At 46.3% G+C, this 72089-nt stretch overlaps 1 pseudogene; it reads right to left on the reverse strand.

Annotated features, from left to right (window-relative positions):
* Positions 1 to 8386: 8386 nt before the first annotated feature.
* Positions 8387 to 9676, reverse strand: LOC119977241 (annotated as a pseudogene).
* Between the last annotated feature and the right edge of the window lie 62413 nt (positions 9677 to 72089).

Below are 72089 nucleotides of genomic sequence, written 5' to 3' on the forward strand. Positions count from 1 at the left end.
CATGCGCTTACCTGACCTGCCAGATAGTGCCCTCCTGGACACCCCTTCACCACCCCCTGGCCATCCCCCACCAGTCCCCCCAGCTTTCTACGAAGCACCCCCAGCCAGCAGCGTGGCTCCCGCCCAACTGTGGCGGTGCTGGACATAGTCTGCAGCCGCCATGTCAGGGTCCCAACCACTGAGACCATGAGTCAACCGCGCGGGCAGGAACTCGGCCCATCAGAGGCGGAACATGGGAGAGGGCCTTCAGGTGATGGTCTGAGGCCATCCCAATGGCGTGCGCCGCGCTCCTCGATGATTCCGCTTTGGGGGGGGGCGGAGCATACGAAAACAGGCCCGCCCCCGATTCCATTGTAAAAAGGGATTCTCCGCCCGATCGGCGATTACGAAATCGGCATCGGGGAACAGAGAATCCTGCACTATGTTCTCCTGCCAAAGCTAAATTGTGATTCCAATTCCTTAGCAATGCAACTTTTTTGCAGGGAATCCCACTGTCAGGCTGCCATTAAGAGTGGGTGGCCCAATAGCAAGGACCCGTGGCTGGGCACCCCCCCTCCACAAGTGCAATTCAGCCCCCCTCAACCCCGCAACACAGTTCAGACCCCCCCAAGATATTCTATGACATGCACACTTCCCCCCAGTATGGGGTGACCAAACTCCCTCCCACTGCCACGCCGCACCAGAGACCCTCTAGGTAAAAAGCCCCCCCACACACACCCTAAATAAAGAGGCTCGCCGCAGAGACCCCCTAAATAAAGACACCCCCAAATAAAAAGTCTCCCCACAGAAACCTCCGTAATAATGAGACCCTCAACAGAACCCCCAGAAGAGAAAACCCTGTTAGAAAACCTCTAGAAGAGAAACTCCTATCTGGAAGTTAGAGAGCAGTCCATACAGAAGCAGTGAATGAAATCATTGCTTTAAAACTCACCTGGGCAACACACCTGCTGGCTCAGGCAGAGGAAGCATCACCTGTCAATTCATGTATAAAGAAAACCAGTCAGCTGGGTTTAAACCCCCTCAGACCTTTTATCTGCAAGCTATTCATTCATTCCTCTTTGATATTGATTTTACTATGCTGTGAATAACAGCTTCCAAACACACCCAGCTGTCAGCAGTGTTGCATTCATCTTCCTTCAACATTGAGTAACTTTGAATGGTCAGCTGTGAAACAAACCACAATGCTTATAAGCATTATGTTTTAATTGACAGCTCCTGAACCACTTCAACAGAATTGAGTACTTTCCAATCATCTCCCTTCATGGCTGAGTGACATTGAAGTGGTCAGCTGTGAAACTAACAGCACTTAAATTTGTTTGATGTGGTCCAGGAGCTGCCAATCAAAGCTTGATGTTTATAAACATTTATGTTTATTTAAGGGGTCTCTGTGGGGGTCCCTTCATTCAGGTTCTCTCTTTGGGGAGTCTCCTTATTTAGGGGGACTCTGTGGGAGGTCTCTTTGTTTAGGACTCTTGGGGGTCTCTTTATTTAGTTGGTCTGTGCGGATGGTCTCTTTAATTAGAGGATCTCTAGTGTGGGTGGTAGCGGGGGGCAGTCTTGTGAGGGTAGATAGGTCTTGCATTGTGGGGAAGAGGGTGGCCATCCAATGGACCTAGGGGACATCTTGGTTAAAGAATTACTCCCTTGGCCCACCACGTGTTTCCGAGCATCAAATTTACTCTTCTCAGGACCGGAGAATAACGAGGGCCCGGAGAAGATGTTGCCCAGTCTGGTAATTGGATGAAAATGTATCTCAATGATGGTGAGATGAAACAAGCTGAGAAGTAGCTTCTGGAGAAATGCAGCCAGAGTTTCTGCATGGTTCTGACAGGATTCAGGTCTTTTCTTTAAAACAGTGTAAAAATATCTCTCAAAGTAGAGTATCCAGACATCTCTGTACAGCATGTATTCCTGAGTGCTAACTGTATGTGAAAGTGGATTGAGAACTGAGATTAGTTTTTTGCTATTTGAGTGGAAATAAAGATAACACTAAAAGGTAAGTGTGCCACAGTACTGATTAACATTATTTGAGGGGTAATTGTGTAACATTAAAGATATTTTAATACTCTGTTACTAATAAACTTTATTTACTATACAAAATCCCGGGCAGCACGTCGCTGAGGTCTCAGGTTTGATCCCAGCTCTGGGTCACTGTCTGTGTGGAGTTTGCACATTCCCCCTGTGTTTGCGTGGGTTTTGCCCCCACAACCCAAAGATATGCAAGCTAGGTGGATTGGCGACGCTAAATTGGCTCTTAATTGGAAAACAAAATTAATTGGGCACTATAAATTTAAAAATAATATATACCATATGCCTATTCTTTTGGAAATCATCCCTCGAGCAAGGTATCCTTTTTTCACAGTCTTACAAAATAAAAATTAAATATTGGGGTTTCTGTCCAGTATCCAAGCTGCTGTTAGGGTCTGGTCCAGGATCGGAATAAAATGTTGACTCCAAGTTGGGAATTGCCAACTCTCAACTTATCAATAGTCGACGTGCTCCCTGATGGTTTTCTCGTTCACATTGACCACATAAGACACCGGCCCTCACTGGTCACAACCCATTCCTCGAGTCAAGGTGAACCTGAGGCAAAATTTCGGGTCTCCAAACCGAAATGACCTGTCACCTCTCTGCTCTGACTCTTCTGGGAGGTCTGAGGTGCCTCCACCCTCCCCGCCAAATTGGGAATCACAAGATCCAATTGTGTCCACAATTGATGGCCCATGAGCAGCTCAGCTTGCATGGCCCCTGTGGTTGAACGATGGGTGGAGTTGTACAACAACAAAGAATTTACCAACTTCTGCGGAAGTGGTCTATCAGATTGCTTTTTCATGGCATCCTTGAAAGTTTGGACTATTCACTCAGTCAAACCTTTCAACGCTGGGTGGTAGGGGGCTGCCCTTGTATTCCTTGTGTCATTTTCTCGCACGACCCTGGTTATCATCACCAGTGAAGGGAGGTGCCAGTGTCCAAAACAATTGACTCGCAAAGCCCTTGAATGGCAAACACTCAGTGCAAGACACCTATGATGGCTGCCAAGGTAGTGGTCCCTGTCTTTTGAACTGATAGTCATTTAGATTGGCAACCGCCCGCACAAAAAATATCTTGCCCATAAATGGCCCCGCATAATCAAGAGGACACTGGTCCATGGGTGACCTGTCCATTCTCTGGGGTGAAGAGTAGCGTAAGGTGGCAAGGATTGCCGCATTTCACAAGGGTGCAGTGTTGCAATAGTTCTTCAATGGCTTTATCTACGCCTACCACCAAATGTAACTCTGCACCAACATCTTCATCCTTGTCTGCCCTGGGTGGGCACTATGTAGCTCTTAAAGCAGGACTCCTCTGGCTAGAGGTGGAACGACTACCCGTGATCCCCAGAGAATCTTGTTGTCTTTACATGTCTACTCGCTCTGGAGAGTAAAAAGGGGCCTCAGGTGTTCGGATTTCTCGTAACGCCAGCCAGACTGTATCATTCATTTAACCTTTGAAAGAATACGGTCTCTTTCAGTCCAATTGTGGATTTGCCCCACGGACATTGTCAGAGTGTCTTGGAAGTTTAAAGCTAAAATGATCTCCTGGGGTACAGATGTGGCGGAATGCTCTTGGGGTAGTGGCTGGCACCTTAGTGCAAATGCATTAGCAATTTGCGACCCAAGCTGGTTCTGAAAAGCATAGTTATAAGCCACCAACATCAAGGTCTAACGCCATACCCTCACTCAGGCTGTCGGCATTATGGGCTTATCTTCCCTTAAAAGGCCGAGTAATGACTTGTGGTCAGTCACTATGTTGAACTGTCGACCGTACACACACTGGTGAAATTTCTTCACAACAAATATAACCACTAAGCCTTCTTTCTCATTCTGGCCATAGTATTATTCAGTTTCAGAAAGGCTCCTTGAGACAAAGACGTGAGGGCGTTCCAAACCATCTCCCAACTTGTTGGATAAAACTGCCCCTTTCATCTTAGGGAATGCATCATACGTCAGCACAATTTGTTTTCCCAGTCAAAATGCACCAAGAGGTTTGAAGACTGCAATGTTTGCTTCATGACTCAGAAAGCTTCGTCTTGGGGCTCTCTCATTGCCGCCACTGATTTTTCCTTAATAGCTGGTGCCATGGTGCCAATGTTATGGCTAAATTCGAAATAAACCTCCCATAATAATTGGCCATGCGGAGGAAAGACTTAAGTTCTCTGACATTTCTGGGTGCAGGAAGGACGCATATGGCCTTGACCTTTCTTCCAAAGGGTGCAACTGGGATTCCTTTGGGTGCTCCGGTTTCATCCCACAAGTCTGGGATGACTTGTTAGGTGAATTTGACATACTGATTTCTGTTGTACCAAACAGGCGCCAGAGTGTGGGGACCAGGGGTTTTTCATAGTAACTTCATTGCAGTGTTAATGGAAGCCTACTTGTGATACCAATAAAGATTATTATGATTATCCACTTCTGAGGTCTGGAAAGTACATTTTCCCAGTTCGAGCAGATCCCTGTCGTACAAAATCGCTTTAATATGTCCTCTAGACTGGACATGTGTTCTTCTGGTGTAGTGATGGTGACTGGGGTAATCCAACACCTTAGGAATTCCCTGGAGGAGATTTTCCATCGTGCCCTGGAATAGCACAGGTTGAAGCAATGCCTAATGGCAGTCTGATACACTGGAAGAGACTTTTGTGGGTATTGATTGTAGAAATGTTCTGAGACTCCTCATCCAACCCTAGTTATAAACAGGCGTGACTGAGGTCCAGTTTTGAATAGGAGAGACCCCCCCGCCCCCCCACCGACCCCCCCCCACCCCCCACCACCACCGCCCCACCGCCAGCTTAGCATATAGGTCGTCAATTCAGGGAGTCAATGCCGATCAACCTGGGCAGCCTGATTTATGGTCAGCTTATAGTCCGCACAAATACTTCATGAATGATCAGGTTTAAGGGCAGGGACTATGGGAGTTGCCCACTCTGAAAACTAGACCTGTTTGATTATTCCCAGCTCTTCTAATCTCTTTAGCTCTGCTTCAACCTTCTGCTCAACCTGAACCCTAATTAACACACTTTTGAAAGACACGCCTGTAAACAGGCACCCCCAATTCAATCCAGTGAATGTTTGCTGCAATTCCTCGTTGGTTTTCTTAGGTCAGTAGACAAAAAGTGGACACACAACTTCAGCTGCGGGATTCTCCAACCCCCCGCCAGGTCGGAGAATCCCGGGGGGCGGCGCGAATCCCGCCCCGCCGCCCCACTGCCGGCTGCCAGCTGCCGTATTCTCCGGCGGCGTTTTCCGGGCGGGGGCGGGGTTCATGCCACTCCGGTTGGGAGCCATTGGCAGCAATTCTCCGGGCCCCGGTGGGCCGAGCGGCCATCCATTTTTGGCCAGTCCCGCCAGCTTGAATCACTCAACTCACGTACAGGCGGGAACTGGCAGGTAATTCGGCTGGGGCAGTCCTTGAGGAGGGCGCAGGGGGACCTTACCCGGGGGGGGGGGGGGCACGGTGGCCTGGCCCGCGATCAGGACCCACCAATCTGCAGGCGGGCCTGTGCCGTGGGGACACTCCTTCCTTCCGTGCCGGCCCCTGCAGGGCTCCGCCATGTCCGGCATGGAGAAGGGAACCCCCGACGCATGTGGCAAAGCACGCAGGCAGTTCCGCGCATGCACAAGATCACGCCGGCCCTTTGGCGCATGTGTGAACTCAAGCAGTCCCTTCCGCGCCGGCTGGAGCAGCGCCAACCTCTCAAGCGTCCACCTAGCCCCCAAGAAAGTGGAGGTAAGTGGAGAATTCCTCACTTTGGGGGCCCGTTGACGTCGGAGTGGTTGGCGCCGGTTTTACCGCCGGGGTGGGGACTTAGTCCCCAGAAAGGAGAATCCCAGCCTCAGGTATGGCCTCACCAGTACCCTGTACAATTGTTGCGCTGACGTCATCCTTCACTTCCTACTCAGGAACCATTCCGGCTGCAAGGCCCTGTGACAGAGGTTGGCCCTGCAATGTTGCAGATGGAGCAGCTTTGGGTGGAGCCCCCACAAGCATATCCAAGGTGTGGGAGGAAGCCATGGACATTTCATCCAGATGCAGGTCCAATGGAGCAGGCTGCCTGCACTTCACCCTAAACCATAGGGGGAGCACCTCTCAGGAGTTGTCATGAGTTCAAACTTCATTTCATGTTCCCACGCCTGCAGATTGAAGATTCAAAACTGACTGAGTGAGACCTTTTAAATCAGCTACTTACATGGAGGCATGGTGGGTTCCAAGATGCCCTCCTTCCACCCTCCCATTAAAGATTGCATCACTCGCCAGAGGTGGTGCCGTCCACTGGGAACATGATTTTCAAAATGTTTCTTGCCCCATGGCAATTAAAAATCCAGTCCAAAGTATCTGTTTAATACCTGTGACATTTCCTCCAATCCCCATTATATTTTCATCGGCTGGGATTTTCCAGCCCTGTTATGGCGGGATGTGTTGTGGGGGATGTGGCAGCCATTGACTTTTGATGAAACTGGAGGATCCTGGTCGCAAGTGGAGATAGAAAATCCCACCCGACTGTCTGTACTTCTCAATGCCCCATTTTCCCTTTCACTCATCTCTTTCTAATTACGTATCCATAGAAACATTGTCAATCTGTTTGTGTGTCTCTCGTTTGCCTCCTTTCAAATTCCCTTTCCTCTTTGCTTCTCAGTTTTTTTGCGCTTCCTTTGCTGAATTCTAAAATCCTCTCAATCCTACGGCTTACTACGCTTGTTGGCAAAGTCCTTTTCCTTCCTTTGAACTAATAATCCTTAACTCCTCTTAGCGCTGCTTAAACCACATTTTCTGGGTTTTTTGTCGTGTCTTAAGGGAATGGATATTTGTTGCAAATTATGGATTATTTCTTTAAATGCTTGCCTTCACTTGTCTACTTGACGTCATTTTTTTAACGCAGATTCACAATCTATTACAGCCTCTCATACCGATGTGGCTTTATTTCAACTTCAGACCCCCTAGTTTTGGACTTACCTAAATCACCTTCAAACTCAATCTAAAATTCTATCATTATACATTAACTCTTCCAAGATGCTCCTTCATATCAAGGTTGTTAATTAACTTTCTTATTACACAACTAGATTCAAAGAAGTCCATCCCTAGATGTTTCGCGTACATACTGTTCAACAAAACTGTCTTGTATATATTCCATGAATTTGCCCTTCACACTGCTGCAGTAAGTTTGGTTTACCCTGTCCATCTGAAGAAAGTGGTCTCCCATTGTTATGATACTTCCCTAATTGTATATGCCTCTAATTCACCTATTTACACAGCCCTCACTATAAGAGGGCTTGTCTACCGGTCTACTTGTTGACTTTGACGGTCACTCAACCCTACCCAGTTTAAATGGAGTTGGTCCCAACGCACAGCCCCCTCTTTCCCCAGTACTGGTGCATTTCCTCATTATGTGAAACCCCTGCCCCCACCCCCAACCAATCCTTGCCGCCCACTTTCACTCATGGCGAGCCCCCACTGCAGGTTCTCATTCCACCCTGTCCCCGTAACCCAATAACCCCTCCTAACCTTTTTGGTCACTCAGGGCAATTTAACATGGCCTATCCACCTAACCTGGACATCCTTGGACTGTGGGAGGAAACCAGAGCACCCGGAGGAAACCCACGCAGACTCGGGGAGAATGTGCAGACTCCGCACAGATAGTGACCCAAGCCGGGAAACAAACCTGGGAGCCTGGAGCTGTGATGCAACTGTGCTAACCACTGTGCTACCTTGGGTCATCTAATTTAAGTCAATGATTTAGTAAAGCACAATTTTGCAGTTTCTCAACTTTGAGACAAAAGGAAAACACTCTCCGCTACCGGAACCAATAAATAAATAAATAAAGCTCCTCCTTCCTCCTGTGCCCTAATTTCCCTGTTGCACCAAATTTCTGACTTTGCCAGTCTGTTAAATCTGCGTTTGTTGCCAACACGGTGCATGCACAGTTGTATGTTAATGACCGGGCCGGGTTAACTGTCTCAATCTTTGAAGGGGGCAATGTGCAGCAGGGCCCAAGTGCGGTCATTCTGGTCCTGGCAGCAGGAGGGAATGTTGGGAGTTTCTATCCTGGATTGACGGTGTCGGATTTTGGAAATTATTTTTACAGGAGGTTAGAAGTGAAGGAATTGCGTACTGAAACTAAAATCTTTGCCTTGTGGGATATTTTACTGCAGTCATATTTGTCAGTGTTTCTGAACTCAATCCCCGTAATGTAAGTAGATTGTAGGCTGTTGCGAATGTTAGATTGTTTCTACTTGAGGTACTGGGATAGTGCGACAGAGGGTGGAATCTTTTGTCCGAGACCCATTTTTACCAAACGGCAGCCGAACTTCACGACCCACACAGGCCGATCTTCGCGACCCACCATTTTCTCTTATCTTTAATGTGACAGATGAGCCTGCATGGTCCTCACAATCTCACTCCAATCAGGTTCACAGGAGGAGAGGGCTAACCGTATATCTGGTGCAGAGTTGAGCTGGTTCCTTTGTGCTGCCGTTATCCTTGCAGGACAGAAAATCCAACCTCGCACATGTTGGTCATTGTGAAGAGTGAAGGCAACAAAATTCTTGTTTTACTCAGCATTGGATGCTCCTTGGAGACGTTACTCAGGAATGCTGACAGCCTCATTGAGTTGTGCCATGTTTTTAGTGTGCTGTCACTGGTGAGGAGCAGAAGTTCAGTTTCTTCATTTGGAGTCAGCTGCAAGTCAATAATTGCTTCTAAGGTCCCAAACACAAAGGGATTTTTCACCGACCCCTTCTCTCCAAAAACTGAAATTTCACCTCTGGAAAGTAGCAACAAAAACTCTTCCAGTTGTGACTGAATTAGGCTTGCCAGTCTATTGACAGTTCCCTTACTAACATAGTTTTCTTCGATGTGCTGTAGCAGTGTGAGGAACATGTAATAGTTTTGGCTTTGCACTCGCACTTGCCAAACTTTCAATGACTGTTAGAGAGTATTGATTTCTTCACAGTGCCGAAAGCAATCATCATCCTTCCCTTGCAATCCTTCCCTTGCAATTTGAGGTTCAGGTCATTTAGAATTGAAAAGATGTCTGCAAGGTAAGACATTGTTAGCATCCAAGTTTCATCAGCAAACAAATCAGCCAGAGGGGATGATTTCTCGAGAAGAAAAGCATGGATTTGATACCTCAGTTCTTAAACTCTGACAAGCACCCAACACCTTGACAGCCAACGTACTTCTGTGTGGAACAATAAATGTGTGTGGCTCAGCCCCTTGATCAGAACACAAAGTCTCAAAAGTCCTGTTATTGAGTTTAATGCAATTCACAACTTTCACAATTCCTTTCAACAGCACTTCAAGATCGGATGGAATTCATTTTGACACCAATGCCTCACGGTGAATAAAACAATGAATCCAAACAATATCCTGATCAGCTGTCTCCTTAATCCTTTGGTAATGTCAGGCAACACAGCAAATCCTCAACAAATTAATTGTGCCATACATACCTAACGTAAACTCGCAAGGTTGCCCAATCTGAAACGTTTGTACTTTCACCCAGTTGTATTGAGAAGTCCTGTGCTGATTATAAAGGAGAAATAAGCTGGGCTTCTAAATTCTCAGCAATATCACAAATTTGGCGAGCCACTGTGTTATCGCTAACTGGGAGGCATTTCACTTTTTCAGCCATCCTCTCATCTAGGACCATACAAACTTTGGCCGGGATTCTCCCTTCCAGGGACTAAGTCCCCACGCTGGCGGCAAACCAGCGGCAACGGGCCCCCAAGGTGAGGAATTATCACCTGTCTCAGGGGCTAGGTGAACGCCGGAGGGGATTGGCACCGCTCCAGCTGGCGGCGAAGTTACTGCGTGAGTTCACGGATGTGCGGAACAATGGTCGTGATCTTAAGCATGCGCAGAACCACTGGTGTGATTCCGCGCATACGCAGACCGGCCATCGTATTTTGGTGCATGCGCAGGTGGTTCTCTTCTCCGCGCCGACCATGGTGGAGCCCTACAGGGGCCGGCGCAGAAGGGAGAAGTGCCCCAATGGAACAGGCCCATCCACAGATCGGTGGGCCCTGCTCGGGGGCCAGGCCACCGTGGGCCCCCCTAGGGTTGGATCTCCCTGCGCCCCCCCGAGGACCACCCACGCCAAATTACCTGCCAGGTCTCGCCATGTTGGACCATGTGTAACCCATGTTGGTGGGTCTGGCCAAAAACAGAAGGCCGCTCGGCCCATCTGGGCTCGGAAAGTTGCTGGGGGATCCGCTGCCAACGGCCCCCGACTGGTGTGCCGTGGGTCCCGCCCCCACCCGAAAAACGGCGCCAGAGAATACGGCAGCAGGTGTTGGGGTGGCGGGGCGGGATTTGCGCTGCCCCCCGGGGATTCTACAATACGGTGGGGGGGTCAGAGAACATAGAACATAGAACAGTACAGCACAGAACAGGCCCTTCGGCCCTCGATGTTGTGCCGAACAATGATCACCCCACTTAAAACCACGTAACCCGTATACCCATAACCCAACAATCCCCCCATTAACCTTACACTACGGGCAATTTAGCATGGCCAATCCACCTAACCCGCACATCTTTGGACTGTGGGAGGAAACCGGAGCACCCGGAGGAAACCCACGCACACACGGGGAGGACGTGCAGACTCCACACAGACAGTGACCCAGCCGGGAATCGAACCTGGGACCCTGGAGCTGTGAAGCATTGATGCTAACCACCATGATACCGTGAATCCCGCCCTATATCTATTGCTGCAGGGAGAATCATCTCTCTGCCTGTGCGTAGGGATTTTTTTCTCTTTTGCTACATGGCCAGCTATCATGTGGAGGCTAAATGTACTTTGTTCAATGTAACATTTCTGCTGAGTACTTCAGCTGGCGCTCTCAGTTCTCGCTCCATCCTTTGAAAAAAATCAAGAGGTTTGTCCTGGAACTTGCCTTGCTTAGTCTTCAAATGCCTTTGACGTTTTAAAAGTTTTAAACTTTCATTTGCCAGTACTTCCCTGCATATAACGCACATGGGCTTCTCATCCTGATTTGCATTGGCGCAATGAATAAAGCCATACCTTAAAAAATCATTTTTATACGGCTTTTGTCCTGATTTCAACTCCTTCTTAATGGGCTCCAGGGGTCCTGGAGCTCACACAAGCACTGCTTTGTCCTGCTGCAGACTCTCCTGCACAGCTCACACCAGCACTGCTTTGTCCCGTTGTGTGGATTCTCCTGCACAGCTCACACCAGCACTGCTTTGTCCCATTGTGTGGATTCTCCTGCACAGCTCACACCAGCACTGCTTTGTCCTGCTGCAGACTCTCCTGCACAGCTCACACCAGCACTGCTTTGTCCCGTTGTGTGGATTCTCCTGCACAGCTCACACCAGCACTGCTTTGTCCCGTTGTGTGGATTCTCCTGAACAGCTCAAACCATCACTGCTTTGTCCTGCTGTGGATTCTCCTGAGCTACTCTCTCCAGCAGATTTAATTTTGAGATTTGTGGTAAACCACTGTTACATCTGTATTAGGTGATGTAAGGTAGGACCTGTACTACAGGTTCGCCGGTAGCCCCTGCCTGCTGGCTCCGCCCAGTAGGAGGAGCGTGTCCTCTATTCAGCAGCCATTTCACCAGCTGCTGTGGGAGGCCGCACATCTTACTGTAATAAAGCCACAGTTGTATCCAACCTTAGTCTTTGTACAATTGATCGTGCATCAAGATTCTGATCTGTTTGCGTCTCTGGCACTCTTCCTTATTACGAAACAATCCATTTTACATTTTTCAGTCCTGTTGCTTGTTAGCTGCTAACAAAATGGGGGAGACTCTCTTCAGCCCAGGGCACGTGACGTCAGTGTTCCGGGCACGTGACCTGCTTTCTGAAGACTCCAGGCAGGAAGACTCCATTGATTTGAAAAAGCTGCACCAGGATCAGTAGGAGGCTGCCTTCCCCCATGGGCTCCGGGCCTGCACACTGCTGAGGGATCCATGGAATCCACAAACTAAGAGCAAATTGCAATGGCTTATGTTATAAAGCAGAATGAGCTGGCAGTTTTCTGGGTAAACTAATGTGTGCACATGATCGGCTATCTGTGCATACTGTAAGGGTACCTATTTAAATCCCTGTTTTCCCTTGTTTATTCCTTTTATTTTCTCTTGTTTTTCTTTTCACATTTTTACACCTGGACAATTACTGGGACCTACACCTTTAAGATGGACTTCACCTTTACTTAAAAGAAAAAGGAATCCAGCAGGATGTACTGGCATTGGTGATTACTTCTCTCGATGGACTTGGTTGTCGGCCAATGAGTGTTTACTTTGTCGGGCTCATAGCTGATTGTCAATGTTGATTGATGCTGACCATTCCAGGTGTTCTGCCAAGGACAGGTAGACTTCATCTGTTTTTTAGTTTTGGTTTGATCAAGTCGCTGGAGGGCCAACTCTCTCTTTTATCTGGTGGATTCTGTCTAAAAGTTCAAAGTGACGGTCTTTCTCTTTCTACAGTCGGATTGAACTGCAAGTAATTTCAGTCCAGCAACAGCTTTAGGTAGGGCCTGTTGTTTGAAGAACCCTCTTTAAAATCTAATTTTTCAATCTATTTTTCCTCAGTGATGCTGGGAGACATTCTGGCGGAGTTGGAAGCAAGTCAGAATTCCTCAGACCTGAGATGGGTCCTTTGAGGGAAGGCCTAGGTTAATAATAGTTAAAGTGACTCCCCAGAGGGAATCCCACAGTCTGGGAATTTGGACTGAATATTCCAGCCAGAAAATGCTCATTGGCGATCTAACCCGTGGTTCTCAATCATTCCGTGTCCTCGAAGGACAGTCAGCTGAAAAAACAACTTCCGCATCCAAAGCAAGGGTACTCATCTTCCATCTCACAGCTTTCAAACTGACCTCACATTTCTACAGTGGGATTTAAACATCAGTGAAAATAGAATTCTGGACATTGTATGAGCAATGTATTTAAAGATTGCAAAGAAAACGGGGGTATACCTAGCGGTACTGCAGAGGATCAAAAAATAGCGACATCATCACTACCATTGGCTGTGTGAAGTAAACCTCAAGGTTGCAAAAGGAAGGAAATGTTTTAAAACATTGTATTTTATTTTCCTCTCCCGCCCTTTGTGTGTGTATGTCATGGTCTGGCCTGCATGTGACTCCATACCAACAGCAATGTGGTTGACTCTTAACTTCCTCCTCAAGGGCAATTAGAGATGTGCAATAAATGCTGGCTCAGCCAGCGCCTCCCACATCCATGATGAATAAAAAAAAGGCAAGGATAAGGTGGTGGTGAGGGGAGAGCTTGGGGAAAGTAAATCTTTCTTACTTACACCGTCGACAGCTTGTCAGGCAGCACGTTAGCACAAGTGGATAGCACTGTGGCTTCACAGCGCCAGGGTCCCAGGTTCGATTCCCCACTGGGTCACTGTCTGTGTGGAGTCTGCACGTTCTCCCCGTGTCTACGTGGGTTTCTTCTGGGTGCTCCGGTTTCCTCCCACAGTCCAAAGATGTACAGGTTAGGTGGATTGGCCATGATAAATTGCCCTTAGTGACCAAAAAAGTTAGGAGGGGTAATTGGGTTACGGGGATAGGGTGGATGTGAGGGCTTAAGTGGGTCGGTGCAGACTCGATGGGCCTCCTTCTGCATTGTATGTTCTATGTAAGGTCGGAGAGATTGTGGGATAAGGGGAAAATACAATGCTGGAAGGATTAGAAATGAGGACACTGTCACCTTTGATGATTTCATCCCTGCTGCTGGCCACAGTCGCAGCAAGGACCATTCAGCACCAGCTCCTCTGCCGGGCTTAGTACATGAAGACAGGTCATGGATTCATACAGTACAGAAGAGATCCTTCATTCCACCAAGTCCGCGTGGACAACAACACTGAATCTACACTTTCTCGCATTTGGCCCATAGCCTTGACAGGTATGCTCATTCACAAATCTTTTAAAGGTTGTGCAGTTTCCCCCTCTACTCAGTCTCCCAGACAGTGCATTCTGAGATCTTGCGAGGCATCGCAAAGTGGATCCTTGATCAAAAGTAAGAACATTTGTGGTCTGCACAACTATGGATTAGTTCATCCTTCAGCACCCCATGCTCACAAAAACTAGCCAGGTGATATAGGCCACATAGCAATAATTCAATTGATTTCCCATGTCACTGGGAATTAATAACTGCTCACCAAATTCCTAAATTTTACTTGAAGCTAAATTATGTGTCAAAGGCTTAAGCATGGAGTTGAAGTTCACGGTGCTCTCCTGCACCCTTTCCCTGAGGAGAATGTCATCCATTACTAGAACTCTTGCATCAAGAAAGGAACAATCTTGACATTTTGATTCCTTTCATGAAGACCTGATGTTGCTCGGTACCAGAGAAAATGGCGTTTCCACCTCTCCTGCATCTGGCCTCTCTGTGGACTCTCAAGGCAATCTAGTGGGCGGGGCAAGGGTTTGAGCTGCCCACCGGCTATGGTCATCGTTATCTCTCCTTTGTGCATCCTGCATCTGCTGAACAATTTTTAATTGCTTTCAAATGTTTCTTCACTGATGCTTCTATAACGTCAGTGTACCATTTTACACCAGCATCTCCACAGATGTCACCGTGTTCGACTCCAGGCATGGCATTCGGTTAGTAGACAGATTGTAAACATGCTCTGTATCTGATTAATGTTCCATAGAATCATTGAATCTGTACAGTGCAGAAGGAGGCCATTCGGCCCATCAGATCTGCACCGATCCTCTGAAAGAGCACCCCACCTTTCCCTGTAACCCCACCTAACCTAAGTGACACGAAGGGGCACATAGGAGCAATTTGGCATGGTTTGTTTATTAGTACTTAATCTAAACAGATGACAGAGGAAACATGCTGCTCCGAGGCATGATCCCAAACTCTCTGTCTTGAGATTGACATATAACTGATTGGTGTCAGTAGTGTATCATCATCTATGCCGTCCATTAGTACATCCCGCCTGTTAACCCTTTATACTACAGAAGAGAGACTTAGCTGAGGTGAATTGAAATATGACGGATGTTTATAGAGTAGATTGGAAGGTTCTGTTTCCTTAGCAGAAGTTAAAATTGGGGACAGTAATTGGCAGAAGAATTAGATGGCGTTGAGGAGAAACATTTCTTCCAAAGGATGTTGGGAGCCTGGGGATCTCTGCCTGAAAGCCTGGTGGAGGCAGAAACAGGCATCACATTTACAAAATACCTGGACATGCACTTGGTGTGGAACCTACAGGGGCCCAGACCCAGCTGCTAGGAAGTGCAATTAAATTAGCAATTCAGCTGGCACATACATGAATAGCCTCCTTCTGTGCTGTACATGTTGCAATTCCAGTGACATGGAGAGAATAGAGAAAATTGGAATATTGTACACAGAGCAGTGAATGTTAATGAGAGGTGTTCAAAATCATGAGGAGAAACTGTATCCAGTTGCTAACGCTAGGCAACACTCCACCCCCCCCCCCCCCCCCCCAGCTTCCCCCAACCCCCCCACTCCACCGCTGTTCAAGATGGCTGGGAATCGAGTGGGGGTTCCAATAGGCATTTACATTGGAGGGATTTCTATGCTCGATTGTCCCTGCCCCCCACTAGAGACATGCAGTGGTGGGAACCCTATTATAATACATTTAAATGTGATTAGAGGGCCTCTCCACTGCAAGATCCACCACAAAGGAAGTACCCCTCCTCCCAACCCGCTAGCAAGACCTTACGTCAATGTGGTTCATAGCAGGTTTTGAAAAACTTGGAACTGGCAAAGGGGACTTGCCAGGGGTGCACAGGTAAGTGCAGTCCCCAGAGGGGAGAGGGTAATGCCTGGGCAGTACCTTGGCACTGCCCCCTGCCACTTGCACTTGGTACTGTCCCCTGGCATGGGGCAGTGCTGGGGCGGTAGGCTTCTGTTGGGGAGGTTTGTGCGGGGGGGGGGGTTCTGTGTCAGTGGGAGGGGGGTGGCTCCATGTCCGCGAGGTGATTTTTCAACGTTTGTCTTACATTGGGGCGTCCTTATCTCTCAGGAGCCCACGTTACTGGTTGGGTGGGATCCACCAGCATGATGCTGTGGGACACGCATCTTGATTTTGTATTTCAGAGTGTTTCAAAATTCAGTGGGAAAGTCTGGCAGAGAAGTTGCTGAGCTACATACTGCTTTTCTCACCCGAGTTCACACTTCAAAAAAGAATCAGAAAGTTCCGCCCACAAAATGAAAGTGATTGGCAAAAGAGTCAGATGAAAAGCGGAAAGAAATGTTCAAAATAATAGGTTAACATCTAGAATGCACACTTGGCAGAATGATTTACGTAGATTCAATGGTAACTTACAACATTAAATTGGACAAATACTTAAAGGGGGAGATTTCCCAGTGCACTGGGGTAAACAGGAGAGTGGGAATAATCGGATAGCTCTTTCATCGAGTAGCACAGTCACAAAGTGCTGAATGGTCTCCTTCCATGATAGATCATATATGTCACGTGCAATTAAATTGAGACATGATAATGAGCCAGAAATACACACATTCAATCAAATGATACCCAGGCTGAGCAGTGGAGCAAATAGATATTGCTGGAATGTCATGACCCCAAGGGCAGGGTGGCATGCAGGAATTCAGGGAAGTGGCCAAAGAGGTTGCAAAGTTGAGCACCATGATAGTGGCACCATACCTAGTAAGCCTCCCCACCACCCTGTTGAGCCGCTGGGCTTGAGTTCATTTTTGGGTCCCCTTTATCAATCAGAGGCCCCCCTCCATCGTAATCTCCCCTTGCCTCCCCTACCACCCCCTTGTTATATTTCTTTTTTGTCGTAAAAAGAAAAGGCATGGAAGTGTTCACACTCTGGAATATTGTCGAACATTATTCAGGGTATTGCTCATAAAATCAAGATAGTGATCTGCTCAAAGCCCTCGCAGAAACTCTGCTTATGTCATTACACATCATGTAACGCAGAACCAGCAAGAATGCATTCCAGATACATAACATCCCTTTCTCTTTACTTTATTACTGCAACAATTAACATTTATACAATAGATCTCCTGATATTGAATTATATATGTGTTTAGAACTAACATAAGACAGTCTCTGTGGTGGACGCCTATTCCTTTTTGACAGAATCCGACCTTCTTGAACTCAGCAACTTGCGACCACAGAAGTGTCCTCACTCATTTCTGTAGCTGTTACTTCTGAGTAGTTATTTCCGTATCTGTCACTGTAGACATAGAAAAATCCTCAGAAACAGAATCTGAACTCGTCACTGTCTCTGGTCTCTGGATCAAAGTATTGCTCTCCAGAGGTTCTAAAGTCGGACCTGTTGAGATCTCTCTGGAAACTCGTTTTGTGCAGCACGTAACTGAACAGCATTATGTCACCAAACTCTTTCATCATCTGTCTGAAGGGCATATGATGCTGCACCTCATTTTGCTCGGATCATAGCTGCTACCAATTTCTCCTTGGTTGTGTAACTACTAACTAGCACTCTATCTCTCTGGTGGAACACTTGCTTTATCAACGTTTTCTTCCTTCTAGCAACGTGCACTCGTTGTTGTCATTTGACAATCTCTGAAATATCACGTGGAGTTAACAAATCGAACTGTGCTCAGAGTATTCTCATTGCCGACAAATTTTTCATGGTAGAATGTACAATGTTCCGATAAGACTTTGGCCCGTAACTTCCTGCATGATTCGCAAATTAAGTTGCTGGTGCGCCGCACATGCGGGTGTTCAATCAGGAGGTTCCTCAAAGTCGGTCTCTTTTGAGCAAACGTCTCCCAGGCATTGATGCCTATATTCCATTCCTTGAGGTAAGCCTACAGTGTGTCTTTGAAGGGCTTCCTTTGTCGTCCACTTGTTCGAGATGCTTCCTTGATATGTGAAGAAGATTTGCTTTGGCAGTCAGGACTCCAATATCCTAAACATATGGGCAGTCCAGTGGAGTCAGTTTTGAATGATCATGGCCTCGATACTGGTGCTATTGACTCCGAGGACACTAATGTTAGCACGCCTGGCCTCCCAACTGATTCAGAGCTAAAGTACATTTGGATTTTGCAATGTATTTTAAGCTAAGTTGTTTACATTTCTCCCTGATGTAATGTTCATCTTTAGAAGACTCTGTGATTACTTCAAATGCTTGAACAAAGTTTAATGCCTTTGTTGATATATGCAAGCCTCCCGTAAGCTAATGTGAACAATCTGTCTGACAGGTATTGCAGTGAATCGATCATCCACCCCTCAGAGTGCACTGCCAAAGGATATCCCTAAATGATGTCAGAGGAGATGTGTGACAGGACAGTGGGCTTCAGAAGCTGCTGCTTTGCAACAATGAGCTTGTCAATTAACAATTGATATGACAAAGCCCTGCCCTTCCCATTTCTTCCCTTCCTTCTCTTTCCAAATAGACAGAAAAGTTGTGTTTAAGTGAGAAAATATATTTTATTGCAAGAAATTTGCAAAAGTTGAGGTAGTTTTATCTCATTGTTCATCTGATGAAGTTAAACATTAAGTCAAATGTTAACTGATTTCAAAGGTTTGTATTTATAAAATTATTTTTGTAAAAAAATGTTTTACATTAAACTTTACAAGCTTCTAAAAATGTTTTACTGAAATATCAGAACACAAGATTTAATTATGAGATAATTGTAAATGGATAAGATAATTGAAGTAAACAAGGCAGAAACGGTAGCATTATGGATAGCACAATTGCTTTACAGCTCCAGGGTCCCAGGTTCGAATCCTCCCTGTGTGTGCGTGGGTTTCCTCCAGGTGCTCCGGTTTCCTCCCACAGTCCAAAGATGTGCAGGTTAGGTGGATTGGCCATGATAAATTGCCCTTAGTGTCCAAAATTGCCCTAAGTGTTGGGTGGGGTTTCTGGGTTGTGGGGATAGTGTGGAGGTATTGACCTTGGGTGGGGTGCTCTTTCCGGGAGCTGGTGTAGACTCGATGGGCCGAATGGCCTCCTTCTGCACTGTAAATTCAATGAAACATATTTAACAGTGGTAACACGGTGGCACACTAGTTAGTACTGCTGTCTCCAGCAACCCGTGTTCAATTTGGACCTTGGGTGACTGTGTGGTGCTTGTACGTTCTCCCTGGGTTCTGCATTGGTTTCCTGGAGCCATGGAATAGAACTATTGAATTCCTACAGCGCAGAAGGAGGGCATTTAGCCCTTCATGTCTGCACTAACCCTCTGAAAGAGTGCCCTCCCTGAGTCCACTCCCCCACCCTATCCCCGAAACCTAACCTGTACATCCCTGGACACTAAGAGGCTAGTTAGCTTGGAAAATCCACCTAACCTGCACATCTTTGGACTGTGGGAGGAAACCAGAGCTCCTGGAGGAAATCCACGCAGACAAAGGGAGAACATAAAATGTCCACACAATTCCCTGAAGGCTGGAATTGAACCCGGGTCCCTGGCGCTGTGAGGCAGCAGTGCTAACTACTGTGCCACCATGCCACTGCCATTTCCTTCAGATGCTTTGGTTTCCTCCTAAATTCCAAAGATGTGCAGGTTAGATGGATTAGCCTTGCTAAATTCCATGGACAACTTGAAGAGGCAACTTTGCTATCTGCCTATTTGCTTCTACTTTAAGCATAATGTATCATTGTAATGGTACAACCTCTTCAGTACACGTCCTTTGGATCACATTTGACAGTTTTAAAGGCAGATGCGTCAGCTTTTGACACAAATTTTCTGAGGTATTAGCAACACTTCTGTGCCCATATCCACTTCCATTTTAATTCCATGACCTTCGAGTTTTGGATATGCCCAGAAATGTTGTTGATTGTCCTCCATTTACAAGACAACTCGCTTAAGCATTTGCAGTAGCTCGGTTTTGCCGTCTTTTGAGTGATCATGAGCTTCGTCCACTAATTTGTACTTCTTGCCCTTTCTTGACGTAGAAGACATTTTCTGAGTCCAACATAGTTTGGCAATGTGGCTCTCCTGACCATAGATCTTGCAATTAACTACAACATTTGCCACTGAATGTCCAACCTGTGTACACCGGTGACATGATTACATCTTTGCAGGCCTGTTCCTTGTGATATCCATTTTGTGGATCTTAGCTCCAGTCTCTATCTGCAAAGTTTCTCTCGTAGCAAGCTGCATAGATGTGGCGGCGGCACAGTAGCACAGTGGTTAGCACTGCTGCTTCACAGCGCCAGGTTCGATTCCTGGCTTGGGTACTGTCTGTGCGGTTTCCTCCCACAAGCCCCGAAAGATGTGCTTGTTAGGTAAATTGGACATTCTAACTTCTCCCTCTCTGTACCCGAATAGGCGCCGGAGTGTAAGTTCATTGCAGTGTTACTGTAAGCCTATTTGTGACAAGAATAAAGATTATTATTATGTGGCAACTTTTACTGCAGCTTTTGAAATGAAATGAAAATCGCTTATTGTCACGAGTAGGCTTCAATGAAGTTACTGTGAAAAGCCCCTAGTCGCCACATTCCGGCGCCTGTCCGGGAATCGAACCGTGCTGCTGGCCTGCTTGGTCTGCTTTAAAAGCCAGTGATTTAGCTGAGTGAGCGAATCACTTAGTGAGTAGCTTCCACTGAATTATTTTGCTGCATAATCCGCAAACCAACCTGTCTTGAAGAGTATTATCGAATGTTGTACCAAATTCACAATATCTAGCTAATCTTCTTAAAGACGCTATGAACTGTAAAATGGTTTCAACTTCTTCCTGACTATGGCAGCGGAGTCAAACATTTTTTTGCAGTTAATAATGGTTGAGGAGAGAAATGTCACTCTCAGATTTGTATTAATTCACTGAAAGGTTTGAATCCTAGTTTTGCTGGGTGAATAGGATTCTGTAGCTGTGTAAATGTTTTATGGCCAACTAAGCTGATAAATGTTGTGGCCTTTATGTCCTTCGGTATCTGATTGGTTAATAAAAACAATTAGAATCTTTCTTCATATGAATTCCATGTTTCATAATCTTCATCAAATGCATCCATGGTGCCCGTTTCTTCGCCATTATTGAATCTCAGTTTCTTTGGGTCTAAACGTCCTCCCTTATGCCTGTGTTGGGAAGTATGGCACAAGCAATCCTTTGAACAAGCAACGAGGAAATCTCTCCCCCTTTATGTATATTTTAACTTTTCGCCTGAGTAGTGGCCCATGAAGAGTCGGCAGACTTTGAAATCCTTGTTCTCCGAAGCCCGTGTAGCTCGGCCAAGTGAGCAGTCCCTGCAGTCCAGATCCCACACGTTTCAACGCAATCAAGACAACCCACAACTATCGGTCTGCTTATTCACATTTGCTGTTGCCAACCTTTGCTTAAAACTTCTACATTGGTGGCCGTGCTTCACCCGACCTCTTTGAGTGCACGTGTCTGGACCCGAGAATCTCCCATTATTCCCGGTAATATCCCGCAGTTAGTTGACGAAAGTCTTCTTTCCATCGATTGTCCTGCCTCAATCCTTATTGCCAGTTTTCTCTCCTGTTATATTTCTTTGTGCCGCAAAGAGAAAATGTATGGAGGTGTCCACACTCTAGATTTTTGTAAAACACGATGAGAGGTTTATTAAGGATGCTGCTCATACATTCAAGATGGTGATCTGCTCAAAGCCCATGCAAACACTCTGCTGATGTCACTACATATCATGTGATCCAGAACCAGCAAGAATGTATTCTCAGCTACGTAACACCCCCCTTCCCCAGTACCCTGTTCACCCCAGACCTCCACTTCCCAACTCGAGGCCTGCCAGTTCTGCTCTGATGAGACCACCAACATCCCCTTTCATCCCATTACATGGCTGAATAGCTTCCACGGCGACTGTTATAGCCACAGTCGTAGCCACTACTTTTTGTTGTTCTGCTGGGATGTGAACTGTAGGGCTTTTGATTGGCCAACAGTTCTCAGAGGAGGAACGTTCTCCCAGATTTGGGCCCAAGGCCCAGCTGCAGCCAACTGAAGGCCCAACGGCCTGTAAATATCTGTGGGGTGCGCTGCCCAGAGAGAGCTGGGCTGGCCCCCAATATTTACCCCTGGGGACTTGGAGACCTCCCCCCCCCCCCCCCCCCTCCCCCAAACATAAATTTCAACCCTCTGAATTAATCAGAAAGAGGAAGGAACAGGAATGGGATCACAAAGGGCATGTGCAGAAAACCAGAAGGAAACGCACTTTTTTTCATCACACTCAATATTGCCTCTCTGCTCCAGCAGTGAAAGTCGGGATCCAAACCACATAAAATAATTAACAAACCATGAAGGCTCAATGAGTTAAACAAATAACTTATTAAACATCAAAAATTTAGAGTTGCGGTTTCTTGCACAGAAATCTCCAAAATCAAATATTCCAATTTATCTCTTCTTTTGGAATTGACAATGTGCAGTTCAAGTTAACAGCTCCCTGTAACCACATTCGGACATAGCCAATTATAACATTGCTGCAAAATCAGGACGAAATGCATTCTGGGTTAGTCTCAGGTTCGTTCTGGTGCCCGAGGTACATGCCAATGATTCCGGTTAAGATGTGACCTGGTTACAACTGCTTTTTCTTTTTGGGTAAGAAATTGCATAGATTTATCTCCACAATTCAATTTGGAAGGATCTCCTTGGTTTGGACAGCAAATTGGGCTTTTTAATGTCAATTCCATGAACTCCTATCACATATTACATGTCAAATATCTCAAACCCACCACTCAGAATCCCGATCACATGAAGGTCCAGTGCATTAACTCTACTTAATTAACCATTTTCACTTCTTGAGCAAAGTAGGAAGTTTCTCCCAACCCATTCAAAAGTAAGTTAATTGAAACACCACAGTACCAAAAAGATCAGCATTTTTAATTATTGGTTAATTCTTCATTTTTTTTATCACCGTTGCGGTTGAGGAATCCACATGTTGGACAGCATCCATTTGTCTCCATTGTGTTTTTCTTTATAAACCTGAAACATATTCCCAACCGGCGACTAACTGAACTCATTTTGTAACAGTATTAATCAGCGTTGTATGAACTGCCTGAAGCGAAAATTCTTTCCCACATATCTCGACAAAGAAAAAACTTTTACCTTTTAAGTCTGCCTCGAGGCTTGTCAATTCTATATTCTGGTCCCATCATTTTCTGCTCACAGCTCTAATTGAGTAAGCTGTTTGTGTTCATGTTAAATATTCGTTTCAGTGTTTTAAAATTAAGCAGATTTTAGCCTTCATTCAAATAACAGATGACAGAATTTTAGATAAATATATTAACACCTTAACATGTAACATCGTGCGGTGCAATGTCATCCCATCGATGTTTGTTTTACGAGGAGGTGGAATTTGTCATGGAAAAAAAGATCACAACAAGCATACCATCATCATAGCACTGGACATTCTGGACTAACTAAAGCAACAACATCTGTTGACTCCATGGCAATGGGACACAGTCTATTACACTTTTCTGTGAATCGATTAAACAATATAATCAGGGTGATTTATTGACCAATTGTTCACTTCTCAAAAGATCTACAATTTTACCATAAATGTTATACAACAAAGATATTTTCAATTATTACTATTTCAAATGTCAGCTTGAACTCTGGAGAATCTCTGTTAATCTTTTACAAATGTGTCATCAAATATATATTATGAACAATGTACCACTTTTCAATTTAAGCCTTTAGATCTGATTCTGTTTTGATGTTGAAGCAAATTTGTGCCAGCTCGCCATTAAAAGACAAATTTAGCACAGTTTGTCAGAACCTGATGCATTACATGGTGCCGTGACATTGTATAAAAAACAAGTCTATCCCTTTAATAGCACAAGTCAATTTCTCATCACAGTCTCCCACCTCATTGCTCCAGGTCAATGCACTCATCCTGGTAGACATCAGAGTGTGTGGCTGTTACGTGCCTGTTCATGCTCACTGAGCATTGCATAAAAACCCATTGTGTGAGATTGTTTAATCCTTTGAGTATCGGGTGGGTGGCTTTGTTGAATACCTCTCTGTTAGAATCGTATCTAAGATAAGTTTCATATAAAAGCAGCATAAATCGTTTTCAAATTCTTAACATGGATAGCAAAATTTTAAATGAAACCCTCAAGGCTGTATTTAATTGACGTGCCTGGAATCTCATCCGCTAGTTGAAGAGGTGGCAAGGACCCCACATTGCATCTTTGCAGAAAGGCCCATTGTAGTGATCTCTGTATGTAGTAATACATCATCAAGTAATGTTAAGCAAGTACAGGCAAATGATCACTAGATGGCCACACTTCCAAGACCTATAACAAAGTTTTCCTGCTCTTTCCTCGATGAGAGTGTGCCAGGAGTGTGGAGGGTACAGAAGGGAAATAGCTAGAGAGAAGAAGTTAGCAGATCTTAGTATATAGCATTATCTTATTTAATAGTTTAATCTATAGTTATTTGTTTGTTTACTAGTTCAGTATTAAAGTAAAAAGAACTCACTAGTTTATTTCATATTACTCATTAAATTATTTTGTCATCACTGGAAGACTACGTCTATATTTCAACAACTCAGCCAGACAAAAAGAGTGAAGTATATATTACAAGATCATAGTATAACATGGTACCAGGTCAGAATAAGCTTCAAGAAAGACTGGTAAGTAAATTCAAACAAAGAAGATAAAGTTACAATACCGACTATTCGACTGGTGAAGTCATCGCAGCAAATGAATCCTCGACAACAAATCGATTTTGATGGACCAAGTGCAGGCTCCCAACATCTGAAGACAACCGGTGACTTAATCTAAATTTGAAACTGTTCAAGCAACAATTCCAGCTTTATCTTGAAGTTCACGATTTAAATACTGCTTCAGAATCTAGATGAATCACTTTGCTTCTGTCACTGGCATGACAGCAAGCTATTGAAATCTACAACTCATTTATTTTTGCTGCAGGCGAAGATAAAACTAAATTTGAAATAATAATTGCTAAATTCGATGATCACTGCAGAATGCAGACAAATGAAATATTGGACCGATTTAGATTTCATAAGCGAGTGCAAAAGATTGGGGAATCTGTTAATAACTTCATAACTGATCTGAAACTCCACGTTCAGACTTGTCATTATGCTGATCTGCATGACTCTCTAGTGAGAGATCAAATCGTCTATGGTATAACAGATGAATCTTTCAGAGAAGCCTTATTACGTCAAAATGATCTTAAGTAAAAAATAGCTATTGAAAAATGCATCGCCAGTGAACAAAGTAAAAGTCAATACTTAGAATTTTATCAAAAGTAAAAGGCACCAAAGTCCACCACGAGGCTGAGAAAATTAAAATAGTGTCGCAGGCAGCAAAGAAGCATGTTCGGGATGGCAGATACCTTGCCCACACATTTTCCAACTCGGGACATGCGGACTTCGCACAAAAATGCGAGACTCTGCAAAAGAAGTCTGCGCATGCGCGAACGTCACTGATGAGTCAAAGAGACAACATCATGACATGTTTCAGATGTGGTAACACCCACTTAAAGGGAAACTGTCCAGCCTTTGGAAAACGCTGTTTGAGATATTCAAAAATGAATCATTATGCTTCTCAGTGCCAGTCTTCAGAAAATTATCTCCCACCTAGTCACAAAAAGAATTATAACATAAGAGCAATAGAGAAAGATAAAAAAAAAGTCAATTCACCGCAAGAGTTTTCCCAAGATGATGAAATCTTCTCCTTGGAAAATACATTCTTTGTCGGAGTGGTTGAAGCATCAACAAAGACAGATCTTCACGCAACTAAGAAAGCTCTTCAAGCAACAATGAATCATCAAGTCAACATCGTTAGTGATGAATGGATCACAACAGTACGTATCATCAATAGCCCAATAATAGTTTTTTGAAGAATAAAGGGATTAAGGGTTATGGTGTTCGGGCTGGAAAGTGGAGCTGAGTCCACAAAAGTTCAGCCATGATCTCATTGAATGGCGGAGCAGGCTCGAGGGGCCAGATGGCCTACTCCTGCTCTTAGTTCTTATGTTCTTCTGTTCTTAATATTTAAGCCAGATACAGGCACTTCAGCAAATTTACTCAACTCTAAGAACTTGTCTACTATCATAGGTGACTACGACATAGTACCTGTGGAACGTTCATTGAGAGATTACAATGAAAATCAGATCATTTTGCATGGTTAATGTTACCTTACTGCCAGCAACAGGGACAATCAAAGAAAACTAAGATTTGAAACAGTGGATGATCACCGATCTTCACTATCGGGTGCTCAGGCATGGAAAGAAAGGTATTCGTGTTTATGTTGATGACATAATCATCTGGTCTACCACAGAAGAAGAACTCATGATACGATTAAGAAAAGTATTCAAGAGAATACAATAGTATGGTTTGAAAGCTCAACCAATTGCAGTGTATGCTTGCCACGTCATCACTAAAATTTCTTGGTGACAATATAACAGCACATGGTATCAAACATGACAATGATAAGATTCAAGCCATTAAAACAATGCAGCAGCCGAAAGGCAAGAAAGCTGTACTGCGATTTCTTGGGTTTGTGAATTTCCAAGGAAAATTTATATTGAATCTCTCATCCAGAACTATTGCATTGTGTCAGCTCATCAAAAAAGCAATGGTTTTGAATGGACTCAGCGTCACAATAAAGAATGGTTAGATCTTTAGCAACAGCTGATTCAGGCTCCAAGCTTGACGTTCTTCGACCCGACAAAGCCCACGAAAAGGTGCAGTTCTGTTACAGCAAGACGTCCACAACAACTGTGTTGTATCTGTATCCAGCGCAATGGCATCAACTGAGTGCAGGTATGCCAAAATTGAGAAAGAATTCCTTGGACACGTTGCAGGAATTTCAAAATTTCATGATTATGTATACAGCTTACCAAAATTTACTGGGTAAACAGATCATCGTCCTCTTGTCAACATTATAAACAAGAATCTTAACGATATGACACCTGGACTGCAATGGCTCATGATGAAACTGCAAAGACTTTTTTTAAAATTTAGAGTTCCCAATTAATTTTTCCTATTAAGGGACAATTTAGTGTGGCCAATGCGCCTAACCTGCACATCTTTGGGTTGTGGGGGTGAAACCCACGCAAACACGGGGAGAATGTGCAAACTCCACACGGACAGTGACCCAGAGCCGGGATCGAACCTGGGACCTTGGCGCCATTGGCGCCAGCAGTGCTATCCACTGCACCACCGTGCTGCCCCATGAAACTGCAAAGATATGGGGCGCGATTCTCAGCCAATGCGGCGAGTCGTAAAGGCTGCCGTGAAACTGCCCGTGTTTCACGGCAGCTTCCGCGCCCCCTCCCGGGACCCGTTTCTCCCCCCCGGGTGGGGCTAGCAGCGCGGCCCCGTGAAGCACGGCATCGCGGGCTTAGCGACCGTCGCTAAGTCCGCGCGCCAAGCGTCACGGTGGCTGACGCGCACGATGACATCAGCCGCGCATGCGCGGATTGGACAGCTCCAACCCGCGCATGCACGGATTGGACAGCTCCAACCCGTGCATGCACGGATGACGTCATCACGCAGATGCGTCAAACCCGCCCATGCGCGGGCCGTCATGCCCCTCAGCCGCCCCGCAGACTGATCCTGCGGGGCGGCGGAGGAACAAATAGTGCGCGGGTATTGGACCCGCTGCCCACGATCGGTGCCCACCGATCGCAGGCCCATGCCACCCTTGGCACGGCCGTGGTGCGGCCGTGCCAATCGGTGCCATGGTTGTCCAGGACGGCACTATGCGGCCGTTTTCACGAACGGTGAGAGCAGGTGTGATTGCGTTCATGTTTCACTTGCCGTAAAGGCCTGGGAACTCGGCCCATTGGCCTGGGGAGAATCGCTGTTCTCCGTAAAAAACGGCGAGCAGCGATTCGTGTCGTGGGGCGGCTGTGGGAGGGGGGGGGTGGGGGGGGGGGGGATAATAGCGGGAGGGCGGGAAAAATGTCGGGAAGGACCTCCCGCTATTCTCCGACCCGTCGTGGGCAGCGGAGAATCGCGCCCATGATTTTAACCTTATCTGTACTCCAGGTAAAGCGTTAATCATAGCAGATACTCTGTCAAGATCAATTGACACAGACATCACACAATCAGAATCAACCAATGATACTGATGCTCATCTACAACTGTTTAGAGAATCACTTCCTGCGTCCGATCACAAACTTCAACAGATATGTGATGAGACACAGAAGGATGCCACTTTGAGCAGAGTAATCCATCACTTGCAGAATGGATGGCCGAAAGGTCACTGTCCACAATACCAGCGGATACAGTCCGAACTGACAATATTAGATGGTATTCTACTGCGACATGACAGGATCGTCATTCCAGAGAGTCGAAAGTCAGAAATGCTAAGCAAACTTCATGAAGGACATCTCGAGAAATGCAAAGGAAGAGCGAGGCAGGCTGCATACTGGCCAGGTATTAATCAAGATATCGCAATCATAATAACGTCATGTTTCACTTGCCAAAAGCACCAAAACCAGCAGTGTAAAGATAAATTGCAGCAGCATGACATTACCACATAGGTGATAGTAGGTATCGACAGTTTTCATTCATATGGCAAAGATTACATTTTACTCATTGACTATTATTCAAACTTTCCAGAAGTCATGAAACTGACCGATCTCACGTCCACTATCATTAAAGTATGCAAAGACATCTTTGAGAGACATGGAATGTCACAAACCATAATGTCTGATAACGATCCGTGTTTTACCAGCTGAGAATGGATGGAATTCGCAACGACATGCAATTTCTGCCATATCACCTCAAGCCCTTATTTCCCGCAGTCTAATGGAAAGGTTAAAAAAGGTGTTCATATTATCAAACAATTATTACGTAAGGCGAGGGACTCACAGTGTGACTTCTACTCAGCTTTGTTATCTTACCGATCATCACCATTAACCTCTGAATTATCACTGGCACAAATGTTGTTTAACGGAAACATGAGGACAACATCACCTCAACTGCATATTACTGATCCAGATCGAAATGATGTACAAAAACTTCATCATCACCAACATCAAAAACAGAAACATTACTATGATCAACATGCCAAGAATCTGAAACCTCTTGAAGCAGACGATACTGTTCGCATCAGACTTCCTGATGGAAGTTGGTCAGACACTGTTCGAGTTCTCAGAAAAGTATCACCTAGATCACACCTGCTAAAAACATCAGATGATGTACTCATCAGAAGAAATCGTCATGATCTTCTACAAGTTAAGGCTCACGCACTAATTTTTCCAGATCTTGATTTACATCAATCCGTATCAAGATATGTTCAACAACAACATTCTAATCTACCAGAGAGCAAGAACATAAAAACTTTTACCTCACCGTTAAAATTAAGAAGACCTACCAGAAGTAGACGCAAACTGGAATGGACTCAATCTATGAACTTTAAAGTGATTCAAGTATTTGCTGGACTATGCATAAACCACTGCATTTCTAATGTAAACCACTGCATTTCTAATGAACAATTTTCTTTTGTGTACACAAGAATTTTTTTTTAAAAATCTCTGTATATAGTAATACATCATCAAGTAATGTTAAGCAAGTACAGGCAAATGAACACTAGATGGCCACACTACCAAGACCTATACAAAGGGTTTCCCGCTGTTTCCTAGAGGAAAGTGTGTTAGGAGTGTGGATGGGTACAGAAGGGAAACGGCTAGAGAGAAGAAGTTAACAGATCTTAGTATATAGCATTATCTTATTTAATAGTTTAATCTATAGTTATTTGTTTGTTTACTAGTTCAGTATTAAAGTAAAAATAACTCACTAGTTTATTTCATATTAGTCATCAAATTATTTTGTCATCACTGGAAGACTACATCTATATTTCAACAACTCAGCCAGACAGAAAGAGTAATATATATATTACAAAATCATAATATAACACCCACCACTCTGGCACTTAATTGGACAGTCCCACCAACTGAGAACTGACAGCCAATCAGCGGCTACTGGAAACTCAAACTATTAGAGGTGCATGTCTTGTCCCCCAGCTAGCTATAAAAGTGAAAATTCTGGTGCCTTCCTGCCTTTGGGGAGTTATGTGTTCTGCATATACTCCTCTCATGCAATCATTCATTAGCCTCCTGCCACCTCCCAACTGATGCATGGAAGCAACATCTCTTGGGCTGCAGAGTTCTTGCCCCTTGTCCAGCCCATGCCTGCTCCATTCATATCATCTGTCTTGTAAACTGTGGATGAGAGTTTTATTTATTTTCAGGCTGGTTGGGAAATCCTGGAAAAATCCAATGCAACCATGCCACTTCTGGTGGGTTCAGCTCTCAATATGGCAGGAATCTAGTGGAATGACCATGGGTTTTCAGAGATCAAAGTATTTCACAAATATTATCTAGCCAAGTGTTTAACGCAATCCTTCTTATAGTCTAGCTCATATGCTGCTCGTTAACACATTAAATTACATGACCCCCAACAGTTTTCAGGCTATCTTTCCAACCTAAGGATCAGGATGCAACCTTTGGTGATTCATAACATTAACCCTGCAAAGTATACACCATCAACATGAGTCTCCTGAATTAATAACGCTCCTCCCTTGTCAAGACCCAAATGAGAAACCGGTGGGGTAGGCTGGGACTCGAAATGTCATTGGATGTGATCGCTAGCAGCTGCTCATCTCTTCCAAATTGTCAAATGAAAACAGATTAACTGTCAATTCATCTCATCTGTTGATTCTGGGATTTCGCTGTGAGCAAAATTGGCCCCTACAAGTTCCCAGGTAACAATTCAAAACACATTTATTGAGCGGTGGAGAAGGCCCGATGGGCTGAATAGCTTATTCCTGCTCCTATTTCTTACGATCTTATGTAGCTAACCGCACAGTGCTGTTAAGCAGCGAGCCCAGGAATTTGACACAGCTACAGTGATGGAACGTCAATATAGCTACAAGTCAGGATGGTGTATGACTTTTTAAAAATTCGTTCATGGGATGTGGGTGTCGCTGGCCGGAACAGCATTTATTGCGCATCCCTGAAGGTATTTAAGAGTCAACCACATTGCTGTGGGTCTGGAGTCACATGTAGGCCAGGTGACAACAGCAGATTTCCTTCCCTAACGGGCATGAGTGAACCAGATGGGTTTTTGCGACAATCGATTCATGGTCATCTTTAGATTATTAATTCCAGATATTTATTGAATTCAAATGTCACCATCTGCCATGGTGGGGTTCGAATCCGGGTCCCCTGAACATGACTCTGGGTTTCTGGATTACTATCCAGCAACAATACCACTACTCCACCGCTTCTCTGATTTGGTGAGGGATGTATAGGTGTTGGTATTCCCAAGCACCTGCTGTTCTTGTCCTTCTGCGTGGTATAGGTCACAGTTTGGAAGGTGCTGTTGAAGGAGCCTCGGTGAGCAGCTGCAATACAGCCTGTTGATGGTACACACTGCCACTGTGCATCTGTGATGGATGGAGTGGCTGTTTAAGTTGGTGGATGGAGTGCTAATTTAACCAAACTGCTTTGCCCTGGATGATGTTGAGCTTGTTGAGAGCTGTTGGAGAAAGCAGTCATCTGGGGAAATGGAAAGTATTCCATCACACTCCTAGACTGTACCATGTATATGATGGACAGTTTTGGAGAGCTAAGATTTGAGTGCTACTCATCACAGATTTCCCAGCCTCTGATATATTATGGTGAGGATTAGTGAATTTAACATTTATTGCAATATTTAATCATAGAAGATGTCATCTAAAGAAAAGTAAAAAATCTATGCATGACCAGCTTTCATCATTCAATGCATTCAACTATCTGGTTTTCAAATAAAATGATCCTCTATAACTTCTCTAACATAATTAAAAGGTCCAGGTATTTTTCAAAATATTTATTGGTATCAATATTTTGGTTGCTGAGGTCAGAAATGCAATGGTCCATTTGCCAAGCTATAATTGATAATGGGGATCCCCTGGGCACTTGGCGCTGCAGCAGGCAGGTGTTTTCACAGTCCTTTCAAACAACATAGACAGAAAAGCTCATTTATCTATCTTCCAAAATCAAAACAATCAATGTTTAGCCTCCACCTCAACTTTTGCACTAACCCAGATGAATCAAACAAATTGTCACAAGGTTGGATTTTTGGGATTGGATTGGATTGGATTGGATTTGTTTATTGTCACGTATACCGAGGTACAGTGAAAAGTATTTTTCTGCAAGCAGCTCAACAGATCATTCAGTACATGGGAAGAAAAGGGAATGAAACAAAATTCAAGAAAATACAAGAAAATACATGAGAATACATAATAGGGCAACACAAGATACACAATGTAACTACATAAGCATTGGCATCGGATCAAGCATACAGGGTGTAGTGTTAATGAGGTCAGTCAATAAGAGGGTCATTTAGGAGTCTGGTGACAGTGGGGAAGAAGCTGTTTTTGAGTCTGTACGTGCGTGTTCTCAGACTTCTGTACCTCCTGCCCGATGGAAGAAGTTGGAAAAGTGAGTAAGCAGGGTGGGAGGGACCCTTGATTATACTGCCCGCTTTCCCCCGGCAGCGGGAGGTGTAGATGGAGTCCATGGATGGGAGGCAGGTTCGTGTGATGGACTGGGTGGTATTCACGACTCTCTGAAGTTCCTTGCGTTCCTGGGCCGAGCAGTTGCCATACCAGGCTGTGATGCAGCCCGATAGGATGCTTTCTATAGTGCATCTGTAAAAGTTGGTAAGGGTTAATGTGGACATGCCGAATTTCCTTAATTTCCTGAGGAAGTATAGGCGCTGTTGTGCTTTCTTGGTGATAGCATCGACGTGAGTGGACCAGGACAGATTTTTGGTGATGTGCAACCTTAGGAATTTGAAACTGCTAACCATCTCCACCTCGGCCCCGTTGATGCTGACAGGGGTGTGTACAGTACTTTGCTTCCTGAAGTCGGTGACCAGCTCTTTAGTTTTGCTGGCATTGAGGGAGAGATTGTTGTCGTTACACCACTACACTAGGTTCTCTATCTCCCTCCTGTATTCTGACTCGTCATTATTCGAGATCCGGCCCACTATGGTCGTATCGTCAGCAAACTTGTAGATGGAGTTAGAATGAAGTTTTGCCACGCAGTCGTGTGTGTACAGGGAGTAGAGTAGGGGGCTAAGTACGCAGCCTTGCGGGGCACCGGTATTGAGGACTATTGTGGAGGAGGGATTGGTGTTCAATCTTACTGATTGTGGTCTGTTGGTCAGAAAGTCAAGGATCCAGTTGCAAAGTGGAGAGCCAAGTCCTAGGTTTTGGAGCTTTGATATGAGCTTGGCTGGGATTATGGTGTTGAAGGCAGAGCTGTAGTCAATAAATAGGAGTCTGATGTAGGAGTCCTTGTTTTCGAGATGCTCTAGGGATGAGTGTAGGGCCAGGGAAATGGCGTCTGATGTGGACCGGTTGCGACGGTATGCGAATTGAAGTGAGTCAAGGCGTTCCGGGGGTTTGGAGGTGATGCACTTCATGATCAGCCTCTCGAAGCACTTCATTACAACTGACGTCAGGGCCCCCGGGCGGTAGTCCTTGAGGCATGTTGCCTGGTTCTTCTTTGGTACCAGTATGATGGTGGTCTTCTTGAAGCAGGTGGGGACCTTGGAGTGGAGTAGGGATAGGTTAAAGATGTCTGTGAATACCTCTGCCAGCTGGTATGGGCAGGCTCTGAGTGCATGACCAGGGATCCCGTCCGGGCCCGTCGCCTTCCGTGGGTTCACTTTCAGGAAGGCCGATCTGATTTCGGAAACTGTGATGGTGGGTATGGGTGAATTATGGACTGCTGGGGCACTCGGCAGCGGATTGTTGGTTACCTGCTCGAACCGAGCATAGAATGCATTAAGTTTATCGGGGAGGGGTGCGCTGCTGCCAGAGATACTGCTCGGCTTCGCTTTGTAGCCCGTTATGTTGTTTAGTCCTTGCCACAACCGCCGAGAGTCTGTCTGTGACTCTAGCTTAGTTTGATATTCTCTCTCGGATGGCTTTGCGGAGGTCGTACCTGGTTTTCTTGTATAGGACAGGGTAGTCTGCCTTGAACATCTCAGATATGTCCTCAGGGAGTCAATCTCGCGGTTGAGCCATGGTTTCCGGTTGGGGAACGCACGTACTGCTTTCTTTGGCACGCAGTCGTCCACACATTTGCTGATGAAGTCTGTGACGGTGGTGGCATACTCATTTAAGTTAGTCGCTGAGTTCTTAAATATGGACCAGTCCACTGTCTCTAAGCAGTCACGTAAGAGCTCTTCTGTCTCCTCGGACCAGCACTGCACAACCTTCTTAGCTGGATTCTCCCGCTAGAGTTTCTGCTTGTAAGTCGGGAGAAGGAGCACAGTCTAATGGTCTGATTTCCCAAAATGCGGTCGGGGGGGGATGGAACGGTAGGCGCCCTTGATTTTTGAGTAGCAGTGGTCAAGAGTATTGTTGCCCCTGGTGGGACAGGAGATGTGCTGGTGGAATTTTGGCAGTACACTCTTGAGGTTGGCTGTGTTGAAGTCTCCACCCACAATGAACAAGGCCTCCGGGTGTTCTGTTTCGTAGTTGTTTATGACTGTGTACAGTTCATCCAGCGCCTTCCTCACTTCTGCCTGGGGTGGGATGGGATGTAGACCGCTGTGATAATGTGATAATTTTGTGCCGAGCTCCACATTCATTCTTGTATTTTGTATTCTGTCCAATATTACAAATTGTAATTTTGGGTTAGTGTCGGAAAAGTCTGTAACATGATTGAGTGTACTTACTGATTAAGTAATTTGGATTTTCACTGCAATGTGTAATTTTGCCTTATCATGCACACATTTTTCCATTGTCTGTAACCCATTGGCATCACTGCTTGATTTTCTTTGAAAAGGGCACAATAATTTATGTATGTGCGCACGGTAAAGTCGAGATATCCTGAGAGAGAAGACAGCTAGAGTGAGTTTGAACCTTGGTAATTTGATGCAGTGAGGTAATTCGGTGCAGAACGGGAGGAGGTGATTTTTCCCTATCGTTTTGTTTTGTTTTCCTTCTCCTGGCTTGTGTAATCTGCAGGGAGAGATCTGGTAAATTTGAAACAAAAATAACATTGAAAAAAAAAATCTAATTAAAACTTATCAATAAACTATGTGGAGGAGTAACTAAACCTGAGGGCAGAGATTACTATTTAGCATTTAATTTTACAGTAAAAATCTAGTGTCAGGGCCATATAGTTATTGTAACACAATCTAACAATAATTCAAGTGTTATTTTAAATTAACTAACTAGTGCTTAAATGTCACTCAGCGGGCTGCAGTGCTCCAACTGCGAGATGTGGCTGATCTGTGACGCTTCCAGCGTTCCGGTCGACTACATCTGCAGCAAGTGTAACTAATGGCAGCTCCTCACAGACCGTGTGGTTCGTTTGGAGCAGCAGTTGGGTGCACTTAGGAGCATGCAGGTGGCGGAAAGCATTATAGGAGTTATAGAGACCCAAGGTGCAGGTAGACAGATGGGTGACCGCTAGAAAGGGCAGGCAGTCAGCGCAGGAATCCCCTGTGGCTGTCCCCCTCTCTGACAGGTATATTGCTTTGGATGCTGTTGGGGGGATAGCCTATCAGGGGAAAAAACAGCAGCCAGAACAGTGCACCTTAACTGGCTCTGTTGCTCAGCAGGGGAGGGCAAAGTGCAGGAGAGCGATAGTTATGGGGTACTCTAGAGTAAGGGGTACAGATAGGTGCTTCTGTGGACATGAAGGAGACTCCAGGATGGTATGTTGTCTTCCTGGTGCCAGGGTCAAGGATGTCTGTGAACGAACACAGGACATCCTGAAGGGGGAGGGTGAGCAGCCAGAGATCGTAGTACACATAGGTACTAACAACATAGGCAGGAAGAGTGCTGAGGTCCTGCAGAAGGAGTTCAGGGAGTTAGGCAGTAAGCTAAAAAGCAGGAACTCTTGGGTTGTAATCTCATGATTACTCCCTGTGCCATGTGCCAGTGAGGCTAGAAATGGAGGATAGTGCAGCTAAACATGTGACTAAATTGGTGGTGAAGGAAGGAGGGTTTCAGATTTTTGGACCATTGAGATCTCTTCCGGGGCGGTGCGACCTGTACAAGAAGGACGGGTTAAATCTAAACTGGAGGGGCACTGATATCCTGGCTGGGAGGTTTGCTAAATTCACTTGGGAGGATTTAAACTAGTATGGCAGGGGGTTGGGAACCGGAATGTGAGTTTAGAAGGTGCAATAACTGAAGAGGAAATAGAGAACCGAAATAAACGAACAACATCACTCTGAGGCAGAGTAAAGAAGGTGACAAGTGTGAAAAGGGAGGTGGTCAATGCAGGATTGAGGATGTGTGCAGTATACAGAACAAGGTAAATGAGCTTGTTACGCACATTGAAATTGGCCGGTACAATGTTGTGGGCATCACAGAGACATGGCTGCAAGGGGAACAGGGCTGGGATCTAAATGTATAAGGATATGTATCCTATCAAAAGAACAGCCAGATGGGCAATGGGGGCGGGGTTGCATTGTTAGTAAGGAATGAAGTTAAATCGATAACAAGGAATGATATAGGATTAGAAGGCATAGAATCTCTGTGGATAGCATTGAGGAATCGCAAAGGTAAAAAGACCCTGATGGGAGTTATGTACAGGCCCCCCAGCAGTAGTCAGGAGGTGGGGCAGAAAATAAATCAGGGGATAGAAAAGGCATGTAAAAAAGGCAATATTACAATAATCATGAGGGACTTCAATATGCAAGTGGACTGGGAAAATCAGGTTGGTAGTGGATCCCAAGAAAAGGAATTTGTGGAATGTCTAAGATGGTTTTTTGGAGCACCATGTGGCAGAGCTTACTAGGGAACAGGCAATTCTGGATTTAGTAATGTATAATGAGGCAGACTTATTAGGGAACTTAAGGTGAAGCAACCTTTAGGAAGCAGTGACGACAATATGATAGAAATTACCCTGCGGTTTGAGAGGGACAAGCTGCAATAGATGTAACGGTATTACAATTAAATAAGGGTAACTACAAAGACATGAGGGAGGAGCTGGCCAGAGTTGATGAGAAAAGGAGCCCAGCAGGGAAGACAGTGGAACAACAATGGCAGGAGATTTTGGGGGTTATTTGGGAGGCACAACAGAAATTCATTCCAAGGAGGAAGAATCATGCTAAGGGGAGGATAAGGCATCCATGGCTGACGAGGGAAGTCAAGGACAGCATAAAAGCTAAAGAAAAAGCACACAAAGTGGCGAGGATTAGTGGGAAGTCAGAGGTTTGGGAAGCCTTAAAAGCGAGCAGAGGACAACTAAAAAAGCAATAAGCGGGGAGAAAATGAAGTATGAGTGCAAGCCAGCTAGTCATATAAAGGAAGATAGGAAGAGTTTTTTTTCAATATATCAAAGGTAAGAGAGAGGCAAAAATAGACATTGGATCACTGGAAAATGTGGCTGGAGAAGTAATAATAGGAAACAAAGAAATGGTAGATGAACTGAATAGTTACTTTGCATCAGTCTTCACGGTGGAAGACACCAGTGGGATGCCAGAGCTCCAGGAGAACCAACGGGCAGAGGTGAGTGCAGTGGCCATTAATAAGGAGAAGGTTCTTGGGAAGCTGAAAGGCCTGAAGGTGAATATATCACCTGGATAGGCTGGACTACATCCCAGGTTTCTAAAAGAGATAGCTGAGGAGGTTGTAGAGGTGATGATCTTTCAGGAATGGGGCAGCACGGTAGCATTGTGAATAGCACAATCGCCTCACAGCTCCAGGGTCCCAGGTTTGATTCCGGCTTGGGTCACTGTCTGTGCGGAGTCTGCACATCCTCCCCGTGTGAGTTTCCTCCGGGTGCTCCAGTTTCCTCCCACAGTCCAAAGATGTGCAGGTTAGGTGGATTGGCCATGATAAATTGCCTTTAGTGTCCAAAATTGCCCTTAGTGTTGGGTGGGATTACTGGGTTATGGGGATAGGGTGAAGGTGTTGACCTCGGGTAGGGTGCTCTTTCCAAGAGCTGGTGCAGACTCGATGGGCCGAGTGCCCTCCTTCTCCACTGTAAATTCTATGACAATCACTGGAGGCAGGAAGGGTTTCAGAGTACTGGAAAGTGGCTAATGTAACGCCGCTGTTTAAGAAGGGAGGGTGGCAGAAGATGGGAAATTATAGGCCGGTTCGTCTGACTTTGGTCATTGGTAAGATTTTAGAGTCCATTATTAAAGATCAGATTGCGGAGTACTTGGAAATGCATGATAAAATAGGACTGAGTCAGCACGGCTTCGACAAGGGGAGGTGATGTCTTCGAAGAAGTAACAAGGAAGTTACACAAAGGAGAACCAGTGGATGTGATTTATTTAGAATTCCAGAAGGCCTTTGACAAGGCGCCGCATAGGAGACTGTTAAATAAGTTCAGAGTCCATGGTGTTCAGGGTAAGATCCTGGCATGGATAGAGGATTGCCTGACTGGCAGAAGGCAGAGAGTGGGGATAAAGAGGTCATTTTCAGGATGGCAGTCGATGACTAGTGGTGTGCCTCAGGGGTTTGTGCTGGGACCACAACTTTTCACAATGTACACTCATGATCTGGAGGAAGGAACTGAAAGCGCAGTTGCTAAGTTTGCAGATGATACAAAGATCTGTAGAGGGGCAGGTAGTATTGAGAAAGCAGGCAGGCTTCAGAAAGATTTGGACAGGCTAGGAGAGTGGGCAAAGAAGTGGCAGACGGAATACAATGTGGAAAAGTGTGAGGTTTTGCCCTTTGGAAGGAGAAATGAAGATTATTTTCAAAATGGGAAGATGTTTAAGAAATCAGAAGCACAAAGGGACTTAGGAGTCCTTGTTCGTGATTCTCTTCAGGTTAACATGCAGGTTAAGTCAGCAGTTAGGAAAGCAAATGCAATGTTAGCATTCATGTTGAAAGGGCTAGAATACAAGACCAGGGATGTACTTCTGAGACTATATAAGGCTCTGGTCAGACCCCATTTGTAGTATTGTGAGCAGTTTTGGGCCCTGTATCTAAGAAAGGATGTGGAAAGGGTCCAGAGGAGGTTCATAAGAATGATCGTTGGAATTAAAAGTTTGTCGTATGAGGAACAGTTGAGGACTCTGGGTCTGTACTCATTGGAGTTCAGAAGCATGAGGGGGGATCTTATTGAAACTTACAGAATACTGCGTGGCTGAGATAGAGTGGATGTGGTGAGGATGGTGCCACTTGTCAGAAAAACTAAAAGCAGAGGATACAATCTCAGTCTAAAGTGCCGATCCTTTAAAACAGAGATGAGGAGGAATTTCTTCAGCCAGAGGGTAGTGAATCTGTGGAACTCTTTGTTGCAGAAGGCTGTGGAGGCCAAATCAATGAGTGTCTTTAAGACAGAGAAAGAGAGGTTTTTGATCAATAAGGGGATCAAGGGTTATGGGGAGAATGCAGGAGAATGGGGATGAGAAAAATATTAGCCATGATTGAATAGCGGAGCAGACTCGATGGGCCAAGTGGCCTAATTCTGCTCCATTGTCTTACGGTCTTATAGTCTTATGGTATTCAAGTAACACTATTGCCTGGTAATAAAAAAGTAAGGTTAGGGGGGGGGGGTTGTTGGGTTCCTGGTATAGGGGTGGATACGTGGGTTTGAGTAGGGTGATCATGGCTCGGCACAACATTGAGGGCCGAAGGGCCTGTTCTGTGCTGTACTGTTCTATGTTCTATGTTGTGCAGTGACATCAGCGGCGAGATTTGCAGGTTTTCGGGGGAGTTCACCATTTTACCCTGCAGAAGCAACATCTCCTAATAAACCTGACACTATGTTTTTAGGAAATTGAAACATGGCACCTCTACTTATTTTTATCTTTGTGGAAACAAAACAGATATGACAGAAAATAAAACTGTTGACTCGGATTTTGGATATAAACAAACATTGGCGAAGATTTGGATGTCTGTAGAAAACCATCATCGACATTCAGGCCGAAAACCAACGACCAGTTTGTGGCAAGTAAAAAATAACATTCAGATCGTAGCAAGGCTTCGGCAAGTCAATCAATCCATCACGACAGCTGCTAGTGCGAAATAAGGGTTTCAAAAATTAATCAAGACACAACTAGGAGTTACTGGAGCATATCTTTTAAACAAAGGAATCAAAGTTTTCGGCTTACTTACTGCCTGTAGTGGGTAGAGGCTGGAGAGAGCAGGCATGCAAGACTATAAACAGTCTGCAGGAACTTAGAGGCTGCCAACTATGCTCGGGAACCAATAGTCCAGACAAGGGAAGAACTAGTTTACTTGTGGGCTTGGAGATTGGTTGCTTTCACAAATAAGCAGAAAGTAGGATGGCTGAAGGCTGAAGAAGCACAGATCAGGGAACTGAGATCTGCAAAATAGAGGGAAAAGGTATTGCCATGGATGCATTTGAAGAGGATTATGAGACATGGGGTTCTTATGAGAAACGCTTCCAACTGTATTTCGCAGAAAACTAGGCACCAGAAAATCTGTGTGCTGCAACATTTCTCGGCTCAGTTTGGCAAAAAACATTCATGTTGCTACAAAATCTAGTCCACCCAGCTGAACCAAGATAACCGACCTACAAAGAGTTAATGACAATCTTGGAAGGACATTACTCTCCCCGACTGCTGCTGATAGCTGAAAGACTCTGCTTCCCTCACCATGCACAAGAGGAAGGGGAAAGCATGTTGCATTTCGGAGCAACATAAGTAAATTAGCCAAGGACTGCGAAATTGTTCAAATACTCGACGATACACTTTGAAACAGACTGGTTTGTGATATCAGGAATGAAACCATTTCAATGATAGTGTTGACTTACGCTGCATTATCACTGAAAACTGCTGTTAAATCACTACTTCCTTGGAACTTGGAGTGAAAAAGGCTTCGTTGGTTGAAGTCCAAGCAAAAGTTCATAAGGTGGAAACTTCTGGAAGCAGGTCTGTAAAAAATCCACCGTTTCATCACTGTACTCAAGTGGGACATTCAGCAGGAGAAATTTGGAGTAAGGAGAATAATGCAAATGTTGTGGTAAACCTAATAGAAGCTGCAGTATAACTCTTATCTGATTCAATATACAGTCAGAAGCTATAACATCTCCTTTTTCAACCATCAGATGTTGTCCTGAGGACATATACCAAAGAGGTTGTGCCATTGAACGGATGCATCAAGATAAATGTGGAAGTTAATGGTCAAAAAGCGTTGCCTCTCCACCACGCTGCCCAAGGAAACTTTTCAACATTGTTTGGTAGATAATGGTTGAGGAAGGCCATGAGGGAGCTTGTCAAAGGCTGACTGAAGTCCATGTGGACAACATCCACTGCCCTACCTTCATCAATAATCTTTGTCACTTCCTTGAAAAACTTGATCAAGTTAGTAAGACACGACCTCCCCTTCACAAAACCATGCTGCCTCTCGTTAATACATCCACTTGCTTCCAATTGGGAGTAAATCATGACTCGAAGAATCCTCTCCAATAATTTCCCGACCACTGATGTAAGGCTCACAAGCCTGTGATTTCCTGGGAATGTTTAAACAAGGGAACAATATTAGCTATTCTCCAGTCCTCTGGGACCTCACCTGTAGCTAGTGAGGATACAAAGATTTCTGTGAAGGCCACAGCAATTTCCTCCCTTGCCTCCCTCAGTATTCTGGAGTAGATCCTATCAGGTCCTGGGGACGTATCATCCTTAAGAGCTAAAAGGGGTCACGAAAATTCATTGGCAAATAAGGTTAAGGAAAATCCCAAAGCTTTTTACACATACATAAAAAGCAAGAGGGTAGCCAGGGAAAGGGTTCGCCCACTGAAGGACAGGGAAGGGAATCTATGTGTGAGCCAGAGAAAATGGGCGAGGTACTCAATGAATACTTTGCATCAGTATTCACCAAAGAGAAGAAATTGGTGGATGTTGAGTCTGGCGAAGGGTGTGTAGATAGACTGGGTCACATTGAGATCCAAAAAGACGAGGTGTTGGGTGTCTTGAAAAATATTAAGGTGGATAGGTCCCCAGGGTCTGATGGGATCTACCCCAGAATACTGAAGGAGGCAAGAGAGGAAATTGCTGAGGCCTTGACAGAAATCTTTGGATCCTCACTGTCTTCAGGTGATGTCCCGGAGGGCTGGAGAATAGCCAACATTGTTCCTTTGTTTAAGAAGGGTAGCAAGGATAATCCAGGAACTACAGGCCAGTGAGCCTTACGTCAGTGGTAGGGAAATTACTGGAGAAACTTATTTGATGCAGGATCTACTCCCATTTGGAAGCAAGTGGTCATATTAGCGAGAGGCAGCACGGTTTTGTGAAGGGGAGGTCGTGTCTCACTAACTTGATAGAGTTTTTCGAGGAGATCACAAAGATGATTGATGCACGTAGGGCAGTTGATCTTGTCTATATGGACTTCAGTAAGGCCTTTGACAACGTCCCTCATGGCAGACTGGTACAAAAGGTGAAGTCACATGGGATCAGAAGTGAGCTGGCAAAGTGGATACAGAACTGGCTAGGTCATGAAGGGCAGAGTGTAGCAATGGAAGGCTGCTTTTCTGATTGGAGGGCTGTGACTGATGGTGTTCCGCAGGGATCAGTGCTGGGACATTTGCTCTTTGTAGTATATATAAATGATTTGGAGGAAAATGTAACTGATCTGATTAGTAGGTTTGAGGATGACACAAACGTTGGTGGGAATTGCGGATAGCGATGAGGACTGTCAGAGGATACAACAGGATTTAGATCGTTTGGAGATTTGGGCAGCGAGATGCCAGATGGAGTTTAATCCGGACAAATGTGAGGTAATGAATTTTGGAAGGTCTAATACAGGTAGGGAATATACAGTAGAACCCTCAAGAGTATTGACGGTCAGAGAGATCTTTGTGTACAGGTCCACAGGTCACTGAAAGGGGCAACACAGGTGGAGAAGGTAGTCGAGAAGGCATACGGCATGCTTGCCTTCATTGGCCGGGGTATTGAGAAGAACTTGAGAGGCTAATTGAGACAGCAGTATTTGATCCTGTTGCCACCAGTAATTCAGTGACACCAATCGTTCCTGTGTTAAAGAGGGATGATTCAGTAAGATTACGTGGGAATTTCAAAAACAAAATTAAACCCAGTATTGTGTGCTGACCTTTATCCTTGACTGTTTATTGAAGATTAATTCGTTGGACTCTCAGGTGGCCTAAAATTTAGTGAAATAAATCTTCCTCAAGCATATCTACAGATGAATGTGACTGCAGAGTCCTAACCCCCAGTTACCATAGTGACACATGAAGGTCTTTTCCATTGTTCGAGACTTCCATTTGGGATAACTTCGGCACCTGCTCTTTTTCAGAGGTCCATGGATCAAATCCTAAGTGGGATATCTGGTATTCTCTGTTACATTCTTATTATGAAAATGAAATGAAAATCGCTTATTGTCACAAGTAGGCTTCAATGAAGTTACTGTGAAAAGTCCCTAGTCGCCACATTCCGGCGCGGCTGGTACGGGAATCGAACCGTGCTGCTGGCCTGCTTGGTCTGCTTTAAAAGCCAGCGATTTAGCCCAGTGAGCTAAACCAGCCCCTATTACAGGTTGAAATGATGAAGAACGTGTGAGGAATTTGGAAACTGCTCTTGCACATTCGCAAAATCACTATCTTAAAGTCAAAAAAGAAAAATGTGATTTTTAAAAATGTTTTCTATCAACTATCTGGGTCATGCCATTGACAAATATGGTTTACATAAAGAACCAAAAAATTTGGTTGAGATCCTAAAAGCTCCACGTCCACAAAATGTGACACAGTTGAGGCCATTTTTAGGATTGCTCAATTATCATGGCAAATTCGTTCCTAACTTTGCAATGAGGTTGAAACCATTAGACACTTTGCTTTGTGTCGAACAAGCTAGGCACAGGACCAAAGAATATGAAAATGCTTATCAAAATGTCAAAGAAGTTTTGAAGAAGTTGGAGTTATTAGTCCAGTACAATCCAAAACTGAGGTTACAGCTTGTTAGCGACACATCAACCTATGGGGTTGGTGCAGTTGTCTCAGACATAAGGAGAGAAATTACCAATAGCATTTGCCTCCAGAACATTTACTAGTGCTGAGCCGAACTATGCTGAACTACAAAAATGATCTTTGAGCATCATATTTGGCGGCGGAAGGTTCCACAAATTGCCTTTATGGATGTTACTAACCCTTAACTATAATCTTTGGGCCGTATAAAGTTATTCCTTCTTTAGCAGCTAGTTGATTGCAAAGATGATCTTTGATCTTCACATATTTCATAGAATCCCTACAGTGCAGAAGGAGGCCACTCAGCCCATCGAGTCTGCATTGACCCTCTGAGAGAGCACCCTACCTAGGCCGAATCCCCTGCTCTATCCCCGTAACCCTGGAACTCCATCTAATCTTTTGACACCAAGGGGCAATTTACATTGTGTGTTTATGTTTGTAGGGTCGGCAGATTGATTAGCCAGGCTAAATTGCCCCTTAATTGGAAAAAAAGTAACACTATTGGCTCATGAAATGTCACGTGATGTGCAGTGACATCAACCGACCATTTTGCGGGCTTGTGGGCAGTTCACCATCTACCCATTGGAAGCAACATCTCTGAATGAACCCTACATTATATTTTTACAGTAAGAAGTCTTACAACATCAGGTTAAAGTCCAACAGGTTTGTTTCAAATCACTAGCTTTCAGAGCACTGCTCCTTCCTCAGGTGAATGAAGAGGTAGGTTTGAGAAACATATATATAGACAAAGTCAAAGATGCAAGACGATTCTTTGAATGCGAGCATTTGCTAGTAGTTAAGTAATTCACCTAAGGAAGGAGCAGTGCTCCGAAAGCTAGTGATTTGAAACAAACCTGTTGGACTTTAACCTGGTGTTGTAAGACTTCTTACTGTGCTCACCCCTGTCCAACGCCAGCATCTCCACATCATGGCTATATTTTTACGAACTTAAAACACGGCACCTCTATTTATTTTTCTCTTTGCGGGTACAACAAATATATAACAATGGAATTCAATGCTTTTGGCCCACAAAGAGAACAAATAAGAAGAAGAATGTTGCTATGGAAATCTCTGAACATCTCAGATACGAGCAAAGCATCTAGATTTTTTGAACTGTGCTAAAAAGCAATTACCTCCAGGCAAATAACAATGAAGGGTTCAGTAATTAGGAATAATAATCCCAAATAATCCAATCAGTAAAATTGAACATTTTTTGGACTCAAGTAAGTAATTACTGCCAAAAACAAGTATCGAATTTCAGATAGTGTTACCATAGTACAGCAGTGCTGAAATGTTGCTATGACAATGTTACCCATTTTCAGGAAAAGGAAAAAAAGATTAATTATATGCACTTTGAAGGCACAAGGCAGATTTTACTATTAAAATAATGGTGAGGGTACCAGAAACCACCTTCAACAACTGAGGCTTTTTGTTAGTTCTTGTTCTGACCTAAGACATTGGCACTTTGTCCAGCAAATTAAGAGGTTTAGCTCAGCGGGCTAGACAGCTGGTTTGTGATGCAGAACAAGGCCAGCAACACGGGGTTCACTTCTCGTACCTGCTTACCCGAACAGGCGTGGAATGTGGAAACTAGGGGCTTTTCACAGTAACTTCATACTTGTGACAATAAAAGATTATTATTATTATTTAGATAAGATTGTATTTTATTTTGTTTCACCTGTTCCAAAATTTCCCCCAAAAATTACATAGTTATTGTATTAATGCACATTAAATACTTCCATAGTAACACAACAGGTAGTTATTTATTTATTATTTTTAAATATAAATTTAGAGGACCTAATTCTTTTTTTCCAATTAAGGGGCAATTTTGCATGGCCAATCCACCTACCCTGCACATCTTTGGTTTTGGGAGGGTGGGGTGAGACCCACGCAGACACGGGGAGAATGTACAAACTCCACACAAACAGTGACCCGGGGCCAGGATCGAACCCGGGTCCTCGGCACCGTGAGGCAGCAGTACTAACCTCTGCGCCATCGTTTTTCCCCACAACAGGTATTTATTAATAAGAAAAAATGTAGAAAGCTAACAGCTCCCCGACTGCTTTAGAGCAGCCCATTGGCTGCCCCAGTCCCTACATGTCTTCTCAATGTCTCCAGCCGAAGAGGGGACTCCACCACCTGGGGTGATTACCCACTCTCAGTTCCAATTGGTGTCTCAAGCCAGGTGATCCTCTTCTGCTCTGTTTCCCTTAAAATCACCACATCCTTCCCCCTTTAACTCATTTCTACAATCTACAATATCTAAGTAACTCAGTCTTATATTCTAACTAAACGTCACACACGAGACAATTATAAATCGAGTCTTCGAGGGTTTTTTCTCTTTCCTGTAGAGAGGTGTAATTCTTAGTCAACGGTACTTCCATTGGATCGACCAGCAACAGGAACTGCAATAACTGTACCTCTTCTGGCACAGGCAGTTCATTGCTAGTTGTTTCCACGGAGACAACAGTTATGTCTACAACAGGTCGCTCAGGTACTTCAGTGCTTACAGATTCGAAAACATTTTGCGATGGTGACACTGATCGCTGGAACTTCTCTCTACTTGCCAACTGATCCACACGTTTATGAATGTTCTGTCCCTCCATGTCTACTGGGAGCGACGGGAGCCTGGTCTCAGAGACAAGGGCCGGAATTCTCCGGTTCTTGAAATTAATTTTTTCCTTTGGCAGTGCATCCCGGCCAGGAGGTTTCCTGGGGGTGTTTACAAGCAGTAGGAAGATAGAATCCCGCCACCAGTGAATGGCGTGCAGCTGAGAAACATGTGGCTGGCGGACCGGAGAAACCCACCCAATAATTCCAGGGATCTAACTTGATCCACTCCCAAATTTTTACATTAAGACACCATGTCGTATGATGTACTTAACATGGGTTTTCATTGGTGCTGGCTCATTGATGAGATCTTGAGGCTTGTGTGTTTAAACATAAATACTTTTAGTGGTAGACTTTACCCATGTGCAGTTTGAGACATTGTCTTGCATGGGGTTTTTCCATACAGGCTTCCTGCTTTTCCATTCACGTGACCATTTCAGCCAACTTTTTCTGGCACATAATCTCAGTTTTTTTCTGTGTTTAGATTGCTGATTCTGCTGTCAATGTCAATATTTTTACCTCTTCAGTTAATTTTCCATTATCAAGTTTCCTTCTTCACCTTCTTTCTTCAATCTCTTATTCTCCTGATTCAATACTTCACTGGACTTGCTGTTATTTTCTAGTTGTTTTACATAGAGTTTATCTTATTCTCCACTGCCTCATTAAGTTTGCTTTCTTCTCAACTTCATTTTGTCCATTTTTAAAACTTTTTTTTTCAAGTTCATTGTCAGCCATTTCATTTTATTTTTTTAATGTTTTCTCGAGAGCTTTAATTGTTTTTGCTGATTACTCATTCTCAGCCCCAATTGGTCCCGCAAGCCAGGTGACCCTCTTCTGCTGTGTTGCCCTTAAAGGGACAATCACCACTAATCCCCACAGTTATAATCTGCTTGAATTACCCAAATGTAGACTGCGGTAGTAATGGTGTTCAGGGCAGGGAGGGGCGCGAGTTCCGAAAGTGTTTGGAGGAGAATTTTCCATTGCAGTATGATTCCACTCCAAACAGAAAGGAAGCATTGCTGGACCTGGTTCTTGGGAATGAGGGATCCGAATGAATTCAGAGTCAGCAGGAGAACATTTAAGGGCTCAATGGGCATTGTATCCGCAGGTTTAAATTGGCAATGGAAAAGGAGCAACCCAGAGTAGGAATAATTAACTGGGGGAAAGGCAAACTTCAACAAGGTAAGAATAGATCCGACCCAGATGAATTGGAATCAAATTGTGATTGGAAAAACAGTAACTGAACAATTATAACAAGAGGAGATAGAGTGGGCTGTCAAGGCATATTCCCACAAAGGGATAATGCAGGGGAATTATCCCTGCATGACAAAAGATGATAGGGATTAAGATGAAGAAGAACAGGTGTGCTAATGACTGATATCAGATGGAGAATCATAGAATCCCTACAATGCAGAAGGAGGCCATTCAGCCCAACACGCACATACGCACACACAGACACATAGCTTTGGACTGTGGGAGGAAACCGGAGCACCCGGAGGAAACCCATGCAGATACAGTGAGAATGTGCAACCTCCACACAGACAGTGACCCAAGGCTGGAATCGACTCCAGGTCCCTGGCACTGTGAGGCAGCTAACAACTATGCCATCATGCTACAACATCCAACAGAAAACCAGGCTGAATATCAAAGATTCAGAGGAGAATTCAAAAAGAAAATGCGAAACAAAGAGGGAGTATGAGGAGAATCTGGAAGCTAAAATAAAAAGGAATCCAAAAGTCGTCTGTCGGGATATAAAGTTAAAAGAGGATTGGGGCTGATTCGGGATAAAACAGTGGATTTTTGTGCAGGTCTTGGCTGAGGTATTAAATTAAGTGATTCCTATTTTTGGTCATCCCCTCCTAATATCTCCTTTGTCTTGGTGTTAACGTTTCTCTGAATAAGTCTCTGTGAAACACTTTGGGATGTTTGACTGTATTGAAGCTCTCTATAAATACAAGCTGCTGACCTTTCACTTCTGCTCCGACCCTCAAGGTACTGTACCTGGAGTACAGAACGTTCTGCTGTTATTTGCTGACATGTCATCTGTTTGAGTCATATTCAGAAGTATGAACATAGTAAAAGAAAGTTGTAAGGGGCGTCCCTACGACCTTGCCCTTCCAATGAGGAATAACATCATGAAGAATGCATCTCAAGAATTTATAGGCTTATGATTTCCATTCATCAAATTGGGTGTGACAGATTTAGAATTAAACTGTTAGAATACTCAGCATTTGTGGATGGGTGCAGGTGCACCAGTAGTTAAGAAACTGGACACCACCCATCCCAGTTAATTTGATCACATCCACCACCTTAAATGCTCACTCCCTCCACTACTGGGTGCATCACAGCTCCAGTATGTATTATCCATAGGTTGCGCTGTAGCTTGTCAAGAACACACCAAACCTTGCCACGTCCACCACTTAGAAAGACCAGAGACAAAGTTGCATGGGAACATTATCATTCCCAAGGTCCCTTCAAGAACACACACCATTCCAACTTGGACATATGGCACCATCCTTCATCATTGTTGCTACATTCTCAAGGGCAACTTGCAGTGGGTAATAAATGCTGGAGTGTAAAAAGGTGCACATAATATGACAATGAATAATAGAACAATGCAAATACTTGTTATCTTCAGTTTTGTTCACAATAGTAATGCATTGCATTGATATTTAAAATATATGATAATTCGGCTGTAATATAAAATGACTGCAGAGAAACATTTTCCCTGACTGACAGCCCCTTAATTTCATTACATTCTTTTCAACTAAGTGTAAATTAGATTGTGTCCAACAGCATCAGCATTTCTTTCCATTCTTATTGTGACTTTGGCGTTATTTAGCCTTGGTGTCTATCATTTAAATTCGGTCACATTACATAAGGAGAGTGGATATCATCTCCAGTTGTGCTACAGGAGCCAGCATTGTTTTTCCTATTTCTAGTGCAGCCCTTGTGGCATACCTTCCTGAGAAGGGTTCTCATGCAGGCCTCCCAGCCTTTGGCAGAAGGCTGAAAAGGAACATAATTCTGATATTACGCAGCCCAAATGGCTAATAGAATCATTGAATGGTTCCAGCAAAGAAGGAGGCCATTGATGCAATGCCTGGATATCTAACACATCCCAGCAAGAAGTTTGAAAACAGGGGCGGATCTAATTGGTGAGGTGGGGAGGGGGGGGGGGGGGGGGGGGGGGGGGGGAGAGAGCTGTGTCAGGGAAGATCCTGCCACCATTCTGCCTTCATGCCTTCCGACTCATGACGCACTGGTGGCATTCAGCCAGTGGCGGAGCTGCCATGTGGGAAGCCTGGAAAGTAGGATCTCGGGGGAGTGCAGGGATGCGGGAGGGTGGGAGTGGGGGGGGGGGGGGGTGGGTGGCCTTATCAAAGGCACTCACTGCCGATCAAGGAACCCAGCATGAGAAAGAGAAGGCCACCACTGTCACCTGGATTAAATTTTACCATGCATCTCAAGTTAAGGCAGGACATTGGAGAATCCTCACCAAAACTCCAGATGACATAGATACATAGAACAGTGCAGCACAGAACAGGCCCTTCGGCCCTCGATGTTGTGCCGAGCAATGATCACCCTACTTAAACCCACGTAACCCGTATACCCGTAACCCAACAATCCCCCCATTAACCTTACACTACGGGCAATTTAGCATGGCCAATCCACCTAACCCGCACATCTTTGGACTGTGGGAGGAAACCGGAGCACCCGGAGGAAACCCACGCACACACGGGGAGGACGTGCAGACTCCACACAGACAGTGACCCAGCCGGGAATCGAACCTGGGACCCTGGAGCTGTGAAGCATTGATGCTAACCACCATGCTACCATGCTGCCCCAATAAGCTCCAATACCACGATACACTGGATTCTCATTTACTTAGGGGGAATCACAAAAGCCATGCATGAAATTCCTTGAAATATTTTCGTGTTAAAGTTGCGTGTCTTGATGTAAAATCTGTAATTACGTGTAACCTGAAGAGTTTAGACATAATTGCGATCTCTGAAATGTGAACTAATAATTGTGGTAGATTGAAAATGAAGCTGAAAGTATTCTGCAAAGAAAGGTGGAGAGAAAAAGAGGTGGGAGGGAGATGCCGGTTTATTTGTAAAACAGTACATGTAATTACAATTGAGAGTTCGGAAGCAGCTGAGATGTAAAGAACGTGAGGCTGGTGCCACAGCGACACTAGTCATAGGCCCACGGGGGAACAAGCAGAACAGAACTAGAAACATAATGAATTTAAAGGGAAGCAGAAAAGTATGACATTGTTTGTGTGGCAATTTTAGCAATCTTCCATGAACTCATTTGAGAATTGCTGAAGAAAGACACATGCTATCAAAGCTTTTCATCTTTTACTCATCAGGACAATTGGCAATCATCAGTGGATATACTTGTGAAATAAAATTTGTTAATTTGGTTATTCCCTGGTGTTTGTTCTCTCACTACCTGTCACAAGCTCAGTCTGACGGCTCCATTCTTCACGATTGACAGCAATATCAAATTATTCTTGATGATGGACATGTCAGTCTCTCATCCAGAGTGTACTTCCTTCTGCACTGCTTCCCCTGAGTATTTTTTGACATGAAGGAGTACTGATTCATGAATGGCTATGAGCAGAATGTTTCCTTATGCCTGTTCGACTTTCGCCTGTGGCATTTTATTGTGCTTAGAATGAATGTTGAGAAGGCTGAGGGCCACACCTCCCTGGCTGTATTACAACAACAGCTATGACATTTGTATAGCACTCCTAATGTTAAAAAATGTCTCAAAACACTACACAGGACACCTTTGAGGCAAGAAAATTGATATCTCACCAAAAGAAGCTGATAGTAAAACAGATAGCCAAAAGCACGGTCAGAAATTTGGAGGAGTGTCTCGGAGGTGGCGAGTCAGTAGTGAGATGGAGATATTTGGGAGGAAGACTTGAATTCTTAAACATCACATCACAAAGAGATTTACATTCATTGAACTGCTTTAAAAATGTGGTCACTGTTGTAATGTGGGAAATATTGCAGCCAGTTTGCACACATCAAACTCCCACAATAAGCAGTGTGGTAATGAACAGAAAATTATTCAAGATGTTGATTAAGGGATACATATTGGCCAGAATACTGAGATAACTCTGCTGCTCACAATCAAAATAGTGCCGTGGGATCTTTACATCCACCCAAACAGATGGAACCTCTGACAGTGCAGCACCCATCCAGCAAAACACCTGAGTGTTCGTTCTGATATTTGTGCACAATGAATGGAGTGTGACTTGAAACTTGTGACTGTAGCCACCTGGGGTGGCCACGTCCCGATTCAAAATGGACACTCGCAAGGAGTGCAGGGAAAAACGGACAACACCAGAGAAAACAAGCAGGTGCAAGGTTCCCTGTGTATTAACATTTGCAGAACCCAGATGTCACGGGCACTGATCTCTCTGATCCTGAAGCGGGATAAATGTCATAGCTGTTGTTGTAATACAGCCAGGGAGGTGTGGCCCTCAGCCTTCTCAACCTTCATTCTAAGCACAATAATTGCAGTGTGGATCATACAGGCCAATCTCGCTCCTCAATGTGGATGCTAAGTTGCTGGCGAAGATCCTGGCCAGCAGGATAGAGGACTGTGTGCCAGGGGTGATACACAAAGATCAGACAGGATTTGTCAAGGGAAGACAGCTTAATACGAATATGCGGAGATTGTTAAATGTTATTATGATGCCGGCGGTGGAGGGGGAGGCGGAGATAGTGGTGGCGCTGGATGCAGAGAAGGCGTTTGATAGAGTTGAGTTGGGGTACCTGTGGGAGGTGCTGGAGCGGTTCGGATTCGGAGAGGGGTTCATCAAATGGGTGAGGTTGCTCTACGAGGCCCCGATGGTGAGTGTAGTTACCAATGGAAGGAGATCAGAGTACTTCAGGCTCTACCGTGGGACCAGGCAGGGGTGCCCCCTGTCCCCCTTGCTTTTTGCACTGGCGATAGAACCTGTGGCTTTGGCGCTGAGGGAGTCGGGGAGGTGGAGGGGCCTGGTGCGGGGTGGGGAGGAACATCGGGTATCGCTGTATGCGGACGACCTGCTGTTGTATGTGGCGGACCCAGAGGGGGGAATGCTGGGGGTGATGGAGCTGTTGGCTGAGTTTGGGAGCTTCTCGGGCTATAAGTTGAATCTGGGCAAGAGCGAGGTATTTGTAGTGCACCCGGGTGATCAGGAGGAAGGAATTGGGAGGCTCCCATTTAAGAGGGCAGTGAAGAGTTTCAGATACCTGGGGGTGCAGGTGGCCAGGAGTTGGGGGACTCTCCATAAGCTTAATTTTACCAGGCTTGTGGAGCAGATGGAGGAGGAATTCAAAAGATGGGACATGGTGCCGCTATCGCTCGCGGGTAAAGTGCAGTCCGTCAAAATGACGGTTCTCCCGAGGTTCTTGTTCCTTTTTCAGTGTTTGCCCATCTTTATCCCTAGGGCCTTTTTTAGGAGGGTGACGAGCAGCATCATGAGCTTTGTTTGGGAGCATGGGACCCTGAAGGTAAAGAGGGTCTTCTTGGAGCGGGGTAGAGATGGTGGGGGGCTGGCGTTACCCAATCTCTCGGGGTATTATTGGGCGGCCAATGTGTCGATGGTGCGCAAGTGGGTGATGGACGGGGAGGGGGCAGCATGGAAATGGTTGGAGATGGCGTCCTGTGGAGGCACGAGCCTGGGGGCCCTGGTAACGGCTCCGTTGCCGCTCCCTCCTACGAGGTATACCACGAGTCCGGTGGTGGCGGCTACCCTCAAGATTTGGGGACAGTGGATGCGACATAGGGGGGAAGTGGGGGGCTCGATGGAGGCTCCGCTAGGGGGGAACCATTGGTTCGGCCCAGGGAACATTGATGGGGGGTTCCAGGGTTGGCACAGAGCGGGCATCAGACAGCTGAGGGACCTGTTCATTGAGGGGAGGTTTGCGAGCCTGGGGGAGTTGGAGGAGAAATTTGGGCTCCCTTCGTGGAACATGTTCAGGTATCTGCAGGTTAAGGCGTTTGCTAGGCGGCAGGTGGAGGGATTCCCTTTGCTTCCCGCGAGGGGGGTGAGTGACAGGGTGCTTTCGGAGGTCTGGGTCGGGGATGGGAAGATATCTGATATCTACAAGGTAATACAGGAGGTGGAGGAGGCGTCAGTAGAGGAGCTAAAGGCTAAGTGGGAGGGGGAACTGGGGGAACGGATCGAAGATGGGACATGGGCTGATGCCCTGGACAGGGTTAACTCTTCCTCCTCATGTGCGCGGCTTAGCCTCATCCAATTCAAGGTGCTGCACTGGGCCCACATATCCGGATCTAGGATGAGCAGTTTCTTTGGGGGCAAAGACAGGTGTGTCAGGTGTTCGGGGAGTCCAGCGAACCATGCCCATATGTTCTGGCCATGCCCGGCACTGGAGGAGTTCTGGAAGGGGGTGGCGAGGACGGTGTCGAGGGTGGTAGGATCCAGGGTCAAGCCAGGCTGGGGACGTGCGTTTTTTGGGGTTGGGGTGGAGCCGGGAGTGCAGGAGGCAAAAGAGGCCGGTGTTCTGGCCTTTGCGTCCCTAGTAGCCCAGCGGAGGATCTTGATACAGTAGAAGGATGCGAGACCCCCAAGCGTGGAGACCTGGATCAATGACATGGCGGGATTTATTAAGCTGGAGAAGGTCAAATTTGCCCTGAGAGGATCAGTACAAGGGCTCTTTAGGCGGTGGCAACCTTTCCTCGACTTTCTGGCTCAGCGATAGGGTACTGGGTCAGCAGCAGCAGCAACCCGGGGGGGGGAGGGGGGGAAAAGGGGGGGGGGGGGCATTGACTATGTTTGCTTCATTTTAATTTATTTTTAAGTTTTCTTGTTGTTTACTGGGTTTGGGGGGGGGTGGGGGGGGCGAGATACATGTGTTGCTACGGTCTTGGGGGTGTTGCAGTTATTATGGTGTTTTATTGTTGCTTTCCATTGTTTGTTGTTATATTTTCTGTAAAAAATTTCAATAAAAATTATTTAAAAAAAAAAATGATTTGCAGAACCCAGACAGAACTGAAACCAATAGCCATTAACATATTAATGAGCTATCTCCAGGGACAAAAAGAAACATTGAAACAATCGAGACCACAACAGACTCCCCGGCGCCAGTGGGAGCTAAAACAAAGGCAGGCCAATGGCCAACGATCAGGGAACACCTCCGGTATTGGAGAAAATCAATAGGAACGATTGGGACATGGTCCAATTAATTGGGACCAAGTCCGGGGTCCGCCCAGAAGGGTGCGAAACCCCTGGGGACTATAAGATAGCGTCCCCAAGTTCAGTTCGCTCTCTTGGAAGCCCTTGGAAGAACTCTCACCTTGGTCTTTGGCTCTCAGCAACGAGAGGCCCGCCAAGCACCAGCCAAGTAAGTCTAAGGTCAACGCACGCTACGAGATAGGCGCTCCTAGCTACTATTCCATACCAGTTCGAAGCCAGCAGTATCAGAACCGGACAACGGCCATTGGTCCTCTGACTTGGTGGGCCACTCGAAGCTAAGTATAGGTTTTAGTAGCAGTTGTAGTTTAGTGAGTAGAGTTTATGCATGAGTAATAATTGACTGTGTGTATAATAAATGTGTATTGATTTCAAACTTACTAACTGGTGTATTGAGTCATTGATCAGTACTTGGCTTTAAACCCTGTGGTGGTATCAGAAAGATACCTGGCAACTCTTGAGCAAAGGTAATTAAAACAGAGCAAATTAAGGGGAGGCATCACGAGCAACATGACTTAGAAAAAAGAGCGCTATCAACTGAGCCATAGTTGACACCTTTACAGTGAAATAAGGAGCTTGGGGTCTGGACAGCTCAAGGCACCATGAGTAATGGTGAGATGTAGAAAACTGGGGATGCACAAAAGATCGTAATTTCTGAAATGCATCGCCAGCGAGTTCAGCTCCCAAGTGATAAAAATCATTATAAGTGTGGGCGAAACAGGTGAGAAATTCCCCAGTGTTCAAAAAAGTGACTAAGGGCACGATGTCATGGCAAAATGTTTCTAAGTGTGGTAGCGAGTGGGAACTGCCACGAGCTTTCCGAGATTTTACCCAGTGAGGCTGTCACTGGATCAAACGTTAATTGGTCCACTTAACAAGGCTCCACAAAATGATGGGCCTGCCGGCTGATTCGCCGGGACTGCGCCTGCCAGCACCCTGCCAATAAGAGGGAGCAGCAGTTCACAGACCCAGTCGAGCAAACTCCACACAACTCACAGCGATGCCACCGGGGAGACCAGCGTCGTGATTCGGAGGTGCCGTCAAGGCTAGATTGTTGGACACAGTCGAGTGCAGTCTGGATGATCTGTTTCCCCGAGAGGGTCGGAGGGTCAGCCACAAGGCAGCCTGTGTTGCCTGGGAGGAGGTGATGGTGCCAGTCAGCTCGTGGAGCATCAGCAGGAGGACCAGCACCCAGTACCACAAGAAGATCAACGACCTCCACCAGTCTGCATGGGCGGGTTGGCACCGGTCCCCTGCCTCCCCCCCTCCACGAACGTGCACCTGGCACCTCCCCTGCTCAGCGCCATACTGTTCCCCGGCCTACCCATGTCCAACAGTGCTACTCACGCTGACTCCCAGCCCTGCCATACTCCCCATCCCCCCATACCCCATAACACCCCCATACTCCCCATCACTCCCCCCCCCCCCCCCCACACACACACACACACACACCCATGATGAATAAAGCATGTGGCTCACCATGCCCCCTCTGTGTCGTCGCAGGAGATGTTGGCCCACAACAGACAGGAGAGGGGTACAGACGTGCGGCGGGTTTCCAGACATCACCGTACTCACCCCCTATGAGGAATGGGCCCTGGAGGTTGCAGGGGTGGCCAAGGACAGATCGGTCACCAATTTAGAGGTTGGCTTACGGCGCAGAGGTGAGGATTCACCGGTCCCCACCTAAATAACCTGTCACACATGAGTTGTCAATTCCACACAGAATAACCCATCCCTCCCACTGACCAGATGTCCATTCATCCGCAGGATCTCCATCCGACGGTGCCGGCCCATCTAGGGTGGTCGCCCCCCCCCCCCCCCACCTGCCATGTGAAAACAACAGGGGGTGCTCCTAGGAGACCACCGTAATCATGACACAACTGTGATTCCCACCCTCCACTAGCTCAGAAACACATACCTCGGTGGGCAACAATCGTGGTCAGGCTTCTGGGGCACATTCTGGTGAGCACCACACAGTTGTTGATGCACATCAGGTGGAGGCTGGAATGTCCAGGTGAGACAGCAGGCGGAAGTCTGCTGTACCCCAGGACACAGCTGGGTCCTGGTAAGATCACACTTTAAACAGTTCTGTCAGATCACGGCCAATATTGTTTAATTTGAGCAGTGATTCTTAGCTTTTGTTGGATTCTAAAGTCTTGAAATGGGCAGTGTGACTGCATTCTCACAAAGTATAGCTTATTCACTTTAATATGATGCCATGAGTGTATGCGATGGACAAAACATTGTTTTTCATGTTGGGGAAGCTGGCTGTCATCGCACATAATAATCAGGGGGAACGTTGAAATTGAGGTCTACATCACAGAAAAGGCCCATCACGTTTGTGCCGGTCAAAAAACAACCACCTAACTAATCCAATCTCATTTTCCAGCACTTGGCCCATATCCGTTTATGCCTGAGCATCACAAGTACACATTTAAATACTTCTTTAATGTTATGAGGGTCTCTGACTCCACCACCCTTTAAGGCAGTGAGTTCCAGACTCCCACCATCCTTTGGGGAAAACATTTTCCTCACATCCCCTCTATCCCACCTGCCTTTTACCTTAAATCTATGCCTTCTGGTCATTGATTCCTCACCCAAGGGGAGCATTTTCTTCCTGTCTACTCTATCAATGCCCCTCACAATTTTATACATCTCAATCATGTCCCCCTTCAGTCTCCTCTGCTCCAAGGCGAAAAATCACGTTCTATTCCATCTCTCTTCATAGCTAAAACTCTCCAACACAGGCAACATCCTGTTAAGTCTACAAAACAATGAGTGGTATGGATAGAATAGATAGTCAAGCGCTTTTTCCCTGGATGCAAGAGTCAATTACTAGGTGACAAAGGTTTAAGGTGCGAGAGGTAAAGTTTAGAGGAGATGCGCGAGGGAAGTTTATCACACCGAGGGAAGTGGGTATCTGAAACCCACTGCCAGAGGAGGTGGTTGAAGCAGTACGATAGTGACGTTTAAGGGCCATCTTGACAAATACATGAATAGGATGGAAATAGAGGGATATGGGCCACAGAATTGTAAAAGGTTTTAGGTTAGATGGGCAGCATGGTCGGCGCAGGCTAGGAAAGCCAAAGGGCCTGTTCCTGTGCTGTAATTCTCAATCTCCTCTGCAACCTTTCCCGTGCTTTCACCTTCCTTCTATAACGTAGATTACAGAACTGCATACAATAGTCCAGCTGTGTCCTAATCAACGTTTTATGCAGTTCCAGCATAACATTCCTGCTCTTAAATTCTATGCTAATAAAGGCAAGTATACCATGTGCCTTCTTAACGACTGCATCTACCTGCCCTGCTACCTTAAGGGACAGTGTACATGCACGCAAAGGTCACTTTGATCTTCAGTGCTTCCCAGGGTCCTGCCATTTATCATGTATTGCCTTGTTTGTGCAGCCCAAGTTTCTTCCGATCTCTTTTGTCAATGAACAAGTTTCATTATGTGTAGCCAGACAAGAAGTGTAGCAAAGGCACAGTGACTTTGACAGACACATCAAGTGTGAGAATTTGACATAATTCAGTCATTGTCAAGGTATCTGTTTTATGTAAATTGTTTTTGGATTGCACTTATTAGTATGGGTAAATAACCAGCAAAGACTAGTTACTAACCCTAATTCAGAGATTTATGGATAATTTATGGATATTATGGTTGTATAGCCAGACATAAAAATATATTTTTAAATTAAATTTAGAGTGCCCAATTCATTTTTTCCAATTAAGGGGCAATTTAGCATGGCCAATCCACCGATCCTGCACATTTTGGGATGTGGGGGCGAAACCCACCGGGAAAATGTACAAACTCCACATGGACAGTGACCCAGAGCCGGGATCGAACCTGGGACCTCGACGTCGTGAAACAGCAGTGCTAACCACTGCACTACCGTGCAGCCCCAGACTTAAAAATATTGATAACATTTTGGGGAAAGGGGTAAAATTACTCAGTTGGTAATACTCACTATACAAAGAAAGCAAAACAAATGCTGAGGAATTTTCATTGAATGTTTCCAATGAATCATAACTGTCTTATTCTAAAATTTCACCCTTCTGGTAATGTTATTTTCTGGAGTATTAATGGCTTTTGCAAAGCTAATTAAAGTTCCTCAAGCCAAATCCTGTCCCTTCAACTTGTATGAATAACACAATTATCTCTCCAACTAAAGATCTTGCATGGGAGTGTGAAAGTACTGCATAAAATTCTTAAAGGAATAGAGTAATCATATACGTTCAGCATGTGTTCAACAGCATGAGCAGGCAGCAGCTGCATTGATGGCCATTCAGGAAAAGGAATAAAATGAGATGTTTCGTCCCGGGAACACACGTGATTTGGAAAGCAGAATTTTGCAAAGCTATGTGTAAAGGAATGGGACAAATTGGATAACTCGTTCAAAGAGCGAACACACAGGTGTGTTGGGTTGAAGAGCCTCATTCTCTGCTTCATCATTCTAATGGTTCTGTCATTCAGTTGATGCTATCAAACCTCTAATTATTGGTTTGCCTTTTCTGATCTGTTGTTCGATATTTACCACCAGTTTGCCTATCTTTTGAAAATATAACTAAATAACTATGCCTCAACAAACATTAATGCCAAATATGTTATTCTGACCTGTCTTTGCTACCCTGGTCATGTATATTTACAGCTTTGACTTACGAAGGCAGATAAACTAAAGGAGAACAATGGTATGTAATTTTAAATGAGATATCCTTGGTAATTATTATAAAGCCTAGTGTATGGTAAAGTATGAATGTTAATTATAAGGATATAATTATAAGGGCGGCATGGTAGCACAGTGGTTAGCTCTGTTGCTTCACAGCGCCAGGGTCCAAACCTTGGGTCACTGTGCGGAGTCTGTACGTTCTCCCTGTGTCTGTGTGTGTTTCCTCCGGGTGCTCCGGTTTCCTCCCACAAGTCCCGAAAGACGTGCTGTTAGGTAATTTGGACATTCTGAATTCTCCCTCTGTGTACCCGAACAGGCGGCGGAATGTGGCGACCAGGGGCTTTTCACAGTAACCTAATTGCAGTGTCAATGTAAGCATACTTGTGACAATAAAATTATTATTATATTATAATGTAATACTATCCCGGATATACATGGAGTTACTTCCTCTCTCCCTCCCAGCACCATCAAAATAATGCAGAAACATAATTCAAATTTCACAGCATAAGATTTTTTATACTGTGTTAACAAAAATCCGAACGTGTCTGATGGAAATCTGGGTATAATTTTCTCAGTGTGCTATAAAAGGTCATAAACCAAGAGACAATGATGTGACTCTTCTGCTACGAATCATACTACGCATTGCAGTAAATCGTGCTTGCACCAAACCTGTTCATTATTATATGCCAGAGCTGCATCAACATTGAAATAAAATTATAATGTACCTTGTAACCCCTGTCAGGAGCAATCAAACCCAAAGCCATCATTTTATGTTCTGCATTGTACAGGAATTTCTACAATGTTTGGTAATTTAAGTGGCAAGCCACTCTCTTACTTCACTTTTTGTGACATGTTTCAGCAATGCAATTCTGTTCTTTTATCCCCCCAGAATAATTTTTTTCATATAAAATAGTAAGAACAGTTACACACGGCAAAACTTGTCAATTTGGAAAGTATATAATTGAGGGAATAGTAACTTTTATCATTCGTTTTCTCTTCCGCAAAAGGAAAACAACTAATCACAGAATCACAGAACAATACAATACGGTGCCATAGGAAGACAATGGTTTTTTTGGGGTGAAGGAGGATTGCACCAAGGTATCCTGGAGGAAATGGTGCCTGCAAAATGCTGACAGGGGCCGTGAGGGGAAGATGTGTTTGGTGGTGGCATCATGCTGGATTTGGCGGAACTGAAGAAGGATGATTCCTTGCCTGTGAAGGTTGATGGGGTGAAAAGTAAGGACAAGGTGGACCTTATCCTGGTTTTGGGAGGGAGGGTAAGGGGTGAGAGCAGAGGTATGGGAGATGGGTTGGATATGGTGAGAACCCTTTCGACAACAGTGGGTGGGAAACCACGATTAAGAAAGAATGAAGACATGTCAGCAGCACCATTTTGGAAAGCGGCATCATTGAAACAGATGGCACAGAGGCAAAGGAACTTTGAGAGTGGGATGGAGTCCTTGCAGAATGTGGAGTGTGAAAAGCTGTAGTTAATAATAATCTTCATTTGTTTCACAATGCAATGAAGTTATTGTTAAAATGCCCTAATCGCTACATTCCGGCGCCTGTTCGGGTACACTGAGGGAGAATTCAGAATGTCCAAATCACCGAACAGCACACCTTTCTGTACTTGTGGGAGGAAACCTGAGAACCTGGAGGAAACCCACGCAGGCGCGGGAAGAACTTGCAGACTCTGCACAGACAGCAACCCAAGCCCGAAATTGAACCCGAGTTCATGGCACTGTGAAGAGAATTTCCCTTTGGAAGTTCAAACTTCCCAAGCAATTTCCAGTATGTTGGGATTTCCACAGGTGACTGAAGATTCTATATCTGATCTCCAACAATCAGGAAACTGGAATATTTGTGTCATTGTAAGAATCCCCGTGTTTAACCCTTGCTTTCCTTGCATAATTCCTTTATGTTCTGTTATGCAGGCTTCTACAATACAGCAGCATTTACTTTTAAACGAGGACACCCCAGTATAATGTCCTTTTTAGACTGGTCCAAGATTACCCGCCTGGATAATGTGTTATTTGGCATGGTCCATTAATTATGCATTTTGATGGATTTGGTTCCCAGCCAATCAGTGGGTTTACATTGAGCCTTGACAGATCCTCAATACGGATCGTTTTGGAAATGCTCCTGGCTCTGTGACTCTGTTTTTTCCAGTTTTGATTTGAACTCAAGAGCTGAGCAGGACCCTTTTAAATGTCTCCCCCAGAAAGGGTAGATTTCTCTCTCTAATACCTTGGTGGGGCTCACTCCAGGTAAACAGAGCAACCAGTATTTTCTCTCTATCCAGCTAGTGAGTATTTAAAGCCTGAAGAGAGAGCTGGGGGAAGCTTTCTGGATTCCTCTCCCTGTGATGTTACCAGATTGCTGGAAGGCCTCGTGGAAGCTGCTGCTCTGATACTCTGTTCATCTGAGATCGGCGGCTGGTCAGCCTGCTGATGCTGGAAACAGATAAGAAACTGACCAGGCCTGAAGTGTATCTTCCCTGGGGCTTGCTCTGGTTAACATAAGTTAAAGTGTCTCCCTAGAGGGGATCCCACAGCCTGAGAGTCCGGCCTGAAGGTTCTGGCCAGGAGATACAAACCAACTGGTGGTTTCAGCACTCTGCTTCCCAAGAAGATAGCCAACTACAGAGACTACAACCTCAGCAGCGAAGACACCCCCATCTCTCGCCCCCTTTTAATCTCCATTATTTTGAGTCTTCTCTTCCCCACCGTGTGTCTGTCTTGCATGTGTGTTGGTAGACGATGGGACCGTGAAAGTGTGGGGGGGGGGGTGATAATTAGATTAGGAGACATTTTTCTTTTATCACTATTACATGGTTACCTCTTCTCTTCTTATAAAACCGTTTTTTTGTGTTTTATTTACAAATCTGCTGCCTGCAAGTCATTGTCGCAGTTGAGGGCCAAAGGTCTCAAAAAACTGAGATGAATTATTAGTTAATTCACTTAAATTAGAACCCTTAAGCTGGAATTGCACGTGTATGTGGCCGGAGTGTTGCAACACCACTGTTAGTTTTGCACTTTCTTTCACAATTTCCTTTTGCAAAATACCCAAATGAATTGTCTTGACTTTAAATATTTCCTCTGTTTTAAAAGCAGTGAGAGGTGGGCAGGATGAATCTACTGCTGACAAACATGGAAGGAAAGTGTGTTTCTAACAGACTGATGTTGAACAAGCCCCCCCCCCCCCCCCCCCCCACCCAGCTATCACACATGACCAGCAGTATTATCAAGGTTGAGGGTCAGATCTCCACCCCACAGTGTGATGAAATCCGGCCTGCAGCAACTCTAGCAACCCCAGTGGCATCAGAACTCAGTAGTGGTCACAGAGGGGTGAAGCCAAGGACTGCGGGGGAATCGGGTTTGTAGGCCAGCCAGGAGGAAGAAATGAAAAGGGTTGTATCTTGCAGTGGGGAAGAGTGTGGGGAAGGGACACCTCATGTGATCTCCCCCTCCCCCCACCCTTGCTTCCTGCCTTTTCAAAAATGTGATTATAAAACAACCTTCTCCCTCTCACCTGCCTGCCACTGCCCAGTGTGTCAAGGCAGTGGGGTTGCATGGAGGGCTTAAGTAGGCAATATTTTGCCATCTAAAGCTCAATAGGCTGCAGGGTTCAAGGGCTAGTAACCGCCTTACCAAACCCCCGTATCAGCAGAACTGGGTTGGTGGTAGACAGAAAGAAGGTGAACTCGTGACCCAACATATTTTACATGCCCCTCCCTCAGCCCACCTAAAATACACTCAGCTAGGGGTTCAGTAAAATCCAGTCCGTGATCTAATAAATTTGAATAGCGATTGTCATATAAGCATCTGGCACATATAGGGTTAACATGGGACTGGGTAGAATATCACCTACACAGTGATGTAATAAAGCATATGATTCATGCCTATGGACCAGTCTAATGTTGGGCAGAGCTGTGTGTACAAACAATCATGGAGGTGGCTTCTAGCTTGAACCCTATCCTGTCTATATGTACATAGTTCTTGTCGTTAGTAATTACATCCAGTTAACCTAAACTACAAAAACTTCATTGATATCGACTGAACAGTGCGCAATACCCTACAATAATTGCCACATTACTGGGTTCCCCCCACAGTCCAAAGATGTGCAGGTTAGATAGATTGGCCATGATAAATTGCCCTTAGTGACCAAAAAGGGTTAGGAGGGGTTATTGAGTTACGGGGATAGGGTGGAAGTGAGGGCTTAAGTGGGTGGGTGCAGACTCGATGGGCCGAATGGCCTCCTTCTGCACTGTATGTGCTATGTTCTATAACGTCCTCGCGTTTGTATTCCAGCGTGCTTGAGATAAAGACTAACATCCCATTAGCAGTGTTAAGCATTTGTTTTTTGTGCCTGCTCACTCAATCTATCAATGTCCCTTTACAAATTCCTGCTTCTATTCACTTTATGTGGTGATATCTACCTGAGTGACTGAGTGAATATGGGCTCATTGCTGTTAGGGTTATATTCAGCCCACCACAATGATGCCCCCAGTACCTTTTCTGGCCAGAGCAGATTTCTGGTGAGTTCGCTGGTACCACCAAGAATTCTCTGTGTATCAGGATTCATAGATGAGCTCTGCTACAAGCCTCAGGGGTCTGTTGCAGTATAGCATCATTAGCCACCACTGTGCTGCCTCTTAACTTTGAAAGAAAACATTCAAGAAGCTTCCTTCACATATTCTATCAACTGCTCTACAAAGTAACTGTATAAGTTATTTGGCCTTTCAACTTAGAAATCTCCAGTTGGCATGCTGAGCAACATTGCATTTCAGGGACTCACAGGCCCGGAAAGGTGGACTGGGAAGACTGAAGTTGTTGACTTTGTCCTTGAGGTTACAGGGTTGCGGGGGAGTGGGCCTAGGTAGGGTGCTCTTTCAGAGGGACAGTGCAGACTCGATGGGGCAAATGGCTTTCTTCTGCACTGTCGAGTTTCTATGACTCTATGATTGCAGTGGGTGTAAGGCTGGATGAGATTACAAATGGGGGTGGGGGGGTTGGGGGTGGGGTGGGGGTGGAGGGGGTGGGTGGTGGTTCAAACCAGGGAGGGATTTAAAGGCCAGAGTGAAAAATTTGAAACCAATTTGAGTGCAATTTGGGTTGGGATTTTCCGGGCCTTCCAGCTGGCGGGATATTCCGGTCCCGCCGAAGGTGATACCTCCCCCCCCCCCCCCCCCCCCCCGCTCACCCCCACCTCCCTGCCCCTCCGCAATGATGTGTTCCCCAGCCTGTGGAAGCAATGCAAAGGGCCATTGACAATGTTGAGCCAACTACCCCGCTGGAAAACGCGCTGTGGGTGTTAGCCGGAAATCCTGGCCTTCAAAGTGGAAAAGCCAAAGAGCTTATACAGTTACTTTGTAGAGCAGTTGACAGAATATGTGGAGGAATGTTTTCTTTCAAAGTTAAGAGGCAGCCCAATGGTGGCTAATGATGCTATCCTGGCCCAAATGTAGGTCAGCGAGAACAGGGGCAATGATTGGAAAAGATTTGCTGCAAATTCAAACAGTAAGATCACCATCACCATAGGCTAACTAGCCTATAGTTTCCAAGTTTATATTTCTCTCCTTTATTGAACAAATGTAAGAATGTAATAAATAAGAATTTTAGCAGGGCCAGGGGAAGAATGGGCCTTTACCGGGGACAGGAGAGGAAGGCTACTGAACCAGCAAGTTTGAAGGAAAGTACAAGTGCTGTGGCCAAGAAGGGTCAGTGGGAAGCGAGGTTGCTGAGGATGATTATGAGTGAAGCTGCCAACCATTACATTATATACAAACCCCAGGCTCTTCTCAAGCGCATGGATCTGCAACATTACACCCATACCCATGTGGGTGCAGACAAGAGAAGAGCCACATTCAGGGCTGAAACAGTCTCAATTGAGGCAGAGATGGAAAGTGAAAGCCTGCGATCATCTGCGAAAAAGAGAAGGAACATTTATCAAGAAAGGACAACACAATTCTGAGACTGAGTAGGCCTCAATTCAGGTGGCCGGGGAAATAAGGAGGCATGAGTTAGTGAGTGAAAAGGAGTGGGTAATGTCCACTACTTCCTGTCATTACTCATACTAATGTAAGATCACTGATTCAGGGCTGCACATGATTTTTGTCAGAATTCGGGGAGTTGAGTGTTTCTCTGTTTCACCAAAGCCCAGCTAATTGTGGACATTCCAGACAGTGGGCAGAATTTTCCAGTCACGTCCGTCCCAAGATTGGAAATTTCCGCCCAAGGTCAATGGACCTTTACATCGTCCATTGCATTTTCCATCCCACCCCAACAATTCCCCAATGTATTTGATGTTGATGGATTTGATCTACTACACCAGGATGGATCCATTCCTGTTACCAATAAATCTTGAGGAGGGGGTATATGTATGCATGTGCATAAATGTTGGTATCAAAAGTTTCTGGTAAGAAAGATCTTTGCCTCGTTAACATTGAATTACTGCATGTGGCTTTTATCTGCCTGTGAATTCAATCAATTACACATTGGGGTGGATTCACCAACCTGGGACGCCTGAAGCATGGTTCTCGATGGGACGGAGAATCGAAAAATCAGGATCAGGGGTCAGGTCGGCGAGCGCCAATCCAAACACAATGCTCTGACCCCCTGTCAACGGTGGGATCGCGTTTCATGCCGAGCATCAGCAGGAGGATGTAAATTAATGCAATATGGGTCTTAATGACCTATTTGCATCCATTTAGCGGGCCTCACGCTAATCACCGGTCCTCCATGATTGCCTGGGCTGGGAATCACATGGGCCAGGATTACTACAGGTCTCACCAAACATGAGCCTGACGTGGTGCTCGTCGCGGTGGGCCAAGGGGTAACCCATCAAGGGGGTTCCCCCCAAAGTCCATCCGAGGGCCAGATCCCTGCCCCCACAATGCACTACCTGCCCATCTCTCCTTTACCAGACCCTCCCCCATGCCACCCCCAAGACCCACAAAATGGGAAAAAAAACCAAGAAACCCCCTGAATAGGGCCCCCCCCCCCCCAAGAGACCCCCTGAATAGGGGACCCCCCAAGAGGCCTCCTAAATAGAGGGGCACCCCCTGAGGGACCCTCTTAATAGGGAGACCCCAGCAACATCCTGAATAGGGGCCCCCCCCAAGAAACCCCCTGAATAGGGGGCCCCCCAATAAACCCCCTGAATAGGGGGCCCCCCCAAGAAACCCCCTGAATAGGGGGACCCCCCAAGAGGCCCCCTAAATAGAGGGGCATCCCCTGAGGGACCCTCTTAATAGGGAGACCCCTCAGCAACATCCTGAATAGTGAGACCTCCCCCAGTGACCCCCTAAATAGGAAAACCCTTAAACAGGGACCCCATGAATAAGAAGATCCCTATAAGGACCACATGACTAGAGAGACCCAACCAGGGAGCTACTGAATAGGGAGAATGCATTGACGCAGCTGTTGAGGCACCGGAGCATGGTATTCTGGTGGGCGCCCGGCAGCAGCTATGATTTTCACCTCCCGTGATTCTCCACCCAATCCAGCATCATTTGACGGAGCATTCCGCCCACTACATTTTCAGCATTCACAACAAAATCAGACAAAGCATTCCAAATATCAACAATTCTATGTGAAAAAGGGATTCCGATGTGCACCATGGAGTGAGTGGTCACACACAAGGCAGCTCCTGCCCAAGGTTACTGAAAAGAGCTCTTTTTTAATCAATACGGGATGGAATTTTGATGAAAAGGCGTAGGTGAATGTTGGAGGAGTACTTTCCCCCAGGAATGGTATGTTTCTTGGTTACCAGACCCGCAGAAACAATGAAAGATTTGGCTGAAGCTGCAGCAAAGATAAAAGCCTCTTCCAGCATGCAGGCGGGGGAAGAGCGGGCTTAGAGGCCTCAAGCTGACTTGAGGGCCTTTATGAAAGCTGAGTTCTAGCAGCAGAGGGAACAACTGTGAAAATATCTCACTAAGGCCATTGAAGAAGCGGAGACGGGACTTCCGGTTGCGGTGATGCGGAGCTAAGCCGCACGTTCGGTAGCTCCCGCTATTTTTGGACTTTCGGGCCCTTTTAAGGGCCCACAACGGCACTGATTCGGCTTTTCCCCGGGTGGGAATGCAGCCACTGTGCTCAACGGCCGGTGGATGGGCTGGACTAGAAGTGGAGCGGTCAAAAAGTCGACTTTGCTGCAGAAGAAGGTGCGAGGCAGAAAAAACAAGATGACAGTGGGCAGGGAACCAGCAGCGTGGCAGCAGTGGGCGCGGGAGCAGCAGGAGCTGCTTCAGCGCTCCTTCAGGGAGCTAAAAGCTGAGATCCTGGAGCCATTTAAGGCCTCGCTGGACAAGCTCACGGTGACTCAGACGGCTCAGGCCGCGGAGATTCGAAAGCTGCAGCAAAAGACTTCGGAGAATGAGGACGAGCTCCTGGGCCTGGCAGTGAAGGTGGAGTCGCACGAGACGCTTCACAAGAAATGGTTGGCAATGATGGTGGAGATGGAGAACCGCTCCAGCCAGAAGAACCTGCGGATTTTGGGCCTCCCAGAGGGGCTGGAAGGTTCGGATTTGGAGGCCTACGTGGTCCTGATGCTGAACTCGTTGATGGGTGCGGGGTCGGTCCGGGGACCCCTGGAGCTGGAGGGTGCCCATTGTGTGCTGCTGCGGAAGCCCAGGCTGAACGAGCCGCCTAGGGCGGTGCTGGTCTGCCTTCACCGCTTGGCCAACCGTGAGTGCGTGTTGAGATGGGCGAAGAAGGAAAGGAGCAGCAGGTGGGAGAATGCGGACATTAGGATTTATCAGTTTCGGAGTGCGGAAGTGGCGAAGAGAAGGGCTGGCTTCAATTGAGCGAAAGGAGTGCTTCATAGGAAGGGGGTGAAGTTTGGCCTGTTACAACCGGCTCGCCTCTGGGTCACTTACAAGGACCGCCAGCTCTATTTTGACTCTCCGGAGGATGCCTGGGCTTTTATCCAGGCAGAGAAATTGGACTCGAACTGAGGACTGGGGGGCTGGGGTGTTCAGATCCTTTTATGAGGGGCTGTACCGAGCAGTGCCTCCTAGGGAGGCAGGAGGGATGGACCGCTTTCTGGAGAGGCTGGAGTTCCCAAGAGTAGGGGATGAGCGGGTGGAGGGTCTGGGGGCCCCAATCGAGCTGGAGGAACTGATGGAGGCGCTGGGAAATATGCATACAGGGAAAGCGCCGGGACCTGACGGGTACCCGGTGGAATTTTACAAAAAGTTTTTGGATCTGCTGGGCCCGCTGCTTGTGAGGACACTGAATGAGGCAAGGGAGGGGGGGCTCTGCCCCCGACGATGTCCAGGGCAATTATTTCTTTGATCCTGAAGCGGGACAAAGACCCCCTTCAGTGTGGGTCTTCCAGGCCGATTTTGCTCCTTAATGTGGATGTAAAGTTGTTGGCAAAGGTACTGTCCAGAAGGGTGGAAGATGTAGTCCCAACGGTTATCCATGAGGACCAAATGGGATTTGTAAAGGGATGACAACTGAATGCCAACATACGGCGGGCGGCTCCTTAATGTTATGCTGATGGCGCCGGCGGCTGGGGAGGCAGAAATATTAGCATCAATGGGTGGAGAAAGTTTTTGATAGGGTGGAGTGGAGTTACCTGTGGGAAGTGTTGAGGAGATTTGGGTTTGGTGAGGGGTTCATCAGCCGGGTGAGGTTGCTGTACAGCTCCCTGGTGGCGAGTGTGGTGATGAACGGGAGGAAGTCGGAGTACTTTCAGCTTTCCAGGGGGACGAGGCAGGGGTGCCCCTTGTCTCCCCTGCTCTTCGCGTTAGCGATTGAGCCCCTAGCCATGGCGCTGAGGGACTCGAAGAGTTGGAGGGGGATTATGCGGGGGGGGGGGGGGGGACACCGGCTGTCGTTTTAGGCAGATGATCAACTGTTGTACGTCGCGGATCCGGCTGAGGGGATGCCAGAGGTGTTGAAGATACTTGAGGAGTTTGGGGACTTTTCGGGTTACAAGCTCAATGTGGGGAAAAGTGAGCTGTTTGTCCTGCACCTGGGGGATCGGGAGAGGGAGATAGGTGAGCTCCCGTTGATGAGGGCTGAGAGGAGCTTTAGATATCTTGGGGTCCAGATAGCTAGGACCTGGGGGGCCATGCACAGTCTTAACTTTTCAAGGCTGGTGGAGCAGATGGAGGAAGAGTTCACGAGGTGGGACGTGCTGCCGCTCTCGTTGGCGGCAGGGTCCAGTCAATTAAGATGACGGTGCTCCTGAGGTTTTTGTTTCTTTTCCAGTGCCTCCCCATATTGATCCCAAAGGCTTTTTTCAAAAGTGTGAATAAGTCTATTCTCGGGTTCGTATGGGTGCGGAAGGCCCCGAGAGTAAGGAGGGTATTCTTGGAGCGAAGAAGGGAGGTAGGAGGATTGGCGTTGCCCAACCTGTGTGGGTATTACTGGGCGGCGAATGTGGCAATGATTCGCAGGTGGGTGACGGAGGGGGAGGATGACGCATGGAAGAGATTGGAGGTGGCGTCCTGTGTGGGTACGAGTCTGGAGGCTTTGGTGACGGACCCACTTCCACTCCCCCCGGCAAAGTACTCCACAAGTCCGGTGGTGGTGGCATCCCTCAAATTCTGGGGGCAGTTGAGGCGGCATGGGGGGAAGTGAAGGCCTCAGTCTGGGCCGTGATACGGGGCAATCACCGTTTTGCACTGGGGAGACTGGATGGTGGATTTGGGAGTTGGCACAGGGCAGGCTGATGGCACCATCAATTCACCAGACACGTGTTTCCGATGTGAATCTAGGCTTTAATCGACTTACTTCAGAGCCAGCCTGTTGCCTGTCGATGAACTCGTAGTGAACTCAGGCTGACTCTGGACACGGGTATTTATACAACTGCACTAGGGGAAGGAGTCATGGGCGGAGCCAAGGGTGGAGCCCAGTACAAGTTCCTGAGTGCACCCAGCGCTACTCCCCCTAGTGGTAGGATAGCGCTACTGCGCTTACAAAGACAGTGTGAATTAACATATATACATCTATATTACATTCACCACATTCACCCCCTGCAAAAAGATCAAGTCCGGCGGGGGTCGTGGTCTAGTCTATAAAGCCAGTCTGTCCGGCGGTCGAATTGTCCACTGAGATCTGCGGAGCACCGGGGTTGCAGCCTCTTGCGGTGGCTGGATGAGTGTAGTGTGCTGGGGTACGATGGGGGACTCCAGGGAGGGTTGTATCCGAGCTTCATACTCTCCTGGTTTGACCGGGGACTGGGGGCGCTGGGGGCTGGCCGGCGCGGGGGCACGGAACTGGTGGAGCGAGCTCGTGGGCTCGGGAGCGCCGGGGGCGGCCGCATGGGGTGTAGGGTGAGAGGACCTTCTGTGGGGGAAGAGGGGGCGCTGGATCCGGCGGCTGCCAGATCCCGGAGGGATACAGTGTCCTGATGGCCGTCAGGGAACTCGACGAATGCGTACTGGGGGTTGGAGTGGAGCAGGCGCACCTTCTCAACAAGGGGGTCGGTTTTGTGCGCCCTGACGTGTTTCCTCAGGAGTACGGGGCCCGGCGTCCCCAGACTTCAGATGCACCATGGAAAAGAGCCGGTACTGGGCAATCTGGTTTACCATGTCTGCAATCCTGGGGAGGGGATACGCGTCGAAGAGCGTAAATCTATTTATAGTCTGACTGTAGTCGACCACCATGTGGAATTTTTCCCCGGTCTTAACGACCACCACCTGAGCTCTCCAGGGACTATTGCTGGCCTCTATAACCCCCTCCATGAGTAGCCTTCGGACCTCTGCTCTGACAAATACCCTATCCTGCAGGCTATACCGCCTGCTACGAGTGGGTACGGGTTACAGTCCTTAGTGAGATTGGCAAAGAGAGGAGGGGGGGGGAATTTGCAGCGTAGCGAGGCTGCAGATCGTGAGTGGGGGCAGGAGCTCTCCGAAGCTGAGGGTGAGGCTCTTGAGGTTACATTGGAATTCTAGGCCTAATAAGAGTGGCGCGCAGAGTTGGGCAAAACGTAGAGTTTGAATTTCGAGTAGCTAACGCCTCGGATTGTGAGTGTTGCGGCGGTGCGCCCCTGGATCTGGACCGAGTGGGAGCCTGAAGCGAGCTTGATAGTTTGCTGCGCGGGGAAAATGGGGAGCGAACAGCGTCTTACCAGGTCTGGATGTATGAAGCTCTCTGTGCTCCCAGATTCGAAGAGGCATGGCGTTTTGTACCCGTTGATATGGACCTCTGCCATCGAGTTTCGTAGATTCTTTGGTCGTGATTGGTCCAGGGTGATCGCGCTGAGTTGCGGGTAGTCGGCAGCTCGATCAGCTGTGCTGGAGTGGCCCCGTGATGACTGCCCTTTGAGTTCATAGTCTAATTCGAATTCCTCCACTGAGTTGTCCCAGCGCGGAGATGCCGATCGGGCCCGTGGATCGCACGTGGTGGGCGGCGAGGAAGTTGGCGTCCAAGATGGCGGCTCCCATGAGTCGCACGTGGCGGGCGGTGAGGAAGATGGCGTCCAAGATGACGGCTCCCATGAGTCGCACGTGGCCGGCCGCGTTGTGGAGGTTTTCCAAGATGGCGGCCCCCATGGATCGCACGTGGCTAGAGGGGGCGGAGTCGGGGCATAGGCCGCAGCGTTTCGGGCCCCGCGGGGCTGCGAGTGAGGGGAGCGATTACTGCGAGTCGCTGGGGAGTTGGAAGCTGGGGCCCTTTTTGCGAGGCACACTCTTGCGTAATGCCCTTTTCGCCCGCAGCTGCTGCAGGTCGCGTTGCGGGCAGAGCAGTGCTGCCGCGGGTGCTGATTCTGGCCGCAGAAATGGCAGGCTGGAGCAGCATAGTGGCTGGCTGGGGCAGCATAGTGGCTGGCTGGAGCAGCATAGCGGCTGGCTGGGGCAGCATGGT

This window comes from Scyliorhinus canicula, chromosome 14 (genome assembly GCF_902713615.1).
Source record: "Scyliorhinus canicula chromosome 14, sScyCan1.1, whole genome shotgun sequence".
NCBI lineage: Eukaryota > Metazoa > Chordata > Chondrichthyes > Carcharhiniformes > Scyliorhinidae > Scyliorhinus > Scyliorhinus canicula.